The sequence below is a fragment of the Helianthus annuus genome, chromosome 13 (genome assembly GCF_002127325.2).
Source record: "Helianthus annuus cultivar XRQ/B chromosome 13, HanXRQr2.0-SUNRISE, whole genome shotgun sequence".
Lineage (NCBI taxonomy): Eukaryota > Viridiplantae > Streptophyta > Magnoliopsida > Asterales > Asteraceae > Helianthus > Helianthus annuus.
Window position 1 is genome coordinate 79,334,014 of NC_035445.2, and position 72,089 is coordinate 79,406,102.

A 72,089-nucleotide genomic window follows, 5' to 3' on the forward strand; every position below is an offset into this window, starting at 1 on the left:
TTTGTTCTTCATAGTACTCATAGGAGGTGGGTTGTTCACGCCATGGTTCCTCATAATAAGCGTATGAAGGCGGTGGCTCATATCTTGAATCCTCAAAGTATGAGCATGAAGGCTCATACCTTGGTTCATCAAAATATGAGTATGAGGGAGGAGGTTCATACCTTTGGTCTTCATAGGATGTGTATGAAGTCGATGGCTCGTACCTTGGTTCCTCATAATGGTTGTGTGAAGTGGATGGTTGAAACAAGTTACAATATTGTACCGAGTGCGGGTTACCACAATTAGTGCAATAGTCTCTCCTATAATCATCCTTCTCATAGGTGTAGTTATAGCCTCCTGAATATTGATCCACAAGAATCACTCAACAGACTACAACTGAGTCTCGGGACCAGAAAACAAAAATAAAGATGGAAACAGAAGCTGGACGCCCCGTGTTCAGTGGACACGGCCCCGTGTACAGGGTCTGTATCTGGGCGTTTTAATTAAAGTTACTGGTCTCGTTGAGCACGGGGGCGTGTTCACTGAGCACGGCCCCGTGTTCAGACTCAGTATCTGGGTATCTAACTAAAAATATGTAGCACGGGGGCGTGTTCAGTGGACACGGCCCCGTGTTCAGGCTACTGTAGATGCAAACTAAACTAAAATGCAGAAAAATGTGCGCGCGTTTTGAAAAAGTTTTGAAAAACTGATTAGGCCGTCGATTTTAAGCTTTCTTAAAATCCTTGTGTCCCCGGCAACGGCGCCAAAAACTTGATGCGTGCTAGTGTGTATATGTTTTAGATATATATTTTAAGCCCTTTTTACACTTTTTAGCCAAGTTTTAAATTTATAAAACACGATATTTACTAACACTAAACACACATATGTGCAAGTGCACCCATCGTGGACGTAGTATAGCGTTGGTAAGATACCGAGGTCGTCCAAGGACACAAGAGCTTTTAGTACCGGTTTATCCTCAACGTCTAATCAAATCAAAATGTTAGAAAAAGATTTTTAAACTAAGAAAATAAAAGTAACTAAATGCTGAAAAATAAAATAAAAATAAAAACAGATAAACAAGATGAATCACTTGGATCCGACTCGTGTATTAGTATAACCTTTGATTATTTTCGCACTTTTGCACTTGTTTAAGAGATTATCTTAGTTATTGTAGTAGGCCCCTCTTTTGAAGGCGACGTTACCCTCAACCCAGTAGTTTGAGTCAGCAAGGATACAATTCTAAAGGGTCGGATTATTGAAAGATAATGAATTAAGTTATTAATGCAAATTATGGTAGGCCCCTCTTTTGGAGGTGACGTTACCCTCGACTAAGTAGTCTGAGTCAGCAGGGATACAGTCCTAAATAGCCGGGTTATTAATAGTAGTTTACTTATGAGGGGATCAAAGAGTTTGGATCCCCGCCATCCAATACCTTTGGGTATTGAAGGAGATCCTACTAAATTTGACCCAGGTTCCTTGCAGGACCTCTAAACGCTGAACAAGGGCAAGACCCTTACCAAACCGTTCCCTTAACCCCCGACCAGGTAGCCAACATATCTCCATATAGACCGTGGAGATATGAATGGTGAAAATCTTTTATTTTATATAGACAGTAAAATAATGCCAAGACACCACGGACAAACGATAAGGAAAAGTCACCTTCAACATAAGAAACTAGTTATTAAAGTCATTAATATAAAACCAAATAAAAAGTGCAAAAGATTAAAAATAAAAAGTATTATACTAAACACTTGTCTTCACCAAGTGATGTAAGAGACTTAGGCAAACATGACCTTGATTGTCAAGAACTCTTACGATCAATCTTGGATCCCGAGACGACTCACACACTCTATGATGGACAATGGATGATGGTGGTGGATGATGGTGTTGTGATGGTGGTGGGTGGTGGATGAAGTGTGAGAGAGGTGGTGTGCCAAGGGATGAGTTGCAATGAAGCCAAGCACTCCTATTTATAGGCTGAACAGAGGCCTGGGCACGGCCCCGTGCCTGTCTGACACTATCTCTCCTCATTAATTGTAATTCGCAGTTATAATTAATGCGCCTGCAGTACTTTGGGCACGCCCCCGTGTTCACTGGGCACGGCCCCGTGGTGAGCAATAGAAGCTTCTACAGGTTTGTCTTTTCTGCTGCTTCTTAGGCACGGCCCCCTGCTCGCTGAGCACGGGGCGTGTTCAATCTTCTGCCTTCTCTGTTTTGCTTGGGAGGATGCTGTTGAGGGTCGGGCAATCCACTTTTGTTCCTTTTCTTGTATTTATGCTAGATTTAGTTGTCTTTTTGCTTCTTTTGTTAATTTGAGCTCATTTAATCCTAAAAATACAAAAGGAAGACAAAAACACACTTTTTCCAACATTAGTACTTAAAAAGGGTTAGTTTTATGCCTCATTTGATGTAATTTATATGTTGCATTTTACACACATCAGTGTAACACCCCAAAATCCCTTTATTGACCCAAGTGGGTGTTTAAATAATTTAACATGATGTTGGATAACTAGGAACAAATAACCTAGTTAAATGCAATGTTAACTTTTAAGAGTAAGGAAGAAAGTTATGGGATAAGAGATAAGGTGGCAAACTAGAGGGACTAAATTGTAACACGGGAAAAGCCATGTTTTATAAAAGATGAATTTAACACACAACACACACATTGTGTGTGTGTGTGTGTGTGTTTAGAATGTTCAAAAGAACACAAGGGGAGCCAAACCCTAGTTATGAAAGATCTTCAAATTGAGCGGTGAATCGAAGCTCAAACCTATAAATGAACATGAATTAATGATCACCTACACAAGGGGATCATGAGGTATGTCTTGGAACTTAGATTGGTGATCTTGTATGAAGTGGGTTATGTTTAATCCGCGAATTAGTATGAAATTGATCATGTATAGGTGTTAGAATCACCATACAGAACATGAATTATGCATGATTTTGCTTAATTTGATGTTTTAAGGTGAAACCCAATTGTTATGGTGAAGATGGTGACATGGATATATCATCCATGTCCAATTCTTGTTCAATATTGATATATCATATTATGTATGATGGATTCTTGTTAGATGAACTGAAAGAAATTGGTGTTTGATATGTTTGATGTCTATGTGTGAATGATACTTATTGATTAGTAAGAAGATTTGATGAACTAAGTAAGAGCTTAGAAGATTCTGCATGAATTAGTTGTACATTGTGCTTAGATAGTAGTGTGCACACCAGGTGTATGATGAAATATCTAAGTGAAGTTAGGATGCGAAATTGTATGAAACGGCTTTATATATATATATATATATATATATATATATATATATATATATATATATAAGGTAAAGTGTACTGTACAAATGCCCTTATCGTACATTACGTACGCTACAATCTCAGTCGTCAGATCATCTTCCCGCATTTTAAAAATCGCATGTTGTTTTTTTATAACAATTTCGCATGTGATAATTTTTGATGAATTCGCATGTTGTTTTTTTGTACCAATTTCGCATGTGATAATTTTTGATGAAATAGCATGTTGTTTTTTTTTATAACAATTTCGCATGTGACAATTTTTTATGAATTCGCATGTTGTTTTTTTGTACCAATTTCGCATGTGATAATTTTGATGAAATAGCATGTTGTTTTTTTGTAACAATTTCGCATGTGGTAATTTTGATGAAATCGCATGTTAAAAAACCAACATGCGAAATTGTTACAAAAAAACGACATGCGAATTCAATGCGGGAAGATGATCGGACGGCTGAGATTGTAGCGTACGTAATGTACGATAAGGGCATTTGTATGTTAACCTAACCCTATATATATATATATATATATATATATATATATATATATACGTAGAGGATCCTGTAAAAAGTGTGAGAAGTGTATTATAACACTATATATAATACTATATAACACCATATAAACACCGTATAACAATATGTAACACCATATAATACCATATAACACTATGTAACACTATATATCATTATATAACAAATATAACACTATAGTTTGTCTGATAGCATGTCTATGATAGATGTATAGTGTAAGTACACCCCCTCCCAATACATGTCTACATCATTTTACATGTTTCTTTGTTTACATGTTTATATTCTTCGGGTTCGAGTGTAAGTACACCCCCTCCCAATACATGTCTACATCATTTTACATGTTTCCTTGTTTACATGTTTATATTCTTCGGGTACGAGTGTAAGTACACCCCCTCCCAATACATGTCTACATCATTTTACATGTTTCTTTGTCCCTTCTCTCGGGCTCATTATACTAATATAATACGCTTCCGTCACTCGGCTGTGCGTTTACATTATGATCAAATATTTTGCTTATCTGATTCATTTGTGTACTTTTTAATTTGTCCCACTCACCCCGTCCTTGCTACATCGGGTGTAAGCATGTCCATGTTAAAAGTTCATGGTACCACGTCTCACCACTTACTTGGCCAGAGTAAGCGATCAACACCTGGTATACATGACCTTTTTTTTTTAAATTTTCACATTACACCCCATGTAAGTAATGCCTCTATTTGTTTCTCTTGGAAACAATATCCCGGATAGGTTTTCTATTCGGGTTTTTCCAAGTTTTCAATCTACATACGCAACTTTCAATCTCTACGTATTTGTTGCATATTACTATTTGTGCAATTAAATTTAAAGTGTTCACCTGGTAATGCTTGCCCTGACAGGCTTCTCTTGCCATTAGCCTTGTTCGCGATCGTTGCGCGATTTAGGTCCTTAGTGAGCATGTTCTACTTGTCGTACTTTGGACTGTTCCTCCGTCAAGTCCGCAATTTGTTAGACTCCCGCTATCTTTAGATGCGAGTGTCCTTCAACTGAAACATTTACAAGAGTTAATAATATCAACTTCAATAATCACCCGTATTATAATACAAGGCTTTTTCTACTATACGCGTCAACGCGCGTATTTTCGTCAACCATATTAATCATTTTAATTGGGGTAACGTGTATCACACGATAGCCCTATGTGTTGTTTACAACACTTTAGCATGCTAAGCTATTAACATACATGTACTTACCGGATTTGCGATCAAGTCTCGAACCAAACACACCTTACTCTTTAACCATGAGCTCTGATACCAACTTGTAACACCCTTGTTATTATCTAATGTTTATCGTATAATTTAATCTCAAAACCATGTAATTATAGTCACAATTATACTGAAAATACGAGCTTGCTAAAAACTTTTACAATTTAAAGTGATACAACATAATGTGATTTTAATTCGCCGTTATAGAATAACGACGAAACAACATTGCGGAAGCTTCGTTTAATGTGTGTTCGGTTCTTGCTCGATGCTTGATCTTCATCCGGGACTAACGACATTCACCTGTGATCAAAACCAACTTAAAAGTCAGTTTTGATAATTAAATAACCAATATAATAAGGAAATTAGGAAAAATGCAACATTGATATCTTGATCCACAAACAATCAATTGAATTCTGGCCTCCACCGTAACTTACGGTGGTCACCGTAAGTTACGGTGGCCCCTGAATGTCAAATTCCCCCACCGTAAATCAGGGGTGTTCTACCGTAAAAGTTTTAGCTTCACCGTAACTTACGGTGGCACCGTAAGTTACGGTGGCCCCTGCATCCCACCTTTCCATTTTTTTGCCGTTATTTGACACGAAAACTTTCGTATCTTTCAATACGCTTATCCGTTTGACCCATCGTTTCTTCCCATGTGATTGTAATTTGATCCCCCCATCATGTGGAGTTAAAATCCAACATCCGGATTAACAAAATTTAAGACTTTCAAGTCTTCGGCTTATTACCCCCTTTTCACCAAATTTTGACCCGTCCGTGATTTTATCAAACAACATGATTGTTTGATCCCGATTTCACATGAACCTTATAATTTCAATGTTGTCTATCATACTAGGTTTAATTCACAAGTTTAGGTATGATCTTAAACCCGTTTATACTTCAAGGATTGTTTTGACCCGTTACGGTATTTAAGCACTTTCGAGCCTAAAATCACTTCTATTGCTTCTAGCATTCCTTCACCACATTTCTTATCCTATAATCATTATTTTACGGCAAAACTCAAATAGTGTCATTTGACTAATGTGTTACTTCTTTCAGCTTCTATACTTATTCTAAGTATCTAACTAATCATAAAACTCGTTTCCAAGCAACCTTTAAGGGTTGTTTGCTAAGTTTAACTTATAAGGGCGTTTTGGTCCATCTTGGCCCTTCATTAACGATAAGAGATTACTGTAACATGTTTGACCCATAAGCCCCCTTTTCAACTATGATTTTATTTGAAAGGTCAATAGGCCTTTCAAACGTAATGACCATCGTTTGTAACATTCGGTTTACCTATTTAAGTAACCAAAAATCTATTTTAGACTCCGATTAACTCTCATTAAACCTTACGTTTAAATGAGAGTTATCCTATTATGCGTACCTGGCTCGGATCATTATATTGACCCATTTAAATACCTTGCCTCAATAGCCGCTAAGTAATAGCGATGTAAATATCCACTCGATAATTATTTCTGTAATTATACAACTCAACAAAGCATTAGTCGATATTGTCAAAAAGTGATAATTTTCACTTTTTGATCCGTTTGGTCTAAATGACCAATTATATTGGCGAGATGAAGCTTATTGCCATCTCGTCTACCGTCTACACGACTCGCTCCGGTTTACACCGTACGGTAGTTTTAATTATAAATCGCCTCTTAATACTTTTTGGCCTATTAAGGCTTACGAAATACGTATCTTTCAAAACCAACAATTATTGTCAACAAGTGACCAAATTACAATTTTACCCTTATTGGTTATCTTGTTCCATATAACTACACGCCGGAACAGCATGTCTCAAATTTCCATTTGTCTTATTCGTAATTCATACGACAAAAGAACATTCTAAAATATATGACTAGTGTAAGCTACACTTACCTTGCATCCAAGCAACGTTTTCTTTTCGTACTTGCTCCATTTGACCCGCTTCCTCCCAAGCCTTCATCTAGCTTGTCAAGAGTCAAACTATCAACATAATTCGTAAGACGGTTAGTTTAGTCATTATTAGCTACGACTATTCCATCTTACAAATTTTTATGTCGAATCTACCATTCGACTTCATTATTGGTTAGTTTAACTTTCTAAAAGTTAACTACCGTTATTCATATAATATGCACGATTAAGGCAAATCAACATTATGATTAGAACCCGTTTTATCCCATATCTCATGTAATTAGTCAAGCTTGCCAATTACGCATTTCACTTGAATTTCAGCACTTTACTTCTCATTTAGGCATTTTAACAAACACCTAATGGGCATAATTCTACACATTTGCTAACTAGTTCATAACTAGTCATTTTTACCAAGATTAACATCAAAATTCAACCACTATCACTTATAATCAAATACTCAAACTTGCAAATTGTTTAAGTATTTCATGATTACTTAACATGCATGATGATTCTAATCATAATCATATCATCAAATCCATCTTATAACTAATACCCACTTAGCCTAGTGTGAGAATTCATTCAATCATTCAATTCCTATCATGTTATGCATGATTTCACTTAGGGTTTTGTTACTTAACATGTATACATCACTAATTCAGTTCTAATTTCTACGATTTACACCAAAATCGCATATAGTGATGTTCATTCAATTTTTACAACTTCATGTAACAACACAATTTTACATACCTCTTGATCCCCTTGACTTCGTGATCATTTGTATGTATTCATGCCTTTGATTCGAGCCCAATTTGGCCTTCAATTTGGTTGATTTTGTTAAACTAGGGTTTTGGTTCTTGGAGAACCTTCTGGTCGACGTACAGAACACACCTTGTGTGTGTGTTTTGTATTTTAATTTCATTTTATAATTAAACTTTCCATTTATCCGAATCTGGCCCCTCTTGTTTGGTTAGTTATTAAGTAGGACACAACCTACTTATTTCTAACAATATTCCCGCTTATTAACTAGGTTAAACATTCCTAGTTAAATTAGTGGGTTCGGGAAATCTACGACTTAGTTTATTTGAGTCCCGTTGACTTGGGTTTTGATAAACTTTACTTTCCCACAAGCTTTCGTTCAGCTTTTATTTAATATTAGGCTTATTTATTTAAAAATCATAATATTCACCGGGTTACTTTACCCCTAACGGCAATTTACCCGTCTTTTAGTACTAACGTAGTTTAATTTCCAGATCTGTTTTCGGGGTGTTACAAACAAACCCTAAAATCAAACCCTAAATCAGGGGTAGTAGCAGACGCGAAATGAAGAGTGTGACTTCGATCAAATGTAGCCCTGATTCAAGGGAGAAGAAGACCCGATTCGCGAAGCATTCAAGCATTCTTTGTGGGTAGGTCTGGTAAAGACGATGACCCGTTCTCTTTTGTTCAACTCAATCTGACCCGCAACTTCTTTCCTTTCAACCCATTATGACCCACACCTTCCTTTTTGTTATTTTTAAGTTCACTCATTTAGACCCCTTTGAAAATAATAAATTACCCAAAACAACCCGTTGTCTAATGTTAAAAACCCAAATCAACCCATTTCTAATTGTTTGAGTCAGAATTGCCAGGTGTAGTTATTCATATGTTTTAAGCTAAAAAAAACCAGTATGTGTAGTTGGGATGTCAATTTGATTAAAAACGAGTAAAATGCATGGATAATTCCTATGGTTTTGTAAACTAACGTCTATAGTCCCTAACTTTTGGAAATTACACCTGTGCTCCCTGTGGTTTGACAGTTTGTTACTCGGATAGTCCCTAGAGTGGATATCCCTGTGGTTTGACAGTTTGTTACTCGGATAGTCCCTAGAGTGGATATCCCTGTGGTTTGACAGTTTGTTACCCCTTGCTTTTATTAAAATACAAGAAAAAACTAATTAATCATTTAAAATATCAATTGGGCCCTACAATTAATTACTAATTATAAAATGTAGTATATAACACTTGTTAATATATATACACATTTTTTTAAATAATTTAAATAGTTAAGATATCATCATCATCCCTGTCGTGTCCATATCACCGAACATAAAAAACCACCATTAACACCTGCACATTCCGAGCTCCATTTTTCAACCACTTCATCCCTTCAATCAAACACCAGTCCTCCAATTCACTCTCCATCTTCCAATACTCAACTGGAGGGTCACCACCTTGACACCGCTGCTATTGTCGCCACGTTGCAGTGGTGTTTTTTTTTGGGGATTTTTGCCTAAGAAGAGAGAGAATGGGAAGAGAGAGAAAGGGGAAGGGGAGAGAGAAGATAGAGAGAGAAGGATGATGATCTTTTCAGATCTGAGTCGATTTGTGTTGGTATTTCGTTTTGCTTTCTGAGATTGATTAGACGATTGTGTTAGTAGTGTTGGTCATGATATTGGTGGTGGTTGTGTTAACAGTAGCTGTGAAAAGGCTGGCTTTTTTATGTTTGTGTTGAATAGTACAGACTCTGGATCTCTCTCTTTGAACAACACGCAAGAGTTGCGAAGTGTTAACTAGCAAAATTCACACCGAAACGTATAACATTATCCTAGTAAAATTAACTAAGTCCAAAGGGTACCAAAACCACGTAAAAAGGAAATAACAAAACTAAAAAGCTTTAATGATTTGTTTGTCTATGCTTAGATGACTTGTACATTATCACACGTAATTCCATATTTTAAACGACAGACAGGTAGATAAAAATAGTACCAATCAAAGCAACTATTATTCAAGCGGGTTTGAATAATAATAATAATAATAATAATAATAATAGTTAAATAAATTTATATAGTATAGAGTTTATTAAAATTCAAACTAAATCATAATTGTCGTTGTTATGTACCTTTACTAATACTGTAAGAGATAAAAAAAAATATACCATATAAGGAAAGTTTGTACATAAAGTTTGTTAACATATAAGTAAACAAATACAAATAAATAAATAATGAATGCCACATAAATTGTTGATAATATTTTCTAATACTTGTGGCTAAATTTGTCCATCTCATCGCATCCATGTGACGCTCTATATAATGCTACTTTCTTACATTTATCTTCCACCATGGCGTTAGTGTGCTTGTTTCCCTGTTCACTTCTCCTTAGCAAAGATTCTCGTGCCCCAAGTAGGTGACTTAACATTTGCAAGCCAATAAATTCATCAGAAACCACATCAGCCGTTGTTGAACCCCTCATTAAACGACGAACAACAAATTATGAGTCATCGCTATGGTCTTATGATCATGTTCAATCACTCTGAACTAAATACTCGGTAAGATCACCAATTTCATCATGTATCTATCTTTTCTATGAGCAAATTTTGAAGAATTTAATCTATATAGGGAAAAGATTACACGGCTAGAGCAGAAAATCTGAAAGAAGTAGTAAAGACGATGCTACGAAAACGTAGTGTGGTGGAAAATCCATTAATTGGCCTCGAGTTAGTTGATGATTTGCAGAGACTTGGGATTGCGTATCATTTTAAGGAGGAGATAGCTGATGTCTTGGAGAATATTTACCACAAAACTCGCGACAACCGGAGTACAATGGACTTGAACCTCCGATCTCTTGGTTTTCGACTACTAAGACAATATGGTTATCCTGTCTCGCAAGGTTATACAAATTATTACTAAATCCATTTTAGTTACTAACTAGAAATAGCACCCGCCGCGTTGCGGCCGGGGCCACATATATTATCCGCCGTGTTTGGCAAACAAAACACCATTTTTATTATTAACCCATAAAAAAACCACAAGCTAGAGGCTCACCCCAGTACACCAAGGGAAGACAAACATACCGCTGACTGAACAGGAGGTGAAGACAAAGCATTTTTCACAGTTAAAACAGCACCGATAGAGCCAACACCGTGCCAAAATAGATCAACTTAATATTGACCACTAAAGTCGTAAATATAACGCTCGATACAAATTCCTACATATCTTTCTATGCCACTTGGCTGAGATATCAATACACGGATCAAACTGTAAAAATAAGTACATGCACTTCAGATATTCCGGTGTCCTTTCTATTAACATAAATATAAAATCCAGCTGCCTTAAGTAGTATACTCCAACGATGATCAAATAATAGGTAGCCAAACCGAGCCAATTCGGCTCGTTACGAGCCGAGCCGAGCTGTCTCACTTTCTAACCGAGTCATATCGAGCTGGCTCACTTTCAAACCGAGTCATATCGAGCGAGCTTTTTCCGAGCTAAATCCGAGTGCGCTTCGAGCGATGAGCGAGCTTTTTGGACAGCCCTAAGTAAATAAGAGGGCTCAGATTTCTCATCATAGCCCTTAAATCAAATCTAAAACGTTAGCATGGTTGCGAACGGAGCCGCCACGCCACGCGACAACAGAGGGCAAAGCCACAACCATAGGTGGCTTGTTTGATCGCCACAACCGTAGCCGCCACTGCTAGGGATGGCCGTTGCAAAACGGCCACTGGCAACGACCGACTGACACACCCCAAAAAATTACAGTTGACAACAACACTGTTATCATGGGACATACATAGCTCTCTGTGAGAACAACCTCATCATCATCGATTCAACATAACCTCCAACCAGAGCCGTCTCCGCCAGAGACAGCTATCAAAATAGCCACCGACCAACGGCTGGCTCAGGACCTTTATCCGCACATCCTTAAGCCTCAGATCACCCAAAAAAGGCTTGTATCAACATCACCGAACAAAACTACGACATCGTTGTGTAATCAAACAACCATAACTCTCAATAAGAATACTCTCATCATCATCGAGCCAACATAGCCTACAACCTAAGAACTGGCCTTTAAAAGCCACCTCTTTACATAGATTTTACAATGGTATTTTACATAGATTCAACAATGGTATTCATGATGATGCCAATCAAGTTAGGATCAAACCTAACAACGTTACACACAAACATAATTGCTAGAAATTCAAGAATGCACTAATAGAAGACTCAAAGACTTCTGTAAAGTCAAAACTGATAATCGCACGACAGGAAACTTAACTCAAAGTAAATTCAAGCAAACAATCAACAACAAATCAGATTCAATCGATTATTCACTTACATGATGATTATTGTTGTTGCTCGCTTCTTGATTCAACCATCCTATTGATGGTTTCATTAGCCAAAGCAGAGATTTAAGATGCCTTATGAGTAGAAATATAGGAATTACTCATAGAATCTAGCCATCATTTATCCCCTAAATTCAACTCTATCAAAATTAGAAAAGAACTTACAAACCCTAACCCCTAAATTCATAAGACATTATCGATCTAGAGCTGATGTCGTGATCGTAGGATGCGAAGAGACCCAAAAAAGCCCAAAAATCAAAAACCTAAATGAAGAATGAAGGGCATGCAGATAAAATCTCACAATCATAAGAGATAGACAGTCGCCTTTCATGGCGATTAACAGTTTGATCCAATTTCAGGGTTTTCGAGTAGAACCGGAGGTGTGGGCGGGCAAGAATAAGCGGATGTCCGGCAATGTTTTGATGATGAAAAGTATACAAAACGCAGAAGAAACACGTGACCACATGATTTGTAGTTTGTACAATTGCTGTACAACCACAAAAAGCTCATACCATTCATTAAACATAGCTTACAACATTATGATGCATGCTAAATAAGTAAAGCATAGGGTACAACACCCAATGCTTAGAAATGTTGAAAATTAGAGTTATATATAATATAGGAAACAGAAATACACAAAAGGCAATTCTCTAGTTTTTTTTTTTTTTTTTTTTTGCAAGAAATGAAAAAATAAATAAATCATTTATTTTTTTCAAGTTAAAAAAAGTTAAATATAAATGCAGTGTTTATTTATATAAACAAATGTAACCTACACATACGGGTGTTCAAAAAAATCTGGATCCGATTTATCCAAAAATCTATATCCGAAATTTCATATGTCCAAAATTTCAGATATCTGAAAAATCAGATAATCTGAATTTTCGGATTTAGATGTGGATTTCTAAAAAGTCCAGATAATCGAATTATCCGACATCCGAAACTATAAAAAAATAGTGTGTTTATGTATTATGAATACCATGTTTAGTTTAAATATAGTATAAAATAGTAAATAATGATTTGGTTATGAATCTACGAATGTTTTTTGTTCTCATTGTTAGAAATTTGGAAAATCGAATACAAGTTTAGTAATCTATGCATTGAACGTATTTTTTTTTATTTTTTTATAAATTCGGATATTCATTTAAATATTTAAATCCATATCCAATCTTTTAGATATTCCGATTTTAAACACCCTACCTACACATATGTTGGTAAGCGCTTAAAATTTTAACATAACTAGTATTAAGCCCCTTCGCGTTGCGGTGGGGGTGTAAAAACATAACAAATAGTACCAATGCCACAGCACCGCCAACGACCATCAACACTGAAGTTGCAACGTGTTAATGCAAAGAAATTAGACCAAAAAATAAAACATAGAAAATAATAACTAAGTCGATTAGGACCCGCGCGTCGCGATTAACCTATCAAACGGGAAAAAATAGACGGCTATAAAAACGTTGAACCACACACGCACGTTGCGTAATATTAACTCGCAAATTTAGAATGAAGCGCAAAACAAAACGTAAAAATGGTGAATCACACACAAACGTTGCGCCGTATTAACTTGCAAAATTTAGAACAAAATGTAAAACAAACATTTTGCGAATTATGGAAAGTTTAGGGTACCAAGGTTAAAAGTAAAAAAGTTGTGTGGTTAAATTGGCAAAGATAGAAAGCTTATGGTTAAAAGTAAAAAACCAAAGCAGCTTTGGGTTAAAAGTGTAATTATATAAGTTTTTTTTTTTTTTGAAAACCTTCCTAAACATAGAAACAACCTAACTATGCACCACAATGTTGTTAATTTATAATGGACTAGTCTAAGTACCCGTGTGTTACATGGGTGGACCAACAATAATTAATATTATTCAACACCATCTAAGTAAACATCTTAATTAAATAAACGTTGAACTACAAATCGATTACGTTTAAGACTGTTACTTGGAGATACCTCATTGTCTTTATCCGTTTCCAACGTGCGACTCATACCGGCAGAAGAAATTGGCGTTACATTATCACCGACGCAAGAGATGGAAACCTGTGAGAGATAATAATGTTAACAATAAACAATTGTAATTTCGCGGGTGGACTAAGACACAAATATATAACTTAAAAATGTTAAAATAATCCTTTAAATGAAATAATCGTTGAAGTAACGAAATCCATCCCTCTACCCACGGGTACGTAATGTATCAAACGCAGTTAACAATGATTGAAATATACAACAGAAATCGAGATTGTTCACCTGAGATCGAATTGAAATTCAACAAACAATGTGCTAAATCAACAATGAATCATCAACGAATTTAAAGTGTCGAACTTGATAAAGCGACAAATAAGCCGAGTGACCTGCAAAATTATGACCTGTAAGCACTTTGTTTGTCCTCGCACGCAAGTTAAAAAGGTCAAAATTTTAGAAAATTTAGATCTATAGTCTAAGCATTGTATGCACCCGTTTTATTCAATGTTGAGTCTTGATCAATTTGAAAAACATCATTACTTTTAGTGACTTGTTAACTCCTATCCAGCCTAAGTATACATATTCGAACCATTTTAAAGGCTGTAACTTAACTCAAAATGTAACAGGATAAAGTATAAAAAAGCCATCCAATACACACCAAAACGCATAAAACCTTCCAAACGGTTTTAATATGAAAAAACTTCAAATTATTATAGTAATCATCTAGCTTTCATAATAACAACGAATTGTAATCATTTATACATTTTATAATTTTTTTTTGACAATATAGTGTTTATGAGTTAATATGCTCGACTTGTTTCGACTTGTTACCCAACCCACCTGCAACACCTTGTAGGCTTGTACAGTCATTCACACTCAAAAGAAAGAGAAAATATTACCAGCACCTCACTTGTTGCAGCAGAATAGACGTCCTAATCAGCCCTGATTGACCCGAAAACTAATAAATATAAGAGCATTATTGCATGGTGAAGATGTAATATTATATAATATGGCAATGGTTGACTTGAATAAGTGTATCAAAATGTGAGTAGGCCTTTGAATCCGCAATAGCTTCAATTGCACTTCTCTGAAAAAAAAAAGATCAAGCATGACATGTACTGTTAGTGAAGTGTGTTAAGATGTCATGGAAAACAATATAGTCAACCAAAGTATGGTGGTAAGGTTTCTATAACTGCTTTGGATGTTATCTTATGTGTAATCTTTCACAACTTTATATGTGTTACAAAAGAAAGATGACAAAAGGGCATGCATGCAATAACTTTGAATGTGTCAAGTAAAGAAGGAAACCACTACCCCTTTAGATTACCAACTAAACCTTATTTGAAATCAATATTTGTTGGTCATATAGAGTATTACTCACTCTAATGATATAAGGTGCTTGCACACAATAATGGTGACAACACTTAGTTAAGTTTGAGCTTCATCCATACTTTTTTGATAGCTTAGTTATCAATCCTATTTAGAAGTTCTTAGAAAAAAAGAAATATTAAATTCAGAAAACACTTGCATCCGTTTTAAGACACCTTGTTTGTTTACCTTTAACTTCAAGCCAATTTCTTGACATTTTGTCAAGTAGAAGCCACATCCATCTTTGGGTTAGGCATTTGGTTTAAGAGCTTCCGAAATATTCAAGACGATCTCTGTAAATGCTACGAAGCCACATCCACCAAAAGAATATCAGTCACAAATCAATAACTAATTGAGTATTAGAAGACGATATCCAGATTTCGCAAGTTTGATAATTAGATTACGCAAGTTCAGTCACAAATCAATAACACAAGCCAAAAATGACCCGTTTATAATTAAAATCTCTATCTACATAAAAATGAATAGAAATAATATAACCTTTATCGCAACCTCAAGGTGTGCAAACAGCTTTTGCATAGGCTAAACACATTATCAACAAACTTATAAAAAATAGAAAAAATATCAATTAAAAACCAATTTAAATTACTCAAACTTCCCACAAAATGATACGGGGAAGTGGGTACCTCGAAAGAGAAGTTATTGTAATATTATCATAATCAAAATGCAAGATGTTAATTCACTTATGTTCCGTCTCTAAAACATGGAAGTTTCTATGATCAATAACTCTTATTTCATTGCTCATAATAGCCCTGGCATGATGAAATATAATGATCCATTTGAGATTGAGCAAAGTTACATTCCAATTGTTTTTTATTGATGATGATACTTTCCCCGAACGGAAAGTTTTCAAGACTATTCCGTTAATGGTCTAGAGAACTTTTTGTTGAGAGAAAATACCATCATATGCAACTCAAACTTATTTTTACACAGAACAACTGAATTATTATACTTTAAAAGTAATGTTCCAGCTCTCTGTTGGAGGCATAGAGCTTGATTCCAATGGTTTCTTTGTTAACCTCATCTGCCATTGCACTAAAGGAGCAAAACAATGTGCAAATTTTAATTTCAATATTGATATCCAGCCTTTTTTTTCTTATAGATGCTTATTATTAGTAAAATAAACTTTATAACATACTTAATATTAGTGCTAAATTATAAGTTGAAAATTTTGATTTAATCCTATTTGAGAGATTAAACACAACACGAATTGACCCGTTCTTAATTAAATGAATTTAGATTAAAAATGAAACAAATAAAATTTAACAAATATCCGATCAAACCAAGAAAAAATTACTGTATTTACCTGGAACTGATAGAGCATCTGATTTGATTCAGTGCAAGGGGAACAAATCCTGATTTAAAAACAAACATTAGGGATTTGGATTCAATATATACGAAATAAGAGTTTGGATTCACCGTAAAGGGACCAAACCCTAGATTGACCAGCAAACAAAAACTAAAAGAATTAACTAATTGACCTGTTTTGAAGAATGAATAATCAATGTCAGATTTAGGGTTTCAATATGAAAAAAAAAAAGAAACACTATTAGCATCTGTAAATGAAAAATTCATAAACGAAAAATAGAAACACCATACCTATTATATAAATCACAGAGTGCATCTGATCGTTGGAGTTGCTGTAAATAGCAAAAGCTGCAATTTTTATCTTCGTGAATCACAACCTACAATTTCTTTCAAATTATGCAACCAAAATTGCTCTTGGCTCCATTCATCTTCAGCTTCATCAATTGCCAACAACAATAGAAACAGTGATGTGATATATGAATTGTAATTAACAACTATATTGTTCTCTTCTTCTTCGATGTAACAATAAAAACCTGCAATTCAACACTTTCTACAAACTTGATATTCAAGATGTCAAAAATAGATCTAAAATCGATTCATAATCAACACAAATTTCGATCTCATGTTTTATTACTGTTTTTGTGTGAATTAACAACTGAAAAAGATGAAGAAGAAATCGATGAACTTGTAACGGCGGATGAATGCGACAAACAAAAATTGTCAAAGTGGAACGATCGCCTTAGATTAGGGTTTGTGATGAGGAGATTATTGAAAGGAATGATCTTCAAGAATAAGAATATGGAATGTATTTATTTTTGGAAGATGATTTGAGAGAAGATGAGAGGATGATTGAGAGGGATTTGGGAATTCTTCTATTGTAAGATTATGAAACCTAGAATAGGAAGAGTCTATTAAATTTGCCACTCAAAGGGAAAAAAGAGGAAACAATAAAATGCCACATGGCATCTAATAGCTTAAGTTCATGCTAAGTGGCCTAAGATTGTTTTGTTTTATTATAAGGTATAGATTAATCATTTTTTTTCACATAATATAGCCATTTGTAAATACAAATTAATGTTTTGAAAAATGAACATGGATAGAAATCAATAAAAGATTTATATTTATTCCTTCTGGTAATAATTTAGTCTCTTGTAACGAATCACTCCATGGTTATATAAATTTTTAAACTAATTGATTCTATATATTCAGACATATTTGGCAACTTTGAGAACAAGATTGAAAATCTTAACCCGTGTCAATACGAGGATATGGTCGCGATTTTGAACTTATACGAGGCATCTTATCATTCATTCGGGGATGAGAGCGTATTGGATAAAGCAAGAGACTTGACTAAAAAATATCTTGAAGAAAACCTAGACGAGGTTAATGGAAGTATAGCACCATTAGTAAGTCATGCTTTAGAGGTTCCACTGCAATGGAGAGTACCACGGGTAGAAGCGAGATGGTTCATTGATTTATGTGAGAAAAGAAGTGACATGAATCCGGTAGTGATTGAGCTTGCAAAATTGGATTTTGATATGGTTCAAGCGGTTCATATTGAAGATCTAAAACACGCGTCAAGGTATCATTTCTCTCTCACATGTCTATGGGTCCAAATTAATTACTAATCTATAATTTGTTCTAAGGATAGGTGGTGGAGAAATACAAGCTGGGATAAGAAGTTAAGCTTTGCTCGTGACCGGTTGGTGGAGTGTTTTTTGTGGACCATAGGTTATAGTTACGTGACCGGGTTCAGTACCGGAAGGAGAGAGATAACAAAGGTCAATGCCATCATTACTACTATTGATGATGTCTATGATGTTTATGGTACTTTGGATGAGCTTGAACAATTTACTGATGTCATTAGCAGGTAAATGCCAGTAAAAAATACTTACTTCCATTGAAGTCTTGAAAATTTTTCATGAGAGCTAAAAAGGTTTTAAATTCTTAGATGGGATATCAATGCGATTGATGAACTCCCACAGTATATGAAAATATTAATTATGCTTGCTTGGACTCTACAACACAACAAACAATGTCGCGTATGACATGTTGATAAACTTAAGAATCCATGTCCTTCCGTACCTAAAGAAACCGGTAATAATCAATCTATCTTTGTAATATGATTATGTTGTTGTTAAGAATAGAGCCAAAGAGATTATTTTCTAACTCTGGGATGAATGGTAATATTATAGTGGGCAGATTTATGCGAGTCATACCTTCGAGAAGCAAGGTGGTACCATAGTGGACATACACCAACACTCAATGACTACTTGAATAATGCCTGTGTAACAATAGGAAGTCCTCTAACACTCATGTATATGAAGATTTTAACATCTGTTACTTCAACCGAAGAGATTGTACAATGGTTTGAAGAATCTAAGAATATAGTTAACCATACAGCGTTAATCGTTCGACTCGACTTGATACAGCGTTAATCATTCGACTTGCTAATGACCTGGAAACATCCTCGGTACGCCTTTTTATTAATATATATATATATATATATGCCTATAGTTATGTTATGGTCTTCGTATAAAAATTAATAGCTACAGTTCTTCGTATTTATATTTGTTTAAGGACCAAATGAAAAGAGGGGATATTCCAAAGTCGATTCAGTGTTATGATCGGAGAGTCGCGCTCCGGTCAAAGATAATATTTATATACCCTAATTACCCTTAACAAATAGCTAGTGGTAGCAAGGGGTCGAACCACGAAGAGTATGTGGTTTGCGAATGGACTTTGAATGAAATGTAGAAAATGTCACTTTTATGAAGCTTGCTATATTGTTTTTGTATGTCTTTGTTTGATTGGAAGTTGTGAATTAGAATAACTAAAATGATTAACTAAATTAATTACTCACGATTACTAAACGCAAGAAGTAAAAATGATTGTTTGAACAAAAATAAGAAAACAAGGTTCACACCCGGTTCGGTAATTGCATTCCTAGGGTTCCTACACGTTTTAAGATTGATTCAATTGCAAAAACGATTAACGAGTTTAGTGTTACACGGCTTAGGTGCCAAGAGCTATCAACGTTATAAAGAACGGACCACAATGCACTTCGTTACCAAGAACATGTAAACTCTAACCTAGACAAGGCATAATTGCACATAAACATTTCATAAAGTCAAGTTTAATCTTCACTCGACGGTTTACGAATTCAATACAAATGCAAGACAATTATCATAAGTTTCAAATCAAGAAGCAATTTGTCACAAAATCAATCCAAGAACAATGTTTTAACCCTAGACTTACAATTAACCTACACCGGGGTGAAACCTCCGAGGAATTAGCCGCGCATGATCGAAGAAACTTGATCACCGGATGTTGTAGACTTGAATTGGATCATCATTAAGCTTTAAGGTGAAGGAATGGTTAGGGTTTGTGGTGAAGAAATTGAATGGATGGAAGGTTGAAGAATGATTGTAATGGTGATGAAACTAGGGTTTTGATTCGGATGAGAATTCGGGTTGTAGGATGGATGGTAGATGGATTAGAGATGAAGTGGTGATGAAAGATAGGAAAAAGATGGCTCCAAGAATTGTTTTCAAACTCAAAATAGAGTGTAACCTACGAATTGAATGCATCCGACCAATCACAATCGAGCTAAACCCCTAAATCAAAGATTTTCGCGTTTCTGGTTTTGACAGGCCGTCGCCGACGGCCCTCAACCCGTCGGCGACGGGCCTTGGATTTTCCCTCTTGTCCCGACGGCCTAAACACCTGGATACGGTCACATTATGCCTACGGGCATTTCCTGATGGCGTCGCCGACGGCTTGGGGCCCGTCGGCGACGGGTTCTCGATTCTCCAATTTCAGATTTTCCTTGTTTTGCTCCCGTGTGATCCGTACTGCGTTCCGGTGCTCCGGTTTTCGACCCGGTGACTCGTAAAGCTCCTGAAAAGCTCCTTAAACTCCATCAAACCTGCAAAACACAATCTTGATTAAAAGTAGGCCATTCGGAACTCAAACTTACGTAAAAACGTTAAGTTAAACAATAACAAACACCGGTTTCTAACCACGTATCACATCCCCACACTTGTCTTTTGCTTGCCCTCAAGCAAATCTGTTTTTTTTTTCACTTTCACGTGGGTCGAACAACGAATGCACATCCCATTCCCGAGACAGGAGTTAAGGTCTATTGTCATACAAAAGTTCAAACTCTTTGCACATTTCACATAGTTACCGGTTAAGTGAATAATCACATATACTAATGGTTATCCAAGATTAACTCGCCCGTAAAACTAACAACTCATGCATATCCCTCACAATGTGCTCTCCATTCGGCTTAAAATTTTGCTAACATATATAATGTATTAGCATTTCAAAAAATTAATCGCTCAAAACCGATTAGAACACGTACCCGCATAGGCTTGCAACTCAATCATTCTCCACTATCGAACACAAATACAAAGCACAAGTCAAAAGGTCTTTGAAGGGTTGTAACGGGGCTAGGCGAAGGGTAGGAATAGGATATTTTTTTTAAAGTGGCTAAAGTGATGAAAATTCGACCTTTTATTACAAAATACTATCCTAAACAAAAGCAAACTATAAACATCCACTATGGGCAAAAACTTTCGCCTTTTATTCAACAAACTACTAGCACATCTTTTTGTGTTTTTCTCAGTGCTTTTTCATTCTTTTTCGCAACATTTTCTGATTTTCATTTTTTTTATTTTTTTTTTAATAATTTTTTTTTAATAATAATACAAATGAATCACAACTATACAACTTGAGTTCCTATAATCGAATTTTCATCACACGGGTTTAAAAAGAAAAGGCTGATGGTTATGGGCTAAGTGGGTTGTCAAATGAAAGGTTTAGGCTCAAATTGGGCGACTAGGGGACTTGTTTGGGAAAGGATAGATAAATGGTTTAAACGGAAAAGGTTTACCTAATGCCTTAATCATTCTCGTGCTTGTATTCGGTCTATAGTCTCAAATGTATCAAAAGTTGCAAGTTCTACAATACGCGACTAATGGCCCACTCAAACAAAGAAACATGTGAATGTGAATCTATAATGTATAAAGGGCTCAAACCTCACGTATAAGGGTATGATATGTGATATGCATACATTGCTAGTTCCTTAGGCGAATTATTCTCAAATAACCACCCGCTAAATACCCGATATGCTTATTAATTTGAACTTGACCATGACAAAAGACCAAATGGTTTGTGACATCCCTCGTTGACTTGGTTACTTGTGCTTTTGAGGTTGCTTTGAAAACAAGACATTTTTGAAAAAAATTTGAAATTTTCCCCCATCCCCACACTTGAGGTAAACATTGTCCTCAATGTGTAGTATTTAAATGAACGAGTCAAAATCGAAAATTTTTACTACTCCCCCATCCCCACACTTGAGGTACATATTGTCCTCAATTTGTAAGAACTAGAGTTTTAAAACGCACAAGGGATGTGACACGGCTAACCTCCCCAAAATTACACCCCGGAAAATAAAATACAATTTACAATCCACTTATTTGCTAACTAAAAATCAAAGATAAAAAGAAACGTATGCACCTGGTTTTTCGCTAGTTCCTCGTGTGCTCTTCATCTTTTCAACAAAGCGGTCGTCTCACGAACATAATGTACCTACAAATCTTAACCCTTGTGTAGAAGCATGCTTCTCACAACCATCAAAATTTATTAGTTACCTAGTTCTACCACTTTTATGAAATTATTACCAAGTCATACATTATTTTACTTTGATTTATGTGGAAAAAATAATTTACAACAATAACATGCCTAACTCACTTTCGTAGGAATCACGGTTGCATTTAGCGTATGCAACAAGCCCTTTAAACCTCCCGATAGCTCGGGAGGACGAGTCGGTCTCGTGAGGGTTATATAGGGAACACACCCACAAAGTTCATTTAACTAGACATAAATTAAATAAAAACGAAAAGAAATAATGGAATAAACTATACAACAACAACAACATAAAACATACCATACCTCTACCGCTGATATCGCTCGTTTGGATCCATTGGCGGGTTGGGTTGGTATGAATAACCAGTGAGGGCCTCGAACATCTCCCTATAGTTATCTAAGGGGCTTTGCTCCCCTTGGGGCGGTGGTTGGTACGGGATTGGGATGAAGCTAGACCCTACCGCTTCGGGCCAATGCGGAGTCGGGTCGGATGGGCCTTGAGGATAGGGAAGATCAGAGTAATTTGTCCACCCCGAATGTTCGGCGTAGGGGAGGCCGGCTTGGTAGTCTCTATGGTGTCGCTCCTGATCATGCAACACTTTGGCGTTATTAATCGCCATCTGTTGAGAGACGTACATGGCACTCCAACGGCGTCGGTTCGATTCTACTTCTTGTTGTCGACGCGCCGCCTCTTCTTCTTCCCATGCCCGTCTTCAGGCTGCCTCATCCTCCTGCATCTTTTCTAAATGTTCCATTTGTGACCTTTGCATGGTCTGGAACAGTTCCTGCTCTTCCATAAATTTATTCATCCTTTCACGTTGGGCTCCTTGAGCCTCCCAATATTCGAGCATCGAGGATCCATGAGACCCCTCCCAAGCTTTTCTCTGTTGATTGTATTCCCGACCTTCACCTATAAACGCGGAGACATTATCATATATCTCCTGTTGCCCCCTATCAAAATTTATGTAGGAGGGCACCCGTCATCGGGTCACAAAACCTGCCACCTCTGCGTTGATCTCCCTATGTGGCCGCATATAACGTTGCCTTGGTCTTTGTGCACCGGAGGGTTCAGCTTCCTCCTCTTCTTCCTCCATCTCCACATCTTCTTCCTGCACGGGTGGTGCCCCAGAAGTACGGACCTCATACTTGTTCCCCAAGTTATCGGTCACAACATACTTATTTCCCGAGAACTTGACCTCTATCTTCCAATTTTTCTTCATGTAAACCACATCAAATTCCTCCACTGGCTTGGAGACCCATAGTGCTTCCAAGGGTAAGCAGTTTTGCTGCACAATCATGGCACTAATGAGGCGTGCATACGGAATAAGCCGCCTCTGGGACGACTCCCTGGTAGCCCATGTGTTCATCATTACTATGTGCCTCCACGACAGTGTTGGGGTCCCATACAGTAAAGCATGCACCACCCTGCAATCACTTACTCTCACTCCCCCGCGATCACCAAACCTTGCCAATATGTTCTCAACCGAGATCCCCTGCAAAATCTTTCCCTCAAGTGACATATGCTTCCGTTTCATGTCACCCCTTGGGTGGGTCGGCAAGATAACCTCTATCAACTGCTCACCGTCATTGATGTTCAAATGATTATCCAAAAACTGCTCGATGGTGGGGTAGTCATATGCTTGTGCTCCCAAAGAGTCAAACCGAGCAATACGATTCATAGTTTCGAACGACATCGTCATGATTCCTCGAGTTGTCTTCCCCACTAACTTCCACTGTGAAGGGGATTCATTCTTGTTGACAAGCCTCAAGGTGGACAACCATTCACATACTTCCGACAAGTAAATCCTAGAAGTATTGTCTTCACACCAATCCAAAACACTCTCCCATCCTAACCTCTCAAACATTTGTACAATCCCGATGTTCCGGAATTCCTCTACATTCACGGTCCGTTCACATATCACTCTTGTTGGAACCGACGTGTCCACCCCATTCACCATCTTCCATTTCCACAACTTCGCTTCTAACTTTCTATCTTGATAGCTCGACAACTGTTTGTTCTTCTCGTCATCCCAAATTCTAGCACTTTGGCTATCCCTGAACTTTGCCCATTCCCAATCTTGTCGGTCTAATCTTGCATCACTTTCCTCAACAGAGCTCAGTTGCTCCCACTTCTTCGGTATTAAACCGGAAGAAGACCCAATCCCGGATGATGAAGCTTGACCGGTAGTCTTTTGTCTCTTGCTTCCCGCCATGACTACAATCACAAACAAGCAAAACATCAATATAGATTCAACCTTCATTAACTCCCAAACTTTGAACATGAGGTATGATGTTGACAATTTAATTAACAAGTATATGCAAAATCGCCTCTTTAAACTTCCAAAGTCGCTCACTTTATCATAAACTTATTAATCTTTTGTTATTCTTACAATCTCTTATAATTTCAACAAAAGTCACATCATCTTCATGTTCAATCATGTTCATAACAGTGTAATCACTTCACTATGGTTATGACATACTCAAATTCCATTCAAAACAACTAATTTTACTCAAAATCATGCTAGCACAACATACATTGTCTAAACAACCTACTCTTAAACCAACAAGTTTAAAATTTCGGAAGAAAAACACTAGTATATGATAATCAAGCATAAATCTAAGAAGAATCCATACCTTTGGTGTTGTTAGACAAGAAGAACTAAGAAAAGATGACAAACAAGCAATTTGATGAACACCCTTTCAAAAACCCTAAGGAACACGCCCAGAAATCTCGCACAATAGCAAGAATTGATGAAAACCGTGTTGGGGGTTTTGTTCCTCTTGAAAAATTACTCAAGATGGACCCGAAAATCAGTGGATTTGGTGGAGGATTGAGAAAGTTATGGTAGCTTGAAGGTTTAGGGTTCTTGAGGAGGAAGATGGAGAAGAAGAGAGTTAGGTGAGAGAAAGTGCAGGAAATTTTTTTTTGGTAAAAACTAAAGTGAGATTATGTGGGAATGATATGGGTCGAATTATGTGGAAGGAATTAAGTTTAGGGTGTGTTTGAGAGGGTTTAAAGGTGTTTGGTTCGGGTAAAAACGCTAAACAACAAACCTGCAGCGGAGACAAAATGGGAACCCGTCGCCGACGGGTCCCACCCCATCGCCGACGGGCTTTGAAAATGAAGTGGGGGGTGACGGGCTAATGATCTGCTTACGGGAGAAAAGTGCCGACGGGACATATTGGGAAGCCGTCGCCGACGGTCACAACCCCGTCGCCGACGGGTTGGTGTTTTTTTTTTTTTTTTTTTTTGAAAAATAGGAGGAAAATTATGATTGTTTAATAAAAGGACTATGTACATTAAAAATTCCTAAAAATTATTAAAAATGTTTTTTGTGATTTTTTTTATAAGTTAAAAATTTTTAAACAAATAACCGTTAACGGCCCTACCACCCCCCAAAAAGTCGTGTATTGTCCTCAATGCACCAAATCAAGTCTAAAACATACCTTGTATCTTCATGACCCGTTTGGAGTGCCCGAACTTCACACAATCAAGAAGGGTTAGTATGAACCGGAAACGATTCACATCCAACTCCGCAAACAATTGAATAGGTATACATAACTTTACAAAACGTGTTACCGGTCCTTTTACTTCACCTCATATGTTGGCACACTTACCAAGAAACATACCAACTCCACATTTGCATCCTTTTTCTCTTCGTTACCATCAAGGAATGGTTTAAGGCGGTGACCGTTAACCGTTTGCTTCGACCCGTCCTTCGGGTCCTTGATTGTAACATCTCCAAGTTTCCCGACTCGTGTAATCACATACGGGCCCATCCACTTGCTCTTGAGCTTTCCGGGGAAGTATTTAAGCCTCGAATTGTAGAGCCAAACCTTTTGACCCACTTCAAACTCCTTTGGCTTCAACTTCGCGTCATGTGCCCTCTTCATGTCATCCTTGTATTTTGAGGCACACTCGTGCGCTTCTTCCCAAAGCTCCTCCAACTCGCAAAGCTTTAACTTTCGCTCCTTTCCTGCATCGTCATATTTCATGTTAACCTCTTTTATAGCCCACCAAGCACGATGCACAAGCTCAACCGGCAAGTGACAATTTCGCCCATAAACTAAGCGATAAGGAGTGGTTCCAATAGGTGTTTTATGAGCCGTTCTATAAGCCCATAAAGCATCATTCAACTTCGTTGACCAATCCTTTCGGTCGGGTCGAACGGTCTTTTGCAAAATTTCTTTTATTTGCCTATTGGAAACCTCAACTTGACCGCTTGTTTGTGGGTGGTAAGGAGTAGCAATTCGATGGTCAACACCATACCGTTTCAAGAGTTTGCCAAAATTAAAGTTCTTGAAGTGAGATCCCCCATCACTAATGATCACTCGGGGAACCCCAAATCTAGAAATTATATTCGTTTGAACAAAATTGCAAACAACGGTGTGGTCATTCGTTTTGGTGGCAATCGCTTCGACCCATTTGGATACATAATCGACCGCCACCAAAATGTATAAATTGCCATGCGAATTAGGGAATGGGCCCATGAAATCGATCCCCCATACATCAAAAATATCTACAATAAGGATCGGTTGCATGGGTATTTCATCCCTTTTTGATATACTCCCTAACTTTTGACACTCAACACAATTTTTAGCGAAATTAAAAGCATCCTTAAAAATAGTCGGCCAATAAAGGCCACTATTAAGCACTTTGTGCCCGGTTTTGTGACCACTAAAATGGCCCCCACAAGCAAATGAATGCAAGTGCATCAAGACGCTAGGAATCTCCTCGTCGGGTATGCATCTTCGAATGACTTGATCCGGACAAAACTTGAATAAGTCCGGTTCTTCCAATGTGTAATACTGATTTGAGACAGGAAGTGCAACCTCTTCCTTCTATCCCAATGAGCCGGCAAGTCACCTGTAACCAAATAGTTGACAATATTAGCATACCATGGTAATATTCCAACTCTTAAAATTTGCTCATCTGGAAAAGTCTCATTAATTTCTTCACGGGAAGAATCCTCCACACTCAACCGAGACAAATGGTCCGCGACCACATTCTCGCTCCCTTTCTTATCTCGAATCTCTAGGTCAAACTCTTGTAGCAAGAGAACCCATCGGATTAGCCTCGGCTTTGCATCCTTCTTGTCCATGAGATACCTAACTGCAGAATGGTCAGAATAAACAATGACCTTAGTACCCCATATATAAGCACGAAACTTATCCAACGCATATACCACCGCAAGTAGCTCTTTCTCGGTGGTTGTGTAATTCAGTTGTGCATCCGAGAGAGTCTTACTTGCGTAGTAAATGGCAACCGGTTTCTTGTCTACCCTTTGACCCAATACGGCCCCCACCGCATAATCACTTGCATCACACATAATTTCAAATGGTAACGACCAATTCGGTGATTGCAAGATTGGGGCCTCAACCAACTTTTGTTTCAACACATTAAAAGCATTTTGACATTCTTGGTTAAATTCAAACGGGTGATCCTTTAGCAATAATTTACAAAGAGGTTTGGTTATATCACTAAATCCTTTTATAAATCTCCTATAAAACCCCGCGTGACCCAAAAATGATCTAATACCCTTAACATTCGTGGGATAAGGTAAGGTAGAAATAACTTGCACCTTTGCACGATCAACCTCTATCCCACGACTCGACACTACATGCCCCAACACAATCCCTTCTTGAACCATGAAATGGCTCTTTTCCCAACTCAAAACAAGATTTTTCTCAACACATCTTTTCAAAACTTTTTCGAGTTGGTCAAGGCATGTATCAAATGATGACCCGAATATTGAGAAATCATCCATGAAGATTTCCAAAGACTCCCCCACCATATCTGAAAAGATACTCATCATACACCTTTGAAAGGTGGCGGGGGCATTACAAAGTCCAAACGGCATTCGCCTAAATGCGAAAGTACCATATGGACAAGTAAAAGTAGTCTTTGCTTGGTCTTCCGGATGTATAGCAATTTGATTGTATCCGGAATAACCATCCAGAAAACAATAAAATTTTTGTCCGGCCAATTTCTCAACTATTTGGTCAATAAATGGCAAAGGGAAATGGTCTTTGGAAGTTGCGGCATTCAACTTCCTATAGTCAATACAAATACGCCACCCGGTTACCGGCCGAGTGGCGACCTCTTCACGTGCGTCGTTTGTGACGACTTGAATACCCGCCTTTTTTGGAACTGTTTGTGTCGGGCTCACCCATTGGCTATCCGAGATAGGGTATATAATACCCGCATCTAGCCACTTCAATACTTCCTTCTTCACCATTTCTCGCATATTCGGATTTAGTCTTCTTTGTGTGTCGCGAGAAGGATTCATACCATCTTCCGTGATGATCTTGTGCATCACCACCGAGGGACTAATTCCCTTCAAATCTGCAATGGTCCACCCGATAGCGGCTCTATGGGTAACCAATATCTTCATCAACTTCTCTTCTTGCTCCCCGGTTAAATTGGATGCAATAATGACCGGGAGCGTGCTACCTTCACCCACATAAGCATATTTAAGATGCTTGGGTAGCACCTTCAACTCTAATGCCGGAGGTTCTTCCAATGACGGCTTCAACTTCGTGTCTATGCTTTCCGGAAGACTTTCCACTTGATGTGTCCAAGTGGGCCTTCCTTCTTTTGCCGCCATAACCTCCAACTCTTTCATCTCTTCATCCATGCTCCGATTTGTTTCTCCTTGCAACCTGTCAAACATGAAACACTCCTCTATTGTGTTTTCCTCTTCGACACTAGTGTCACATAGAGGTATACACTCGTCAACGATGTCCGCCATGTAACATTCATCGCCAACTAGAGGATCCGTTAATCCTGAAAAGACATTTAACCGCAACCGACGGTTACCAAAAGTCATGTCGACCGTGCCCGATTTGCAATTTATTTGGGCATTCGATGTTGCCAAAAATGGTCGACCTAGGATCACCGTTGGTTGCTTGGTTCGGTCCAAAGAAACATAATCTAACACAAGAAAGTCCACCGGATAGTAAAAGTCCTCGACCTTGACTATTACATCCGTGACTATCCCACGGGGTAGTTTAGGGGTCAAGTCGGCTAACACCACGGTGGTGTTAGACACTTGAAGTGGACCAAAATCATATTGGTCATATAAACTACCCAGCAAGATACTCACACTCGCCCCAAGATCCAAAAGTGCCCTTGTCATTTTAAATTCACCAACTTGTATTGAAATAATGGGCGCCCCCGGATCTTGAAGTTTTGGTGGAAGTGCACCCGAAAGAATTGAACTCACATTTTCGGTTAAATCAAGTTTCTTAGGAAACTTGTGAGTTCTCTTTTGGGTACATAAATCTTTCAAGTATTTTGCATATGAAGGAATTTGTTTGATAGCATCTAAGAGTGGTAAGTTAATTTTAACTTGTTTAAAAATTTCCCACATCTCTTCTTGATGTGGGCCTCTTTTGTTTACCACTTTCTTAGATGGTCCCAAAAGAGCTTCGGGAAAAGGGGCGGTATTACCCTCCACACCCTTGTCCTTAGCCTTTGGGATGGGAACGGTCGCAACGGGTGTATCTTTATTAAATTTTAAATCATTTTTGTTTTGACCCGTTTGACCGTTATTCTCTTCATCATCACTCGCATCTTCCACCACCCCTTCGACAAACTTGGGTGGTGGTGGCTCAACACCATTATCTATCACTCGACCACTACGTAAAGAAATTTTATTTATTGGTACCTCACGTGTGTTTTTCGAGCTCGACCCTTGATGCTTAGGGTTCACCGTGGTGTCACTTGGAAGTCCTCCTCCGCTTCCACGAATTTGAGCCATCTCTTGAGCAAGTTGCCCCACTTGCTTCTCTAATGCCTTTTGAGATTTATCCCTCACTTCAAACTCTTTCCTCACTTCGGCTTTGAACTCATGGTGTGAATTGGTAAGAGTACCCACAGCATTCATGATAGCATCAAATTTCGAACTAATCGAATCATCACCTTGGGAGTTAGAAGCATTACCCCCATTTCCGCCTTGGTTGTAACCACGTTGATAATTACCTTCACGGTTTTGATACCCTTGGTTACCCCCTTGATTGTAATTCCTTTGGTAACCCCCTTGGTTACCACCTTGACGATTGTTGTATGAGGACCCACTTTGACCACCTTGATTACCCGATTGGAAATTCGGGTTCATTTGATTTGAGGCGTTACCATACCGGAAATTAGGGTGATTTCTCAAACCCGGATGGTAAGTGTTGGAATTCATGTCGTATTGCTTTCGATCCCCATACACTTAATTTACCTCCTCGGTGTAGTCACTCGATCCCGTTGGGCATTGCTTGGTGCTATGCCCAATATCACCACAATCTTCACACACTTCAAATTGAACCGCGTTCACCTCTTTCTTTTTCTTCAATTGAGCTATTTCCCGCTCTAAGGTGGAAATCCTATCCTTGGAATCGAGATCGGGAAGTGATCGGGAAACCGGATGCCTTTTTGCTCTATCGGCCGATTCTTTTTGTTTGGATCGTTTGCTCATCCTCTCCAAAAATTCCCAATCGTCATCCTCATGGTTGCTCAAGAGTGTACCATTGCTTGTCGTCTCAAGTCGATTCCAAGTTGCATCATCCAAACCCCGTACGAAACATTTCACCAATTCCCATTTTTCTATTTGGTGATGTGGGCATCTCCTCATGAGTTCTTTGAATCGGGTGAATGCTTCATGTAAAGGCTCACTTGAAAGTTGACGAAATTACCGAATTTCATCTCTAGCATCGTCGGTCTTGGCCATGGAATAGTATTCATCCAAAAATGCATGTTGCATTTGTTCCCAAGTTCGAATACTATTGGCCGGAAGTGTAAAGAACCACTGTTTTGCTTTATCTTTCAATGAAAATTGAAATAGCCGAAGCTTCACTTCCTCTAGTGCGAAATTATGCCCTCCAATAGTATCACAAATAGACGAGAAGTCCGTTAAATGAGTGTACGGCTCATCATTGGACCTCCCGTTGAAATGAGGAAGGATGTTGATGTAATGCGGCTTACAATCAAACATCCTCCTTTCGCATACTATCGGAGAATTGTTCTCGGTCACTATCGGTCGGAAACGGTCATTTACTCCCCGTGGAGGTTGTTGACGACATTGTGGCCCATTAACTTCTTGATCGACCGGTCTTCGATTATCCTGTCTTCCACCCCTTCGATCCTCTCTTCGATTATCCCTCGGGTTACCACCTCCCACAAAACGAGGAATCCGGTTAGGGTTTACATTGTTGTTGTTATTATTGTTGTTGTAAAACCCTTCATTCCGGTTCCGTTGGTTATTGTTTTGTGGTTGACGGTTGTTCCCATAGCCATCGTTTCTTCCACCTCCGTACCCATAATCATCTTCCCCAACATAGTTGGCGTTTTGAGACCCAAACTCCTCATCGTCGTACCTTCGAGCATTGTATACGTTTCCCCTATTCATGTAGCCCCAATCTTCATCATCATTAGCTCGATCATCGTAATACCCCCCATCGTCCGAATTTTCCGTATGAATGCTTACGTGTTCCGGCGATTGATAACCGGGAACACTATACGGTTCGGCTTCGGGAATTGCATTCCTTAAATCGTCGATGTTGAAAAACGGGTCTTCATTTACGGGATTGCCGCGATCACGGTTACCACTTCGATCGGAGTTGACATTCCGATCATCAAGGTTAATAGGTAACGATGCTTGTCGGTGAAGAGGTTGTTGTTGAGGTGTTCGTTGGGTGTTGTTGGTGTTTTGGTTTCGGAAAGGTGGAGTAGGTGGTCTTGCATTGGTGTTACCACCCGGTTGTTCTTGAGCGGGATAAAAGGTTCCTCGGGATTGGAATTGATTTGGGTTGAGGTTTTGGTTTGGGTTAAATTCTTGGTTGGAATTGTGGTTTGCCATTGAATCGGTTTCAATGGTCGGTGTGAGTGGTGGTGTTTGGTTGGTTTGATTAGAAGCAAGAGTTGCTTCTAACCGGCTTGCTAGGTTTCTTCTTGCGAGTCTTTCAATTTCCGGTTCGTAGACTAGAGGTGAAGTCCTCCCGGAATTTCGTGTACGCATGCACTACCTGTAACCTGCACAAGTAACACACCCCGCGTAACAAAGAAAAAGACAATACAAAAAGAAAGCAAAACAAGTTAAACAGTTAATCACACTAATTCAAACAATATCCAAACACAAAGCACACGCACTCCCCGGCAGCGGCGCCAAAATTTGATCGGAGAGTCGCGCTCCGGTCAAAGATAATATTTATATACCCTAATTACCCTTAACAAATAGCTAGTGGTAGCAAGGGGTCGAACCACGAAGAGTAAGAGTATGTGGTTTGCGAATGGGCTTTGAATGAAATGTAGAAAATGTCACTTTTATGAAGCTTGCTATATTGTTTTTGTATGTTTTTGTTTGATTGGAAGTTGTGAATTAGAATAACTAAAATGATTAACTAAATTAATTACTCACGATTACTAAACGCAAGAAGTAAAAATGATTGTTTGAACAAAAATAAGAAAACAAGGTTCACACCCGGTTCGGTAATTGCATTCCTAGGGTTCCTACACGTTTTAAGATTGATTCAATTGCAAAAACGATTAACGAGTTTAGTGTTACACGGCTTAGGTGCCAAGAGCTATCAACGTTATAAAGAACGAACCACAATGCACTTCGTTACCAAGAACATGTAAACTCTAACCTAGACAAGGCATAATTGCACATAAACATTTCATAAAGTCAAGTTTAATCTTCACTCGACGGTTTACGAATTCAATACAAATGCAAGACAATTATCATAAGTTTCAAATCAAGAAGCAATTTGTCACAAAATCAATCCAAGAACAATGTTTTAACCCTAGACTTACAATTAACCTACACCGGGGTGAAACCTCCGAGGAATTAGCCGCGCATGATCGAAGAAACTTGATCACCGGATGTTGTAGACTTGAATTGGATCATCATGAAGCTTTAAGGTGAAGGAATGGTTAGGGTTTGTGGTGAAGAAATTGAATGGATGGAAGGTTGAAGAATGATTGTAATGGTGATGAAACTAGGGTTTTGATTCGGATGAGAATTCGGGTTGTAGGATGGATGGTAGATGGATTAGAGATGAAGTGGTGATGAAAGATAGGAAAAAGATGGCTCCAAGAATTGTTTTCAAACTCAAAATAGAGTGTAACCTACGAATTGAATGCATCCGACCAATCACAATCGAGCTAAACCCCTAAATCAAAGATTTTCGCGTTTCTGGTTTTGACAGGCCGTCGCCGACGGCCCTCAACCCGTCGGCGACGGGCCTTGGATTTTCCCTCTTGTCCCAACGGCCTAAACACCTGGATACGGTCACATTATGCCTACGGGCATTTCCTGATGGCGTCGCCGACGGCTTGGGGCCCGTCGGCGACGGGTTCTCGATTCTCCAATTTCAGATTTTCCTTGTTTTGCTCCCGTGTGATCCGTACTGCGTTCCGGTGCTCCGGTTTTCGACCCGGTGACTCGTAAAGCTCCCGAAAAGCTCCTTAAACTCCATCAAACCTGCAAAACACAATCTTGATTAAAAGTAGGCCATTCGGAACTAAAACTTACGTAAAAACGTTAAGTTAAACAATAACAAACACCGGTTTCTAACCACGTATCATGTTACATGCATGAAAGTGGTGCTACCGAAGACGAAGCTAGAAGGCATATCAAAAACTTAACTTTGAAAACATGGAAAAAACTTAACAAAGAACGAGCGAATGCTAAATCTCAGCTTCTACATGAAACTATTGACTATGCGATGGACATTGTTAGGATGGCACAGTTTATGTACGGTAAAGGAGACGGGCATGGTCGTCCAAATGTGACTAAATTTGTGTATGGATGTTTGTATTAAAAATAAAAACTTATAAATATATGCATATGTTTTGTTAATTGAAATGCGAATTAAATAAAATGTTACACTTTTTTACGTAGTCAATAATTTGTGTATGGATGTTTGTATTAAAAATAAAAACTTATAAATATATGCATATGTTTTGTTAATTGAAATACGAATTAAATAAAATGTTACACTTTTTGACGTAAATAGACCGTCTGATATTAATTATACACCACATAAAATGTTGATTCATAAATTGGAATGTTTGGCTCAGTTTCCTCATCCCATCACAACACATATGACCATGTTACACAATATATATAACAAGTTTTACGCACTTCCGCGTTGCGGCGGAGGCGAACACCAATCTGATACTACTGTCAGCGACCACAAACACTGAAGTTGCGGCGCGTTAATGCGAAGAAAATAAACCAAAACGTAAAATATATAAAAGAATAACTAAGTCGATCTAAGACCCACGTGTTACAATGAACCTGTCAAACAGGAAAAATAGACGACATAAAAACGTTTATCCATACACGCACGTTGCGTCGTGTTAAATCGCAAAATTTAGAACGGAACGTAAAATGAAAATTCAATGAAAAGTTTAGAGGACCAAAGTTGACATAAAAAAGTTGTGAGGTTAAATTGCAAATGATGAAAAGTTTTGGGGTTAAAAGAAAAAAGAACAAATAGTTTTGGGTTAAAAGTAAAGATGAAAAGTTTTGGGGTTAAAAGTAAAAAAATCAAACAGTTTTTGGTTAAAAGTAAAAAATCAAATAGGTTTGAGTTAAAAGTAAAAAAAAAAATCATTTTTTTTTAAAAACCCCTCAAAGCATAAATTACAACATCATTACGGCTAATCATGTTGAAAATAATATAGTATTGGTAATTATATAGAAACGGAATCCAGAGAAAACGCCCCAAAGTGTAAAAATGGTGAGAACGATTCCTGGAGCGACACGTGTCGTAGGTGCTAAATAACACGCCGGGGTATGATCGTCATTTCCATGTTATATTTGGAAACCTCTTTTTTTGTTCGCACATTATTCCTTTGAAACAAACTCCAAAATTTAATTTGTTATTAGCCGTTACCTCCTCTCCAAATTTTGCGAGATTTATGGCATCTGATATAGATTGCGAGTTACAAAGTAATTATGTCTATATTTTAAATTATCTTATCTCTATTAGATATTCGTTCGAACAATTCATATTAAAGTGTTGGCGCTTTTTAATTACCTGGCTTATAATGGCTTTTATTTTTTATTTCATCAATAATATCAATATAAATGTTAATAAATGTTAGTTTTGGCTTTTTTAAACTCAAAGAATGTGTTTAATGGACTTTTAATTGACATAATTTTGGCATTTTTTTTATGTTTGCATTTGCATTTGTTTTTGTTTTAAATTTTGGTTTTTTAAATATATATATATCAAACAATGAACTCTATTAGATTTTTGCTTCGAGCAAGTCATGTGTAATGATCTGGTGTGTTTTAATTATCTATTGTTACAATGGCGTTTATGATTGTTATTTGTCATCGATGTCGGTTTTGGTGTTTGTCTTTTAATTCATCCATTAATATGTTTAATGGCGTTTTCAACTAATATAATTTGAACGTTCTTTCACTCTGTTTTCCATAGATATCAAACTTTGAACTTACTGATGGCGTGTATTATTTATTGTTAGAGGCATTTGAAAACATGTCGTGTTTTCTATGTTTACTTTTGACTTATCACATATCATTTTTTCATGGTGTTTTTGTTTTGGTTTAAAGCAAAAAATGAGTGTTAACACCTGATCAAGATTATCTAATGCTCATGATACTGATTATTTGGTTAAGTGGGAGAACGTAAGATTAAATTTGTATTTGTATGTGAAAATGCACTTTGGGTGATAAGTGCAGGCTCTCAAACTCAAGGGTCTTTTATGTATTTTGTTGAAACTATTATGTTGGTCAGGGTTTTCATGGTCAGGACTTGGGAGTTTCCCTAGTCCGAATTTTGTTGGATTGGTTTAGTCAGGGTTTGTTTTTGTATTGGGCTTTGGGCCTTTCTCTGTCCTGACTTTAGTAGTCAGGACTTCTCATTGTATATAAACTCTTAGTGATATGTTATACATGGCGATTTCTTTTGTGGAAAGTTTGTTCTTCAAGAAACCCTAATCATTGTCACTATGTGTGAATTGACGGCTACTGTGTGTGACGTCATTCATCTTCTTCATCATTCTTGTTCTATACTTTCTTGATCCAATACCATACAGTAGTGATTGCTAGGTGGTTTCCGCACACCTGGTGATTGTTGTCTGAGTGAGATCCTTGGGTAGGAGACCTTACAAGTGGTATCGGAGAAGTGTGCTCATACTACTGTAGGTTTGGGTTTAGAGGTTTAGTTGAGAAAGTTCACATTTTGATTGGGTGTTTGGTGTTGTTTGCTGCGTTTTAAGTGTTATTCATTAATCATTCATGTGTTTGCTCATTTGGATGATGGATTGTGATTAGAAAACAAGGCATTTAGGATACACATTCATTTGGGTTTTTACAGAGCTTGAAGATCTTCATGAGGGGCTTTTGAAGGGCTTTGAAGGTTAGTAAAGATTCCGTGTTTGATCCATTTTATTCTGTTCAGAGTTTTCTTTTACTGTTTTTCCTTCAGAGTTTTCCTTCAGTGTTTGTGCTTCAGGATATTGATGAACTAGTGTGAAGTCACACTTGTGAGATATCCCTGAAGCAATTTCCTGTTGTCCAACTAAGAAGTCAGGGTTTACTTCTTTGAGAGGTCAACTTTGTGGTCACGATTTAGAGGTCAGGGTTTTCCTTTAGAGTTTAAAGTTCAGGGTTTTCTTCAGAGTTTCTTTTTTTTGGGGTCCGAATTTTTTTGGTAAGAGTTTAAAATAGGTCCGAATTTTCTACTCAGAGTTTAGTTAAGTTCTCAGAGTTTAGGTGTCCAAGTTTAGGTGTCCAAGTTTGGTATTTAAGTGAGTCCGAGTTTTAATTAATAAAAAAAGAGTTAACTGCCATTTTCGTCCCTGTGGTTCGGTCACTTTGGCCATTTCAGTCCATTTTTTAAAAATGCGCCATTTTCCTCCCCGACGTTCTGGAAAGGTGCCATTTCAATCCAAAAATCATAACCCAGTTAAGTCGGTTTGTAAATAAGGACTGATTGTGTAAATTTGTAACATAAAGGACCATTAAAGTAAAATGTATAAATATTAATATAATTATAAAATATAATATATATATATATATATATACAGATCAGAAGAGAGAGGGAGAGGGTGAACCGGAGCCGGAACCGGAGCTCCGGTGGTCACCACCGCCGCCGCCGGAACCACCACCATCAACATCATCATCGTCATCATCTGTTATCATCATCATCGATCATCATCGACCTTCATCATCATCATCGCGATCCTCATCATCATCATCAGACCTGCATTCTCACCTTTACCTGCATACTCATCACCGCCGCCGTCGCCTGCAACTCACCGGACCTTCATCATCAGACCTTCATCATCGACCTTCATCATCGACCTTCATCATCATCATCGCGATCTTCATCATCATCGTCAGACCTTCATCACCACTGCCGCCGCCTGCAACTCACCGGAAAAACGGCACCCCCACCGTCGCCGGTTCTCTCTCCCGCCTCCTTCTCTCTCTCTCTCTCGTCGTTATCTATCTCTCTCTCTCCGACTTTCTCCCTCTCTCGTCTGATGACGTTGATGGTGGTGGTTCCGACGGCGGCGATGGTGACCACCGGAGCTCCGGTTCCGGCTCCGGTTCACCCTCTCCCTCTCTCGTCTGATCTGTATATATATATGTATACATTATATATATATATATATATTATATTTTATAATTATATTAATATTTATACATTTTACTTAAATGGTCCTTTATGTTACAAATTTACACAATCAGTCCTTATTAACAAACCGATTTAACTGGGTTATGATTTTTGGACTGAAATGGCACCTTTCCAGAACGTCGGGGAGGAAAATGGCGCATTTTTGAAAAATGGACTGAAATGGCCAAAGTGACCATACCACAGGGACGAAAATGGCAGTTAACTCTAAAAAAAACCTTTATATTGGTCCGAGTTTATTTAAGATGGTGACTAGGATCCGAGTTTGAGTTATCCAAAATTTGTTAGAGTTTATTTTCAAAGTCCATTCAGAGTTTAGTGTTTAAGGGATTTCATAGTTTAATTTCAGAGTTTAGAGAGTTGTCAGAGTTTTTATATCAGGTTTGATCCGGGTTATACCACTCTGATTGTCTCCGAGTTTTCACTCAGTATTTCCAAGTTTCACTTGTGTCTCCAGTTTTTGTCACTTTAGAAACTTTTTCAAAGAAAACTTTCTGTTTCAACTCACTGTTTCTTTCACAAACACTCTCTGTTTCTTTCACAATTTATTCGAAATGGCAAACAACAATCTGACTGCAATGGTGCAAAACCTCAAGCACAATGCTGAGGTAGGGAGTAACGGCAAACCTCCTTTGTTGATAAACGAGCTTGATTTTCCTGAGTGGAAGGAGCGTTTCGAAAGGTATGTAAGAGCGAAAGACATCAAGATCTGGTTGTGTATCGTTAAAGGATGTGGAGCCACACCGGTAAGAACGTTAACGATTGATACTTATTTGGCACTCATCGACGACCAAAGAAAATTCTATGATTGTGAAGAGAAAGCAATGTCAATGATTACGATGGTTATGACACAATCTATACTTCACACTTTCCGTAAGAGAAGTACTTCGAAGGAGTTGTGGGATAGCATGATTGAATGGTACGAGGGAAATGCAATGTACAAGAAACGACGTCTTGAACGGTTGAAGACTCAATTCATTGTGTTCAAAGAATTATTGAATGAGCCATTCGATGACACGGTGAATCGATTTTATCATCTATTGAGTGAACTTGATCGTAGTCAAGAAGGCATCTACACTGAATTTGATAAAGTTGAGAAGTTTCTGAATTGCCTTCCCAGAGAATGGAATATGTACACCGCATTGATTAGAGAAGGTGTTCTCTACGAGGAGCTCTCATTGGAATAAGCTATACAAAAATTGAAGGGTTATGCTTGGAATATGGAAGATCAAGCATCTGATTTCGAGAAGATCCAAGATCCTCAGTTATATAAAGCTTCAAAACCGACGGATAAGGGTAGTAATGGAGTAACCGGTGTTGCCCTGTATTCAGAGAATGAAGTTCCTGCAAGTGAACACGCCTTTATAAGCAACAATGTCATTTCAAGTGGAACAACAAATTCCAATCAAGGAATGTACTCTTCTAGTGGAGCTCAGAAATCTCAAGCGACAAACTTGAACATTCCAAAGTTAGATGCAAGCTGCTTAAAGTTGATAGAGGAAAACATGAGCCTTTTGGCGTCCTTCATGACTGCCTACGAGAACTTCTGTCTTGGAAAGCTCGTTGAATCGTCAAGTCTCGATGAGGACTTTGAACAGATAGACCAAGACGAAATGGAAGAACTTGATCTACAACTCAATATGGCACTCTTAGTCCGTAGAGCGAAGAAATTTCTGTTGAGAACGGGTAGGAAGTTCATAGGAGGTCAGACGAAGACTCGAATGGGAGTCGACATGTCAAAGGTGAAATGTTACAACTGCGGCATCTACGGGCATTTCGCATGTGATTGTCAGAAGCCGAAAATGGAAAGATCTGACAGAGAAAGAAACTCTCAAGGAAACAATTCAAGACCTCACAACAATACATCAACTACTTCAAACTCAAGTGCTCGTCCAAGTGGTTCTGAAAATCTTACACCTTCGACAAACAATGCTATGGTGGCTCAACCTCTACAAAATGTGACTGAGCCTTACGACTGGGGTTGTGCATTGGAAGACATTTCAGGAGCTATTGTGTCACAAGCCTTTATAGCTGAAATTGTCAACGAAGAAGTGTATGAAGAGGTTATCGAAGAGTCTAGCATTGAGGAACTTGCAGTTGTAGCCGAGGTTTTTGGGGAAGAGTTGGATTCGGGCAATGTTGCTGAGAATGAAGATAACTTAAATGAAGAGTCCGTTGAAAAGTCTAACAAAACAGAAGATGGAGAAAAAGGAGAATGCTTTGAGTTCAAGATCTCCACAATCGAAATGCAGCAATTTGGGATGCATAAGCTAAAAGGTTGGAAGAAGACTCCGTAGAAAATGAAGCATGTGCATTCATGACTGGCATTGAGGTAAAATCAACTTCTGTAGATAAGTGGTGTGCAAGATGTGTAGAGTTTGTCACCAAGATTGACAGATATGCACTTCACAACACAAATCTGATTCCAGATTTAGAAAAATCCAGAGAACTCATTGCTGTTTTGTCTAATTCGGATAAAGAACACCGAATTAAGAAAAAAGCACTGAAAAATGATATCTCTGAATTTGAGAGACTTGTGGCACATGAAACTCTTAAAAATCAGGAATTAAGATCTGAACTTGAAATGAACCAAAATTGTGTTTTGCAAAAGACAAAATCATTTTGGAAAAAGATAATTTGATTTTAGATTTGCAACGAAAAATTGAAAAGTTCAGGGATTCATCTGAAGTGATGAATTTCTATATTAACAGCCAACGTCTCAAAGAATCTGAGGAAGAAATGTTCGACATCGGTTATAAGAAAGTGCCTCCACTGGTAAACCATAATCATACATCGATGGCAAGCATTGATCCTGAATTGGCAAATTTTGTGCCAAAGACCCCTCTGACGGTTGAACCGCAAAGTGAGTCAGAATCTGAGCCTGATGAGGCTTCTGACTCAGAACACTCGAAGGTGAGCGAAGTCACAAGGAAAAATGAGCTAAATTTTGATAACATTGAGAATTTGATAAGCAAAAAAAAATGAGAATTTCAATCAAGTTCAAAATGCGAAGTCAAAACCAAGTTTGTTAAAGGGGAAGATTTTATCAAAGAGGAAGAGAAAATCGAAACAGGTTCAAACTCTCAGTTTATCAATCAAATTTTGAAAAATCCCACTAACGCCTCATCATCTTCGACCAGTCATGAGGAACGTCCAAAGAATGTTGTGAAAGTTCGCAAATGTTATATGTGTCGTGGGAAAGGACACTTAGCAGCAGAATGTCCAGATGACAAGGGTAAAGCCCATGTTGATCCTGATCAAAAGAAACCTTTTGTTGAAAAACAACAAAATGAAACAGTTAATGTTGAAAAGAGAAACGGTAAAAATCAGAAAGTTGAGAAAAACAAAGTGGTTAAACAAGAAGTAAAACCGGTTGTCAAAACAAATGTTAAATCACAACAAAATCAGGATCATGGGGAGAAACCAGTTGTTATTAATCGTGGTGAAGGATCGGAAAGTTCATCTCAAAGACATGATACTCGTGAGAAAACCCCTCACAGACGACAAAATCATGTTACTTTCCAAACACATGAGAATGACCAACGTTCTGGAGGTTCGAACAACAACTATGTTAGACCTCATGCACAGAACAGATTCGTGAATGACCGAAATACGTCACCCCCCCCCCTCGATTTTCAAATCAAAGACAGCATTCGGATAATCATCCACAATCCTTCTCAAGACACGATGATGTTCCTAGATTTGGTAGGAATTTTGAGCCACCCAGGAATCAAAATTACGGTTACCAAAACTATGGAAGCCGAGGTTATGGAAACTCTGGTTATACCAACAGATCGCCAACTCCGTATAATCCACGATTTGCGGGGAGTCATTCCAACAATTTCCGAAATGGAAATGGAGGACACAGAGGCGATGATGGCTATTTCAAAGAGTTTTCTTATGTTGACGAATCGGGACGACCCAAGACCATCATGGCTTAGGTCCCATATTCTAACTAAATTTTCTTGTTGGGGAGTGTAGGAGCAGCTGAAGAGGGCTATCTATATTTGGTATATCGATAGTGGCTATTCCAGACACATGACAAGAAATAAAGAGTTATTGAACAATTTTAAACAAATTCGTGGTGGTTATGTGAATTTTGCCGGTGAGAAGGGTGGTTACATCACCGGTGAAGGTTATGTGTCAAATGGAAAAATTACGCTGCATAAAGTGAACTACGTTGAAGAACTGAAGCATATCTTGATGTCGGTTTCTCAAATCTGTGATAACAAGTACACGATGTTGTTCACTAATAAAGCTTGCTGCGTTTTGCGTCCGGGATTTGCTGTTCTTGAAGATTGGATCGTAATGAGGGCTCCAAGGGTGAATAACACATATGTCATGGACATGCGCCCGTTGGTTAACTTGTCTGCTCCAGTAACATGTTTACTTTCGAAGGTGACTGAAGATCAATCGTATCTCTGGCATAGGAGAATGGGCCACGTGCATCTGCGAAAAATGAACCACTTAGTGAAAAACAACTTAGTGTTGGGGGTTCCTTTACGTAGTTTCAATATGCACAACAAATGTGAATCGTGTGAAAAAGGAAAAATCAAACGAAAGCCTCACAAACCAAAAATTGTTAACTCAATCCAAAAACCACTTGAATTGCTTCACATGGATCTTTTCGGCCCAATCCATGTTGCTAGCATTGGTGGGATGTCCTATTGCCTAGTTGTCACTGACGATTTCTCACGATACTCATGGGTATTTTTCTTAAAAACAAAGGACCAAACTACTGGTATTTTAAGAGACTTGTTCAAACAACTTGAGAAAAATTATTCACTTCCTGTTAAGAAAATCCGTAGTGACAATGGCACTGAGTTTAAAAATCATTATATGGATTAGTTATGTCAGGAAATGGGAATAGTTCATCAGTTCATCGCTCCATATGTTCCTCAACAGAACGAAGTTGCAGAACGGAAGAATCGTACCCTAATTGAGGCGGCCCGAACTATGCTTTCTGAATCAACAAAATTGCCAATTTTCTTCTGGGCTGAGGCGGTAAACATTGCATGTTATGTGTTAAATCATGTGCTTACGGTCAAAAGAGAAGATAAAACGTGTTATGAATTGCTTGAAAACAAGAACCCGAACTTATCTGGTTTTCAACCTTTTGGGATCAAGTGTGTTATTAAATGCACCAAAGATACTCCCAACAAACGCGTTTATAACGTTAAGAAGCGTACAGTGGAGATCGTGTTTGATATAACTCCATTGAGTTACGATCCTCCACCGTCTGAATTCGGTCCTAAAAGCGGTTATGATTATAATAAATTATTTGATTCATTTGATCTTCCTGATGTTTCAGAAGAAGATTCGGAGGTTGTCTACACATATCTTGTGAACAAAGATGAAGTGGATGCGAGCTGGAGAGCAAGTATTCCTACTACTGTGTCTCCGAATGTTCCAGTCGCTGATTCTTCGATCGTAAACGAAGTTGTTGCTCAGCAGATCTCCAATGCAGTTGCCCAAACTACAAGTGGTGATCTTTACGTTGATTTTTCAGCATATCCAAATGTTAATGCGTTTTCTGGAAATGATCAAGCTTCTAGTAGTAATGCAAATGTTGAGGGGGAAATTCAATCAAATTTGGGAAACAATATTCAAGCTCCGGCAATCCCAGTTCCAAGAACAAATATTCATCATCCTGTTGATAATATTATTGGGAATCTAAATGCAGGAGTGCAAACGCGAAGGAGTATTTCAGAGATGCAGTGTCTGTTCTCTGCTATCAAGAAGGAAGAAATCTACAATCTTAGCCTACATGAATGTTTTATCTCTCAGATACAGCTGAAGAACTATCAGATGGCTCTAAAGGATAATTCTTGGTGTGAGGCGATGCAAGAAGAGTTAGCTCATTTTGACAAGTTAAAGGTGTGGAATTTGGTCGATCTTCCAAAGGGCCAACATGCAATCAACACGAAGTGGGTTTTCAAGTGCAAAAAAGACGATAAGGGTGTTGTCGTCAAAAACAAAGCACGGTTGGTTGTTCAAGGCTTCAATCAAGAGGAAGGGATTGATTATACAGAAGTTTATGCACCAGTGGCAAGACTGGAAGCCATTCGTCTGTTTCTAGCTTTTGCTGCACACATGCGTTTCAAAGTCTATCAGTTGGATGTGAAAAGCGCGTTCCTTTACGGGAAATTGAATGAAACTGTGTATGTATCCCAACCACCGGGTTTCGAAGCTCCAGGATCTGAGAACAAAGTCTATCTGTTGGACAAAGCTCTCTACGGTCTCCATCAGGCTCCTCGGGCGTGGTACGAGACTTTATCAAGACATCTATTGGAGCACGGGTTCTCGCATGGCGAGATTGACTCTACACTGTTCATATTGAAGAAAGGGGGAGATTTTCTGATCGTGCAAATTTACGTTGATGACATAATTTTTGGTTCTTCAAATGAAGAATTGTGTCATGAGTTCGAGGCGGTGATGAAGTCAAAATTTGAAATGAGCGCGATGGGCGAGTTATCGTTCTTTCTACGTCTTCAAGTGAGTCAAGAAAAAACCAGGACGTATGTGCATCAGACGAAGTATGTCCATGAGATTCTCAAAAAATTTGGATTGGAAAATAGCTTACCCTATGACACGCCTCTCCCGACAAATCACAAGCTTTCACCCGATAAGGAGAAAGATCCTGAAGTGGACCCGACTCTATATCGAGCAATGATAGCTTCGCTAATGTATCTTACTGCTTCACGGCCAGATATTATGTTTTCTGTTTGTTTGTGTGCCAGGTTCCAATCAACTCCGAAAGAGTCTCACATGAAAGCGATCAAGCGTATCTTCAGATATCTGAAAGGGAAACCTAAGCTTGGATTGTGGTATCCAGCTGAAGCTGGTCTGGATTTGCTGGCGTATGCTGACGCAGACTTCGGAGGGTGCCCGGTGAACAGAAAGTCAACCTCTGGCGGCGCACAACTTCTTGGGAACCGTCTTGTCTCTTGGCAATGCAAAAAGCAAGTTGCCATTTCTTTATCCACGTGCAAGGCCGAGTACATTTCTGCATCAAGCTGTTGTGCTCAGGTCTTGTGGATTCAGCAGCAAGGAGGGACTACAGTTTGAATTTTACTCGAACACCTATTCTTGTCGATAACAACTCTGCCATTTCCATAACTAACAATCCAGTTAATCACTCACGCACTAAGCACATAGATGTTAGGCATCACTTCATTCGCGACTGTGCTGAGAAGGGTTTAATATAAGTGGTTAGTGTAGGTCCCCTTGAGTCGTATGGATCTTCACAGAATTGTCAATCGAATCAAGAGTGCGGAATCCTCTTGATCAGAATATAGCAGAAAACGTGTAGGAACAGCAAATCACTTTCAACCGGGTTTCTATTGATTATCAAACAAACGTATTACAATAAATCAAACCCTAATTCGTCCAAGATTATGTCTCTCACGAAATTGCTCTCTCACACAGACTGTTTTGGCTGATTCACCTAAACCCTAAAGCCTAACCTTGTTTATATTGTTGGTGCAGTCATCTGTCGTCTTCGTCTAATGTCGAGTCTGGGTTGCGTTGCGAATCTAATCAAGCATGATGTCATCATATATGATGATGACATCATATTGATGACATCATATATTGCATCATTACATGTCTTTTATTCGAAATTCAAAGACAAAGTATAATATGATTATCATCAAGGAATCAAGTAAACGACAAGAAGCCTTTTATTTTGAAATAGCCATGTGATGATTGGACCAATTGAAGGTCCAATGAAATGTCTTCATTAAAAGGTCCAATAGAAAGGATTGGCTTGGTGGTCCAAGGAGGAGTTTATGTTTGAAGGCTCAATCAATGAAACAGTTCACGTGAAGACAAATCCATAAAGGGAGGTTCGCTGATAAGGAGCATAGAGGTTCACTTTTAGTGTTTTGTGAATGGTTCGCTTTTTTGGTTCTGTCATTGGAGCGAACTGGCATTAGTATAAATAGGATAGTTGTCAATTCATTTGTAACGATTCCAGATTTGATACCGAGGTATTGTCGGTGTTCCTTGTAATTGTAAACGCTGTAAAATTAATATACAAGAGGTTTAAAGTGTGATTCAAGCTGTGTACACGTCCGTTTCTTTGTTTCCGCCTCTGAAACGGATTTGAGCTCTTCCGAACGACTCGTTTAGGTCGCAATCCGATCCTACAATTGGTATCAGAGCATAGGTTGTTGTCATTGTCTGAATTACCACATATAAGGCCCTATCAAAGTCTTTTAAATCAAAATTGTCACCGCCCATTAACTATTTGGCCCAATCCCATCACTTTGTTATCACCGACCCACTAACCTAAAAACAGTCCAATCATCTTTAAAAATCAACATGTTGTGTCGGTCACATTTATGTTTTGTCGTTATTTGATATAATAAGTTGATTTGTTGTTGTTAAACGGCCCAAATCACTCAAAAGGCTCAGTTAATAGTTGGAGTTTAGAGCTGTGTTCATTCAAAGCCCATATTACCTGGTTCATCAGATCAAGTTCATTCATTCAGTGATCTCACTTCAACAACATTGAGACGAGTCTACAAATTTTCGACACGAGTCTTAGATCGATTCAACCGTTACACACGTTCATATTTGTTTCAGTTCGTTTGACTTCAAACTCGGTCAAGGTCGTGAGGTGTAGTGAGGTCATTGGAAAAAGGTCGTTTTGAATTTGTTCCGGGTCATAGCAGTTCGCACAAGTGTGTCAACTTTCAGTTCGCAAAGAATACCAGTTCGAGTACCAGTTCGTTTCTATTCATTGATAAGTCTTTAAACTGATCATTTTGTTTGTGTGATTGACAGGTATTTCCCGAAGTATCATCTGAATTTTGAAACATGGCTGAAGAGTTCTACAATGCGTTCGCGACACCCGTTGCCCCTGTAACCCCTGCTGAAGCGTTGTATAATAAGAATGAGACGGGCACTCATCAAAAACCGCCGAAACTCATGTACATTGAAGATTTTCAAGGTTGGAAGAACCGATTCGAGAACTGGGTTCAAGCTTACAGATTCGACGCATGGTGTTCATTGCTGAAAGATTATGAGAAACCAAAGAATGAACGCGGTTTGGAAAAGGGTTTCAATGATTTTACTGAAGCTGATAAGTTGAAGTACACTAGTGAGAAAATGATGATCAGCATCCTTCAGCAAGCGGTTAAAGAAGACATCTTTGTCTTACTTCAACATAATGGTACAGCTAGATCAATCTGGGAAGCGTTGATTCAGAAATTCAGAGGGAACGCTGATATGATCAAAAACAAGAAGGCATTATTGAAGAAATCGTTTGACATGTTTATTGCATTTGATCATGAAACAACCAAGCAGACTATAGATAGATACTGTCATCTAGTATTGGAAATGGGTAGGTTGGATATCAAGAAAGAGGACGATGAGTGGGTCGACAAACTAGCTGAGGCGTTACCACAGCATAAGTGGGGAACATATTTGATGGTTGTGAAACTTATGAGAAAGTCCGAAAGCATGAATTTGGCTCAGTTTATTCAGAAAATCGAAGAGCAGGAGCTGGATATTCAAAAGACAGCTATCATGACAAATCCAAATGCAAAGCAAGATGTCAGTCTGTACTATCGAGGGAACAAGTTTGAGACCACTCCCAGTCAAAGTCCAAAGATTAGTACTGCGTTCAGTGCGGATGGGTCTGCAAGTCCAAATGCAAGTACTACAACTCAAAGTGGTGGATCTACTTCATCATTCTCAAGCTTTGATCCAAACAGTAACACACCTAGCCCTCAGAAGCAAAATTCTACAAATTTGCAGTGTAATGTGACCTTGAACATTCAGAATGGTCAACATCTTTCTCCTGAGGTGGCAAAGCAACACATGGCATCTCTTGTCGCCATGTTGGAGTCATATGAAAGCTTAATAGCAGGAAGAATTGGTAATCCGATGCTCACAAAAGAAGATTACGACCAAATCGATGCAGAAGAGCTAGAGCTGATGGATGTGAAGTGGTGCTTAGCTAGTGCCTGCAGGAGAGCTGAAAAATTTCAACAGATTACTGGCAGAGACGAGTTCCGTGGAATGGCTACTTCTCCACTTGGTTTTGACAAGTCAAAGGTTACCTGTTTCCGATGTAAAGGAAAAGGTCACTTTAAACGAGAATGTAAGAACCAAGAGTCAACTGGTAGTCAAGAAAAGAGCAATTATTATCAGAAATCAATCTTTCATCAAATCGATCAAAAACCTCAACAAAAGGAACCGCAAACTGCTCATGGGAGAATGATTGAAGAAGCTAATAGGAAAGCTTATTATAGGATAATAGATCAAAGTGATGAGTTTGTTGCACAGGGATTTAGCTGGGACAAGTATATACCTAGTGGAACTAAATCTGATGTTGCACTTGTTACCAGGATTCTGGATCAAAATGAAGATTGTCAGAAAAGGATTCCAATATTTCCAGATCTTGGAAGTGATGTTGATACGGATGATGAGGAAGAGTATCTTAACAAATGTAGAAAAAGCATCGATCCTGACAGTTTTAATTTTTTCTATGCAGATAAAGTTGAGATGCTGAATCAGAAGAAGATTGCTCGATTGCAGAAAGAGCTAGAAGCAGCAAAATTACTCCCTGATGAAAAGGCGAAGACTAAAGCTGTTGAAACAAAAGATGAAGCAATTGCTGAGATTGCACCAGAAAACATTGTTGAAATAGAAAAAGTAGTGGAGAAAATTGTCGAAGTCGAGAAAATAGTCGAAGTAGAAAAGATTGTTGAAATAGAAAAGATTGTCGAAGTCGAAAAACTTGTAGAAGTTGAGAAGATTGTCGAAGTCGAAAAGATAGTTGAAAAGGTGGTTGAAGTTACTAAGCCTTGTGAGAAATGTTCAGAATCTTGCAAAGAGTGTGATGAGAAAGACAAAAAGATTGTCGACTTAGAAAAGATTAAGGAAGATTTACTGTCAGATGTGAAGTATGTGAAAGAGTCATACGACGTATTGAACAGGACAGTTGACAGTTTGAAAAGAGAAAATGCAGAATTTGAAAAAGCAAATGACAAGATGAGTGCAACTTTGATGACAAAGCAAAGTGTCATAAATGATTACATTGAAGATTGTGCTAACTTGAAGAAGGAGTTGGAACTTGAGAGAATCGAGAGAGAAAGGATCAATCGATTGTTGTTGAGTTATACTACTTGTGATTATCTGATTGATCGTGTTTATCCTACTGTCGCAGGTCTTGAAGCTTTCAAGAAGAAAGGAAAAGAAGAGGATACTGGTAAGAAACCAAGTGTCAAGTATAACAGATGTCTGCCTCCTATCTTTGAGAGTTATTCCCCCAGGAAACCAAACGAGGAACAAGTAGACAAGGCTCTAAACATCAAATTAAAGTCTGAAATCACTGATGAATTACCAGACAATATTGATGTTACATTCATAGCGTCTGACACTGATCATGAGTCTGAGTTAGTTAAGAAAGTTGTCGATCAGGTGTTGGGTATGGATGAAGAGTCAAAGTCGGAGTCTAAGTCTGATAGTTCGAGTTCGTCTGAGAAAAGTCCGAGTTCGCCGGTTAAGAGGAGTTACAATAAAGAATTCCTGTTATCAAAATCTAATTTGAATGATGAATCAATCAAAGTAGCATATACGTTGAATGATTCAGACAAATTATATTCTGATGAGGAATTCCCAATAAGAAGTGTCAAAACTGAAATGATCAAACAGGTTTTCAAATTAACAGAAATTAATATTTCTGAAATAAAAGATGTAAATCTTACTGAAAAACCTAAAAAGTACACTTCAAGAGTTCAACAGAGATTGAACAAGAAAAAGGGTTATGATTATGGTTCAGGTTATCGAAAGAAACCAAACCATAAGGGTAATCTCAAAAAGAAAGGTCTTGGTTTCAATTCTTCAGAAAATTATAAAAATCAGAAAACTTATAAACCAAACACAAAATTTATTTCAGGAGGAAGTTCAGAGGATGAACAGAAGAAACCGTTCTGGAAGCAGTCGAATCAAGAGTTTCTTGCTGAAGTAAAGAAGAATGTGAGGAAGTTTGCTTCGAGAGTTGATAGAAGAACCTGTTTCAAATGTCAAAAAGTTGGACACATTGCTTGGAACTGCCAAGAGTCCAATTATTCAAAACAGGGAGTGTCTTCTAACTATGATATGAAAAAGAAATGTGTTGATAAATCGACTTTGGAAGTTGGTGAAACTTCAAAACGTTTTTACAAAAGATAAGTCGATTTGAGTAAACAAAAATGGGTTGTAAAGTCTGAAGGTAATTCTGACAATGAATCTGATTCCATAAAATCAGAGGAGTCATGTGTTGAGAAAAAGATTGATAATTCCGTTCCTGAGTTGAACGAGGAAAATTTTCCGTCATTGTTAAAGGAAAATTTGATGAAGAAAGTTGGAAAGGTTGAGATCTCAAATCAATTCTTTGCTGACAAAGGAGAATTTGATGTTGAGAAGGCTTTCAACAGGAAAGTCAAACATATTTTTGGGAAGATGGTTGATAAGAAGGTAAAGGGTGCTAAAGAATTTTATAAATCAAAATGTTGGTGGGACAGATGTGTTCCAAAGTCACCCAAGGCTGGTGAGGCTTGGGTGGACATTATGTTTGAGTAAAACACCGGACTTGCCGGAGATCCCAAGTTTATATCGTGGATCAGGAATCGGCATCTTTCATATTTTTATAGGAAGTTTTTGAAAGTGTTTGATATTGTTAAAATTTTACAGAGTGAAGGACTATGCCGGAGCTTCCAGGTTGGTAAGCGAGGAGCAGGTAGGCATCTGTCTTCAGGAATTTACTACGGTATTGTCAATCATGCAAATGGTAAAAAAGGTTTGTTTACAAGTGGTTAGAAGATTTGATTGTGCATAACTTGTGCATATGGTAAATCAAGGACATTAATTTGTACTTGCATTTTCCTACAAGTGATTGAGAGACGAGATGATGAACCACATCCCCGAACTTAGTATTGATATACTTACAAGTGGTAAAATCAACCAAACTTATTTTTCGGAAAAATCATTTTGATTAAAACAAACTTAAGTGTTTTGAAATCTAAATGAGAAAGTAGTTTGTTGATAGGGGGAGTTCTGATTGTTTATGCCAAGTGAATGGCGAATTGATGCGATTTGATATCGGTTGTCATGTTTCTGTACAGTTTGTTTTCAATTTTCGTTAATGTGTTTGTATTTTAGGGGGAGTAGAAAATTTTCAGAAAATCCATCAGAAAATCCAAAAACATTAGAAAAATTGAAAAACACAAAAACATGATAAAAACAAAAAATGAGTTTGTTGTGTAAAAGAGGAAATGATAGTACATCAGCGGGCTATCACAACATGCTAAAGATTTGGAAAGTTTAAAAGTGTTAAACAATCTTACTGTGGATATGTCAGTAGATTTTTACACATTTAATAAACTGTGACGAGATATAAACCTAAAACAAACTTGCTTGATTTATGGGAAACTATTCTTGGATATATAGGTAACCCCTGAAATCTCGTTTGAAAGGTTTCTTTTTCTGATATACTAGGTTCTTATACTCTGTGATATATGGGGTATTATCCTGGGACTTCTGCTGAATGGAAGTTCTGACCTAGTCCCTGGATAATACTTGCTGCAAAATGCTTGAAACATAGCATAAAGCCCTCAGCTGATTAGACAATAAAATTGATAATCAGTTGTTGTAGCTAAAAGATCTCCTAAAGGGGACACACCGAAAAGTCGAAGCTGATATCTCTCTGCGTATACGGAAGTATCGACCTGAGATCCCTCAGCCCTCGCATATCCCCTAATTTATATACAGATATCAGTTGTAGTATATTTACCTGTAAATCTGAACATTGAGATCTGGATACGGGAGTATATTCAAGTGGAGTGATACATAATTAAGTTCAAGTCTCTAAGACATTAATATCATATCTCGGATCAGTTGAACTTTGTGTGAAAATTTAAATGGACCAGTATACTGACAATCTAGGTAAATTGTTTAGAACTTAAAATGAAATCAAAGCTTAACGGTGTTGGTGATTTGTCTCATAAGCTGATATGATCTTCTTACACAAACTCACAAAAAATAATGTTTAAAATATTTTTTACTGCATTTTATTTCTCTTATGTCAAAAACTCAAAAAGATTTTCAGTGTGTTTTAGCATAAATTTTTGAAAAAGTCAAAAAGATTTTCGACAACTGGTATTGAAAAGTTGATGTTCAAAATTCCGGGTGCTAAAAATGATGAACAAATGGTTTGGGAGAGTGTGTTGATTTTTGAAAACAAAAATGATATATATCTTCAAGTGGTTCTTCAAATTGTAAAATTATTTTTTGTTTGTGTAATGTCTGCAAGTGACTCATTAGATCTTTACATGTTATCATCGGAAGTTTTATTTTTGGGTAGAGGATGTGCAGGTTTCAAAGAGATAGAGAACCAGGTTCCGATACCTGAAGACTTTGTGATTTCAACATGCCAGACTGCGATCCCAGCATATCGTAAGGGGGAGTCTGAAGACATCCTAGTAGAGATTGTTCGTGGGGAGTCTGTTGATGATGATGAAAAGAGAAGAGAAAGATTTGAGGATGCTTACACTGTGAGATATTTCAGAGAGCGTTCAGACTGATAAAGACTGAAGTCTTTGAAGACTCGACACTTAAGACTCGTCAACATCTGAGGGGCAGTCTGTTGGTGCAGTCATCTGTCGTCTTCGTCTAATGTCGAGTCTGGGTTGCGTTGCGAATCTAATCAAGCATGATGTCATCATATATGATGATGACATCATATTGATGACATCATATATTGCATCATTACATGTCTTTTATTCGAAATTCAAAGACAAAGTATAATATGATTATCATCAAGGAATCAAGTAAACGACAAGAAGCCTTTTATTTTGAAATAGCCATGTGATGATTGGACCAATTGAAGGTCCAATGAAATGTCTTCATTAAAAGGTCCAATAGAAAGGATTGGCTTGGTGGTCCAATGAGGAGTTTATGTTTGAAGGCTCAATCAATGAAACAGTTCACGTGAAGACAAATCCATAAAGGGAGGTTCGCTGATAAGGAGCATAGAGATTCGCTTTTAGTGTTTTGTGAATGGTTCGCTTTTTTGGTTCTGTCACTGGAGCGAACCGGCATTAGTATAAATAGGATAGTTGTCAATTCATTTGTAACGATTCCAGATTTGATACCGAGGTATTGTCGGTGTTCCTTGTAATTGTAAACGCTGTAAAATCAATATACAAGAGGTTTAAAGTGTGATTCAAGCTGTGTACACGTCCGTTTCTTTGTTTCCGCCTCTGAAACGGATTTGAGCTCTTCCGAACGACTCGTTTAGGTCGCAATCTGATCCTACATATATAACACAAGGTTTACAAGTTGGACTAGGGTTTACTACATGGACAAGGCCCAATTCGTCCCCCTAGACCCAATGTGGGTTTTGTTTAGCCCAAACTCTATAATCTCACTAATACAAAGCTAAACCCGCTAACTGTTTATCGTTTAACTAATTACAAGATATCCAAAGACCAAATCTAAGCTGTTGTCACAGAATATGCACCAACAAACTCCCCCTTGACAATAGCTTCATAAAAACTTTGTCTTCAGTCTTCTTGCAATCTTCATGTAGTCTTGCACTGTCTTTGATCTTTGGATAGCTTCAGCTTCAATAGCTTCTGTCAGCAACAGACTCCCCCTAAGCTGATGCATCCAATCACCAAATCTTCAAAACGTTAGCACTTGAGTAAACTCCAGTTCAGCATTTGCACAGCAATCTTCAAACTCTTCAATCTTGTTTGCAATATAGAAAGGAGGTTCTACCATCCATCCAATCAAACTCTCATCTTCTCAGCAACTTCTCAGCAACAAACTGCTTCAATCTGTATACTATAAAACAAACATCTCGAGAAACCATAAGAATTTTTCAACAAGGTTAAATAAATTATTATTTTTCAAGAGATAGTTAAACTGTATCACAGATTAAGCATTTTCCACTTATCACCAACACGCAAAACTTTTTGTTCAACACACAAGAACCTGCATGATTTAAAATTTTGAACTCACTTTCTAACACCGTCTCCCCCTATCAGTAACAATTCCTCCAAGAATAACAGTTTTCCGTACGTTAAGAATTTTAAACAGAAAAAGACACTATTTTTGGATTTTTGTATTTTCTGAAAGCAAGTAAAAACAAAAGAAATAAACACTCTATTTTTGTGAGAATCACTGGTAAGAAGATCATATCAGCACAATCAAACTGTTTCACACAATTAGTTAATTCTTTATTTAATTTTTAGTGAAAAGCAGTTCAAGACGATTACCAGTATGTTTGTCCACTTAAACAAAATGCATGAACATTTCAAGTACCATTACCGTATGATACGTTAAGGTAATTTTAATTACTGATATACTAGTGTGTCCCACTTCAGGATATACCCCCGCGATCAAGGTATGCACAAAGATTCATCGTAGTAGGTGAGTATACTGAATTCATCCGTTTTATTTTTCAACGATAGATAATTGGTGAACAGGTCAGTACTTCCGTACAGCAGAGAGACCAAAATATCTTATCGAGGGCTAAGACAAATACCATTTTTTGGTACGATTTATGCTTTCTGCACTTTTTGAATGACTCTTTATGAGAGCTTCATCATTTTCAAGGTTTTGCCATTTTTAGCTCTTTTAAGATATCCTGGGTGTGTCTAGGTCAGCATGTATCTGGATGCAGCAGAAGGACACCCCTGAGATCCCTGGATGAAATAACAGTATAAAGACCCTAAACTTCAGATTTTGGCAATCTATCAACGCAGGATTTAAGGTCATTAAACCATACACCACTGATGTGTTCCCCACTCATATTCAGTTCGTTTAGGTTTATATCACATTGGTAAGTTGATTATTTCATGCTTTTTGCCTACTGGTACATCGTATGATGAAGCTGCTATCACACTTAAGCAATTTAGGTTCAATTTAAGTGTGACAGTCTAACTTGCTGATGTACTATCATTTCTTCTTTTTCACACAGTGATAACTCATTTTTTATTTTCTATTTTTTTATGTTTTTGATTTTTTAATGTTTTTGTATTTTTGATTTTTAAGAAAAGCAGTAAACTATGTACAAAATTCTTATGAAAAACCAGTTATTCAGGATTCATCATCCCGTTGAGTTCGACTAAATGTTCAAAGCGAGCCCTGTCAAATGCTTTAGTATAAAGATCTGCCAGGTTATCTTCTGTGTCGACTCAGCACTTTGAACTTCAATTTAAAATCATTTAATATATATATATAACAACAATCTCACATCCCCCTTCATGTGCCTGAAGCAGCCACTATTAACTAAGTTAATAATCCTCCTTAGCAGCTCCTGCACACACCAACTAAGAAATTAGTTAGATTGGGGGACCCAAGCCTTAATGGTCTTGGGTCGTCCAAATTCACCAACTACTTGAACATCCATCCAATATCCATTACTCCTAACTGGAGTCTTGGATTTCAGACCTGTTGATGGAATTTGATTTTGATTTCCACTAGGTCTTTGGTCCTGAGGGTTACTATATACATTTGGACTATTTGACCTTTCGAAATTTTGATTTTGAAACCTTGAATTTTGATTCCAAGAAGCATTATTGTTGTAATTTCTAAAGCCATTGTTATAAAAAGTTCGACCACCATTATTTTGGTATCGATTTTGATATTGACCTTGACTTCTGAAATTATTTGAATTATAATTGTTCATTCTAGGTGAACTGCTTCTAGGTCTCTGATATCTGCCTGGTGGAGATCTAGGCTGAAATCTTGGTTGATTTCTTTGAAAACGTGGAACTTGTGGAATTCCTGTTCCAGCCTTATCTACACCAACAGCAACATTCTCTGGTTGCTTAGGAGCAGATTTCTTTGGAGAATTTAAGCCTTTCTCCTTACTATCACCTTTCTTCTCTGGTGATTTCCCTCTTTGTTTGTCACTAATTTGTGCTTCACTGTTTTTGTTAGGACAGCAGCTAGCTACATGTCCTTTGATGTGACACCTGAAGCATGATCTCCTTTTCAAAGACTTCTTAGCTGGAGTCTCTGAGGTAGATCCCTTATCAGATGGTGATGATGCCTTCGAAGAATTTGGTTCAGTTTGCTTGGATTCAGATATTTCTTTGTTTTTATTTTTAGCAAACTCTACATTGGATTCATTTCCAATAACAGTGGTTTCGTTTTTCATATCACTCCCTTGAACAAAATTAATCTTTTTAACAAAAGTTTGATTTTTGCTCTTAGGAGGTGAATTTTTCTTTTTCAAAGGTTCCCTGTTATTGTTCTTCTTAGCATCATCACTCTCAGACCCCTCACTTTGACTTGATGTGGATGCGAAACTACTTGGTGCAGTTGACATAAAGTCTGCTAGCTCATCTTCATCAGGCAGGAAAGAATAGTCATGACTAAGAGGAGGTGGGACTTCATTAAAGCCCTGGAAGCCTATAGTGGTCTTGTCATTACTCTTCTTTAACCCACCCATCATGTGTTTCATAACAAAAGACGAATCTCTGAATTCGCTTAATTTCTGTTCAAGTTCAACAATTTTGAGTTGTGCATCTGACAACTCTTTGAATTTTTCAGAAATCTCTTTTGTTTTATCAGCCATCATTTCGTGAGCTAAGTCTATTACTTGAAGTTTTTCGTTTAATTTGCATGTTAAAGCTTCGATTTCACTTAGATAACCTTTTATCTTCTTCAAGTATAGAGATTCATTTCTTTTAGCAAAAAAGTTTGACTCTTTTATGCTAGACATCTCGCTCACCAGACTTTGGTTTTGTGTTGACAACCTGTCAACCTCACCCTGTAATTCACGACACCTCAAACACACAGAATTAGATTGTACCTCTTTCTCATGAACTTCTGTAGTTTGATCATCAATAACCTGTTCAGCTTCACTCTCTTTCTCTACTTCAGCATCCACTTTTGGTTCAGCATTTTTCACTTCAGATTCAGCATCACTCACAGTAGTTTCAGCATCATCAACTGGCACTATCTCTGCCATGAATGCCTGAGTGGCATATTCATTTCCCTGATATCGCTTTTGTAATGCATCCCACATATCCTTTGAATTAGTGTACTTATTAAAGATATGCTTGATGCCATCTGGTAAGGACATCTTGATAGCAGCTAAGGCTCTCTTTTCAGCCTCATACATCCTTTTATCATCCACTTGCACGTTTACATAGTCTGTTCTACGTGGTCTGCCCTCATAATTGTGTGTTGGGTTTGTGTACCCATCTACAATACAGATCCACATACGTGCATCCTGAGATTCAATGAAGGATTGGAAGCTGTCCTTCCATGTAAGATAATTCTCTACCTTCATCATCTTAGGTGCATTCAAATTGGTCATGTTCGACATTTTAAACGTTGCAGACTAAGAAAACCGTATAAAATATCTCCGAAAACAGTGGTTACCAAATTACACCGTTAGAATCGACTCGAAAAGACGAATCCAATGATATATAATGTCAAAAACCGAATTTGGGATTTTCCAGAGTTTTTTTTCTTAAAAATGTAAGGATTTCAAAGGTGCAAACGGTTTTGTCTAACGAGCTACAGATCACTTTCTATTCACGAAAACATTAATTTTTCCTTACGCTTGCCAAAAAATCTTCCACCACTTTAAATAAGCTATTAATTTCGCTGGTTATTTTGCTGATCTGGTTAAATTCGCTGGTTATTTTGCTGAACTGGTTAAATTCGCTGGTTATTTCGCTGAACTGGTTAATTTTGCTGTCTAATTTCGCCGAAAACCGTAATAATTTCGCTAAGGAAAATTATACGGTTACCAAAGTCGCCTTTGGATTTTAATTTCGCCGATATGTTCGCTGGTCTATTAATTTCGCAGGTCCAACTAATTTCGCTGGTCAGTAACTTTGGAAATTCAATCTTTTTGAAAATTTTGTTGATTCTATCTCTTCTCCAACACAAATCTGCAAAATCAAACAACCTAATCAGCACAATATTTTCGAAAAATATGAAGAACTGATCGAAAAACACGAAGAACACGAAGAACAGTCTTCAATTCTTCAAGTCTATCAACCGAAAACTTTTCCAGAATCAGCAAAATCTTTCCAGAAATCCTGCAAAATACCAAAACAAACAAACCAGAAGATCAAAACAGCCAAATATTTCGAAATTTTTTTGCCAAACCAACACAGAATTTTGAAAACCCTAATTTTTAGGTTTCACAGATTTCGAAAATTCTTCCTGTTTCTGCAGAACACAATTCTGAACCGAGCCTTCAAGAGCCTAACGCTCTGATACCAATTGTAGGTCCCCTTGAGTCGTATGGATCTTCACAGAATTGTTAATCGAATCAAGAGTGCGGAATCCTCTTGATCAGAATATAGCAGAAAACGTGTAGGAACAGCAAATCACTTTCAATCGGGTTTCTATTGATTATCAAACAAGCGTATTACAATCAATCAAACCCTAATTCGTCCAAGACTATGTCTCTCACGAAATTGCTCTCTCACACGGACTGTTTTGGCTGATTCACCTAAACCCTAAAGCCTAACCTTGTTTATATAACACAAGGTTTACAAGTTGGACTAGGGTTTACTACATGGACAAGGCCCAATTCGTCCCCCTAGACCCAATGTGGGTTTTGTTTAGCCCAAACTCTATAATCTCACTAATACAAAGCTAAACCCGCTAACTGTTTATCGTTTAACTAATTACAAGATATCCAAAGACCAAATCTAAGCTGTTGTCACAGAATATGCACCAACAGTTAGGGTAGACACCTTGGATAATCTTGCTGACCTGTTTACAAAGACATTCGATCGGGCTAGATTTGAAAATCTGGTCCGAATGATCGGCATGATCAACCCCGAGTAAATTGCTTTTCAAAACTCGCATAGAAACTTTATTTTATGTTTACTGTACAGTTCTTACCGCTTTCCAAAAATTGAAAAACTCCAAAAATATTTTACTTAGTTGTAGGATAAATTTTACGAAAAATACAAAAACATTTGAAAAATATAAAATGAAGTCGTGTTGAGATATAAGGGAAATGATAGTACATCGGTTAGTCGTATCTGGTGCAGGATTATAGTAATATATAAAATTAACCGTTAACTGTGACAGCTTCATTATACGTTGCTTCGGTAGGTTTTACGCGTAAATAAGAACCTGTTTTTGGTATATAAACATAATGAACTGCGTAACTTGTGTGGTACATCTCTCGGATATATGGTCTTGGTACCGTAATTTCGTTTGATAAGTTGCCAAACTTCTGAGATACTAGGTCTTTATGTTTGTTAAATCTCTGGGGTATTATACTTAGTCTTCTGATATTGCATGAGCAATGGCCTAGACCTCGTATAATGCTTTGCTAATCGCTTCGTTTGTGGGCAAACCCTCTTGGTGGATTTCTTTTCTGCCACAACAATCATCACCGGATGATCTACTCAAAATTGTCATCACCGGATGTACAATCTGCAATTCTATGCTACCACCGGGTTCATAGCAAAAAAAAATGCAGAAAAAGATACTAAACGATGGTACACCACCTTTAAAGTCGAGCCTTCATCTCTTTGTCTGTGCGGTGACACTAACCTGAGCTCTTAAGGCATCGCATTTTAGCCGGATACAGAGATTTTTCAGATATACTCACCCGTAAGATGTAATGTTTGGTAGCCTTGATACGGGAGTATATTCTGAGGTGGGTAAACATAGTTACAATCAGTTATTAACACACTTAATCTCATATCTCGAAAACAGTGCTCGAAAGCGTGCTAAAGCTTAAGTGGACCACAATGTCGTTGAACGTCTTGAACTGTCAATATCATTCTAAAAGCTTAAACTGAAATTCTATGCTTCTTGTGTTGGATATTGACAGAAAAACCGATATGATCCCTTTGCTCCGATTTCACAAAAAGATAATTAGTGTAAATACGTTCGTAGGTTTAACCTCTTTTTCAGTCAAAAATTGAAAAGCAACAAAAAGACTTGGCTTTCTTGTTTCTATGTGCGAGTTATCATTCTGAAAATTCTCTAAGGGTTGTGAATATTCTTTAATAATGTGTTAAACACTAGGTTCGGTAACTTAGAATAAGTCTTTTTTTATAAAAATCAGCCGTGCAAGATCCATCTAAGTGTGTGGAGATTTTCGTCATTTTTAAAGTTGTTTGGTAAATTTGGTTCCAAGTTGTGATATTTTTCAAAAAGTATAAGTTTTGAAGTAACTTGTTCTGAATGATCGTGTTTTGAAATACAAATTGTTAAATTTTGGTTATTTAATATTTCAATTTTTGATTCTGGGGTGTTGGAATTTATTTCTGGGATCCAGGTTTGGGCCGGATGTCTCCGGGGTTAAGATTCTTAATCCGGTGTTAAGTGTTTCAGGTCTGGATCGTTCATCACAAGATGGAAGATTTGAAGAAGTTGTGTGCGTTTGGATCGTTCATCTCAAGACAGAAGATTTGAAGAAGCTAAGACGTCTGCCGTTGCATTCCTTTGAAGAAGATCAACTGTTAACTGATCAACACATCAAGGTCGTGCAGTTCTGTGTGAAGAATCAAGTTTATGCTGGCAGCGATTACTCGAAGCGTTAACAAAGAGAAGATCTTGAGCTTTACATTGAAGATCCCGCACAGATCAAGGGGGAGTCTGTAAATGCACTTTGGGTGATAAGTGCAGGCTCTCAAACTCAAGGGTCTTTTATGTATTTTGTTGAAACTATTATGTTGGTCAAGGTTTTCATGGTCAGGACTTAGGAGTTTCCCTAGTCTGAATTTTGTTGGATTGGTTTAGTCAGGGTTTGTTTTTGTATTGGGCTTTGGGCCTTTCTCTGTCCTGACTTTAGTAGTCAGGACTTCCCATTGTATATAAACTCTTAGTGATATGTTATACATGGCGATTTCTTTTGTGGAAAGTTTGCTCTTCAAGAAACCCTAATCATTGTCACTGTGTGTGACGTCATTCATCTTCTTCATCATTCTTGTTCTATACTTTCTTGATCCAATACCATACAGTAGTGATTGCTAGGTGGTTTCCGCACACCTGGTGATTGTTGTCTGAGTGAGATCCTTGGGTAGGAGACCTTACAGTAGGTATTTAATATAGTAGCCATCATTATCATCTAGTATATATAATAAACATGATAAATAAGGGCTTATGTGGCATGATATGGGGGCTTGCAAAATAATGTGGCATCACCTTAGACAATCTAGAAATTGGTTTTGGCTCCAAAATTTCGGGTCTTTTTTTCTTGATATGGACATACACGGGATCCGGATTTTGACCCGAGTATATATTGTTTCTAAAGTTTTCTTTTCATTCAACAACAGGACATAACTCTTTTCTCTCTATCTTCCCTCTCAAAACCCTAGCGCAGCCATGTCTGAAGTGGAGATTGCTTGAAGTGGATTTTACGGCGGCGGATAAACACGAATCAAATGATTCTTCTTCACTCCGATTTTTTTATATGTTCTTTGACTCTATCCTTTTTTTAGTATGAAAATCCTAACTCGCATCTTTGAACAATCGATGCCATCCATCTTCTTGAAACCTGAATCAGTTACCCTAGGTTTAGATCATTCATTTTGTTGATTTTTCTTGAAATCCTTCTTCCAGATCATCCATTATGGGCCAGATCTGTTTCTTTTTGCTGCTATTTATAATCCTAAACCTCATTTTCCCCCAAATTACAGCTTGATCATTTGATCATCGGTATAGGGTAGGAGATAATGCACTTTTATTCAGCAATATTGTTGGTCCCTTGAACAATCCCAGGTTAGTAATATGTGTTTTTCTCATTTCTTTCACTTTAATATGTGAAAATGCCATGTGAGAAATCATTTATTTACTGTTAGAATTTTCTGTTTTTTGAAGATGATTTCGTTATTTTGTAGTTTGATAGATTGAATGATAGGATGATATATAGTCGGAGTATCGATTTCTGTCAGATTTGCTTTGTTATGCACTTTGGATGTTTATGTATGGACAACTGATGAGGTGTTTTTGGTTGTGGATTTTGGAAATGATCAAGGGATATTAAGTTGTTAGATGAAGTCAATGGCTGTTTTAAGACGGGCAACAAAAGAAGAAGGGTGAGAGAAGTGTAGCTCAGACTTCTTCAAAGAAAGTGGTGATTGTGGGTTGTAACGGGTCAGGTACACATAGTAGTTTTCTTATTAGAACAAAACTATTGATGTTTCTTATTACATATTTGCTATTAAATAGAAGAGAGATACAGGAGACAAATCGATAGAGAGGGACTGGCGTTGGGGAACTTCATATCAGGTATAGGTTTGTTTTTTATTGAGTCCCCTATAATAAAGATAGGGGGATTACTGGATTAGGGATTTCTATGGTGGGTTTTGGAAACTAATTGGTGGCTATGGTGCTATAGTGAAATGAATCAGACGATGATGGGGTAAGATGAGTCATTTTCTGATTGAAAAGAAGAAGCGAGATTTAGCTATCTAGATGCTGGCAGCTTTCGTATTTTCCGTCTTTTTTCAGGTAAACCAGTCCACCTCAAATGACACAATTGATCGACCTAAAACCCTAAAAATTCTTACATCCAATTGAAATCTCATGATTACTTTGTTAACTGGTCTGTTTTTATTCCATTGCCAATGTGGTATCCAGTTTATTGTAAATGTATAGCTTTGATGTGTTAACAAAGTAATCCCGATGATTGAAGTTATCACCAATGCGTTTTTTGACCATTGATTGATATAGGGATGTTTGAATGGGAGTTCTTAAAGTAATTATTACAACTATAAGAATCAATTTGTCATATTACCATTTAAAGTAAAAGATAGAGATGCAACTGTAGTTTTCCAAAATCTGTTTTCTGGTCCAATATTCTATTATTTGACCTTAAAGAATCAAAATCAGAATCATATTTATGAACCTTAATTTTTGGCTGCACATCCAGTTACCCCCTTATTATTTTGCATACCCACTTTGTATTGTAAGTAGTTAAATGCCAGAATTGTGTAATAGGATATATAACGACAGATAAACAATGTGTGACTTTCAGTGGTAAAGGTTCTGATATGGAGTCTCCTGAAGATGAGTTGACACATTGGTGATGAAGAGAAGCCTAAACATAATTATTATTATTTATTTATCATTAATAAGAGTATAAAGCGTTATTGTCATGTTCCAGTGCCGTCAATTTCCAAATATTCAGATGTTGAATTGCAGATGTTGAATTGCGGTCTGATGAGCTGGAGATACACTCAGAGGTCAAAGTCCCTTCATTCGAAAAGCTCGGACGGTGTAAAATTACAAGAAATTCGGATCTCTGTTCTGCAACATTGCAAAATAAGAGGTACTTAATTACCGAATTTGGCTGTTCTCGCAAAACTGTAACCTTCAAAAACGTTTCTTGCATACTTGAAAAAGATTATATTATATTCTCTTCATTCACAACTACATTCTTCTAATGATAAGAGATAAAAGGCTTACTTTTTACTTATTTTCTATAAGATGGTAATTATTATGTCGGTATAATTGGACCAACATGAATATTTTTCTTTGCTTGTGCAGTCTAAATGTAATATTTGTTGACGGGACCGATGTTCCATCTGAAGATACAATCATGATTAGGTGTGGAAGTGAGATAATCCCCGGCCCTGTTTCTGATGGTACAGACACTACACCGATTTTCCGCACACTATTTTCTTAATTACATTTCTAAAAAGATAGCCTCTGACTATAAGTCCATTGATTTCTTCTTGATATTCGAAGGCTATTTGAGTTACAGATTTAAAGTGATGCCGATGAATGAGTCCTCCAAGAAGGTGTTACAGGTAAAAAAACTAAAAATTATTTGTAAAAAAAATTCATCAGTCATTACACATCGTTCTAGAATATTGCATGGTGATGAAACTATGAAAGTTTGTTTTGTTATGCTAGATTTCTTTAGATTCGGATCATGCAAAGTGCAACATATGTTTAAACATCTCACATATCATATGTTTTCTACTCTGTTATGCTTTATGTTTTTTAAATCCATTAGTATATGTTATGAACATGAAACACGTCACGCAACGTGCGCCAAAAGGACATAAGTACCCGCGGCAGCGTTCAGACATTCTCACTATTTCTTCTTATGATATATGTCAACATTTAGAGGCCATTGGACTTTGTTTACCGGTTTAAAGCCAAGGGAAGTTATTATTTGCTCTGATCATTTAGGAGGATGGTTTCATCAGGCCCCTACTTTCTTTATGTTACATATATAATGGCATGCACTTGATGAGATAAATGCTGGTGTATGCGACGGTATGACTTATGAAGAAATAAAGAAGAATATGCCTTGATGAATCTGAATATGTTTAATATGAAACTGTCGATTTTTTATTTGTATTTTTTTTACCAAGTATGAGTAGTTTCTATACATTTGGTCTTTTGTTTAATTTTATGAAGGCCAAGGAAGAAAGATAAACTTAGGCTTCGATAGCCTTGTGGAGAGTCATATAATGATGTAATACAAAGGTATTCATTTTTTTGAACACACGAAAAATCTTAGTTGGAAAAAAGAAAGTAAATAATTAACTCAGTTTTTGCAAATATTAGTTTGACATTCTAAGCAAAGTCAAAGTACATTTTGTATATATAACAGGTTGGAGCCATTTCTTACAGAGCTTGAACGGCAAAGTGCACCCGGCGTAGTTGTATCTTACCAGGTCAGACCATGTAGCGACATAACTTTACCTCCACAATTGAGTACAAACACCTAAAAAGGAATGGGTCAAACGAGTTTGTAAAGTGTATTTTAATACATATTTTGGTATTAATATAATTTTTGAAATCATTTTTTAGGGCTTTAATTATCTTAAAAGCAAACCCCCTACACAAGGCTCTGACATGCACGACTGCGCGACGTCGACGCAGGCCAAAGTTAGCCCGACACCATCTTCATTAACATCTTTAAAGTAATTAGAAATGAGGACTTTTTTGGGGTAGACCTGGTCCGACCCGTATGTATCACTTCATTTGTCTTTCCTTTGACATCAACGCTTTACCCAATTCATCCATTGAAAGATCTGTGCTATGCAAACATGAGTTCTAATGGTTTGTGCATTGCAGGCTATTCTAAAAGCTTTACATGCTTATTTTGCTGATAGGCCATCGAAAGAAGTTCCACACACGGAGGTAACCAACATATTAGATCAATCATTTCAGTTTTGTAACCTTAGAAAACACCATTAATGCATTTTTTTTTTTTGTCAGAATTAGATCAATCATTCAGTTATCCTCCATTTTTTTATTTAAGAAAAAAAACATCATAATTAATTGAGCTTTAATGTTTGTAACTGTTCTCATGGCTTTACATCATATTTGAGCCTTTGAAAAAAAATAATGTTAATTCAATTGCCAAAAACTTCAATAAATTGGTATAGAGAGACAATGATTATTATGTTGGAAATGGTACGGAGGAAGGTGAGACTAGAAATCCTCTGGGCAATTAGATGGGCAATTAGATTTGAATACTGTGAACATGTTTTATTATATCATCTTGCACCTAATTCGCTATTTGAGAGATTTGGTGAACATACTGAAGGCACCTTAGGTAGTAAATATGGTTTCTAACATTTATTAATCTTTTTGGCATTTCTAATTTCCTTCTTCTATATGGGTTAATCTTAGACATCTATTAGCAACTCGTGATCAAGAGCTACGAACACTTTTAGTTGAGGTAGTACTCATGTTAATTGGTTATGTTATTTACTTTTGATCTGTTTGGTCATTTCACATTTTTTCTTTAATAGTAAAACATGTAGCCCATTTGGCCCGTTTCCATAAAGTACAATTACAATTTGATCATTTTTCATTATTACATTTAATATGTAATCAGTGGCGGAACTTGACTAAAAGTTTCGAGGGTGCGTAAAGTGATAGGACCCAAATTTTTTTTCCTGTCGTTATGTTTTAGGTCGGGTCGGCTATAGATTCGAGTCAAGTCAAATAATATTAGTTCCAAATAAAACTAAAAAATTTCGTTCATTCAAAGGACCCGTTCTTAGACATAAAAATTTGTGATTAAGTTTATTGTGTGGTGGGTAACCTAGGGTTAAACAAATAAGAGTTAAAATATATTTACAAAACTACACATCACTTATATACAAAGTGGTAACAAACTTTACTTTAATTTATATATTGTATAAATATTTAGGAAATATAATTGGGGGGAGACGATCCTATATAATTTTTAAAATTTCCGGACAAAAAATCGAAACCTATACACTTCTAACCGAAATATTGGGGTGGGCGGGTGCACCCCCGGGCACCAACAAACCTTCGCCCCTGTATGTAATTATTTATTATAGGGAGTTACATATTGTTTATTGCATCATTTTTTAGATGAGCGTTTTGGTTTTTGAAGGCAACAATTGTATCGTGTTCTAAAAGAGTTATATGTATTGTTTGATAACTTTTTTCTCTTGATCTTCTTTAGCCAATCAAATAAGTAAGGATGAAGAACAAGATAAGGGTTATAACTTTTTCTTATATCGTGTATATACTGTTCTAAAAGAGTTATATGTATTGTTTGATAACTTTTTTCTCTTGATCTTCTTTAGCCAATCAAATGAGTAAGGGTGAAGAACAGGATAAGTGTTATAACTTTTTCTTGGAGTATGCAGCTGACGGTCAGAAAGAATCGAAACTGAACTTACTACCCGAAGCCATTAGAAAATTTGCGCATGGAACTGGAGAGGACAGTTGGTTGTGGGGTCTGGAGAGCTGGGGAAATTTCTAAGTTAAGATCTTGAAACACCATATTTAACGGCTTTCTTTTACAGATCTGGGCATTGAGTTTGTATGGAACAAGTGGAGTCCGATTAATGTTAATTTTGAAGACGGGAATGTTTAATTAAGATATCTTATTCGTCATGCATTATTCACTTGTATAAAACAAAATAAAGTTTGAAAACATGTCTTTTTTATTTTATTTAACGGCATAATTTGATTAATATAAAGTGATTTTTCTTACCCGGGAGGCTCCCGGGTTATAACCTAGTTTATATAATATAGATCAAAATATATTAAAACCTTATAATATATTAATTGGTAATTGTTGATGGACCGATTTACCCTTATTAACTAATTATGTTTTCCTTAGGTGTATTTAAGGAGATTAGGGTTAGATATTCATAACAATAATATCAAATTGATCCTCCTCAATCCTCATCTCTCTCCATTCATGAATTCACAACCCTAGAATTCGGTATTACCATCAACAATATACACTCTAAACGGGAACCAGGTCACACTGATTAGTATGTCGAACTCCATGATTGCATGTGTATCGGGACTATCTGCTGGCAACTTTCTCAAAGGCCAAAGTTGTTCATGTTCCACGTCTTCTCATTCAAATGCATATTAGGGTTCCATTGATCAAGAAATCTCCAGCTGGCACATCTCTGTTAATGTTATCAATTTACCAGGGTTCCATTGATCAAGAAATCTCCAGCTGGGACATCTCTGTTAATGTTATCAATTTACCAGGGTTCCATTGATCAAGAAATCTCCAGCTGGCACATCTCTGTTAATGTTATCAATTTACCAAATATGTCTTCCCTAATTGGTGTTCAAGAAGGTCTCCATCTCATATATGTGAAGCGATCTCGTGACGGTTATATATAGGCGTAGTTCTTCTTTTTTATGTAGCAACAATGTAGCATACAAGTAGTATTCTTGTTTCTCTCATAGAGTCCTTGAAGTTTCTTTGAGTTTTTTTTCTTTTATGGTCTCACGTTTGATTCTCGTTTTTTTTTTGTCTTTGTTTTTATGCTTATTAATCGGCAGTTTTCTTGAGTAAATATCATGCATATCAACATCAAATACCATCACATTTAAGCTTGGTTGATAACAAAGTGATTGAATTAAAGCTTCATTAGTCAAAGCAAGTGGAAAATATTTTAACTAAAGCATCGGGTCAAGAGCAGTTTTGTTACATCAGAGAGAGACTTATAGTTAAAGCTGGTTTGAAAAAAAAAAAGTGTTGAAGGTATTCAAATCAGCATACCATGAGAGTTGTAATAATTCTATTAAGGGTAATCAAGTCAGCTGGACTTTAGGAACTAATTGATATTTTCAGCATACCACAACTTGGCTAATTAACAATGTTTTTAGGACCCGAACCTGACATTGAATAGTTCGCTTTACCTCTCCATTGGATGGACTGGTTGGACTAGATTCAAGAACCGGATGACATTACAAGTAATTTTTGATAAGTCTTGATGTATACATGAATACTATGTTTGTAAGTTTGATGTAAGTGTGTTGTTATTGCCAATTATCTATATAAAAAAAAAGCTAAATGAATATATTGTTTTCTTGAGAGAAAACTAAAAAATAAAAGGGTATATTACATTTTTCATCCTTTACAGTTTACACCATTTTCAGTGTTATTTTATACAAAAACATATATGAGGTGGGGGGGACAAAGGTAATGGTGGTGGTGGGCTTGTGTAGTTCCGGTGTTAGATGGGGGGATCTGAGATGACGATAGGTTTTCGATGACCCAACCTAGGGTTCATATTAGGTTTCCGACGTCTTATGGTGATGATGGTAGTTGTAGAAGTCAGCCATGTTGGTGGTGATGCAGTAGCAGTGGTGGTAGGGTACCACATTATAGAGAGAGGGAGAGAGAGTGTTGAGAGAGGTGATGGTAACGGTGGTGGTGGTGTGTAGTGGTGGCGATAGTAATGTGTGTGGTGGTGGTGGGGGCTTGGTGGCATGTGGTGAAGATTGAATAAAGAGGATTGGGATTTAGATTTTGAAATTTTTATATATAATTTTTGAGTAAATTACTTGAAAGAGATGGACTTTTATATATATATTTTTGAGTAAATTACAACTTGAGTCCTTGTGGTTTACACACACCAACATGTTAAGCCCCTAACTTTTATTTTTACTCCTCTGATTGTTAAGGTTTACACTTCCCAACATTTTGTGTCCTTTTGAGTCCTTACGTTAAACACAATGGGTATATTATGTTTGTTGATCATCTTTGACCGTGAGAATAAGGGATACTATTGTCTTTTCAGTGTTTTCACCATCAGACTCTTACCTAAAAACCTCAACCCACATATTGTGTCCCCCAAATCCCATGTTCGAGGTCATCTATGAATCTAGTGTTTTGGAACAATGTCATGTTCGAGGTCATCTATGAATCTATGAACGAGGTTGGGTTGATAGAATCGAGTAGGTAGTTAGATGGTTAATTATATAGTTTAGTTCCCGACTAAGTAAATCAGGTTTTTGTAATGATTTAGTGTAACCTGATTTATTTATTTTTGTAATTATGTATTGTACCCGGGTGTATATGTTAATTAATGGATGATTATGTTCAATTAACGGATTATGAAATTCTATGTATAATTAATGAAATGTTTACACGAATGTATGTTGATTAGAAGTATGTTCATATATATCATGGTTTGCAGGAATGTATGGTTCATGTCATGGTTTACAAGAATGTATGTACATTTAAACAGCAGTATGTTCATGGATTGCAGGAATGCTGATGCGGGCCCAAGTGTAGGGGAGCGGGCTATTTTGTATTTGGAGGCCCAAGATCGCGTGACAAAAGGGGCTTCACTAAAATGGCTCTAACTTGGGTTACAGGTGTCCGTTTTGGGCGTGCGACCAGGCGAAACGATCGTGAGAACGAAGCCCATCTTTCTACAAACAACCGTAGGTGGTTTAGGTCAACGTTCAGGCCCAAAAACGCTTATTTCTATGAGTTATTTTTATTTTTATGTTTTTTAGTGCTTTTCATGGACTTTTATTTGGTTCTAGCTTTTGGCCCAAGTGTGTTTTGAGGCCCGTTTTGAATTTACGTTGTTATTTATATGAATGTAATGGGAGGAAGATAATCAATTTTGAAGTTTATGAAAAGTCATTTTTTCTCCCAAATCACTTGTGAGTGTCTTGAGTGTGAAACCCCCAATTTTCGGTATTCCACAAGAATCAACGAATTTTGGAAGAATTGTTCCTGGTATTCTGTGTGAATCAACAGGTCCGATTTCGTATCCCATTTCCTGGTCTACATCAGTTGGTATCAGAGCCAAATCCCTGGCTCAAAATGCCTCCGAGGAGAAACAACAACAGGCCTCTCAATGAAGTGTATGAACGGGAATTAGAGCAGCGACTTATGGCAAGAATGGATCAACGTTTGGATCAAGTGGTCAACCAGTTGACTGATCGGATGGCTGACTTGATCAATCGTAGGAGGCAACGACCCAATGATGGGTATGGTACTGATCTTAGTAATCCATTTGGTGACGGTTCGGATTCCGATGACGAACAGGAAGGTGGACCAAGGGAAGAACGTGGAGATGGTAATCGGCGTTGGGAGTCGGGAATGCGAACTAGCATTCCAGAATTTGATGGTGACACTTTGAATCCAGAAAATTTTATTGACTGGCTTGTTGTGGTTGAAAAGGTGTTCGAATTCAAAGAGGTTCCCGAAGACAAGAGGGTTCCTTTGATTGCTACCAAGTTACGTGGTAGGGCATCTGCTTGGTGGCAACAACTGAAACTGTCTCATGAAAGGATGGGAAAGTCAAAGGTCACAACCTGGAGGAAGATGAAGAAGTGCATGAGGGCCAACTTTATTCCTCATAATTACCAGCGTTTAATGTACCATCGGTTACAGAATTTAAAGCAGGGATCCAAAACGGTTGAAGATTATACAACAGAGTTCTATCAGTTGGTGGCTCGGAATGATATTCAAGAGACTGAAGATCAACTTGTCTCTCGTTACATTGGTGGTCTAAGGCTTCCGATTATGGAGTCTGTGAATTTGTTTGATCTGATGACTATTTCTGATGCACATCAGCGTGCCCTGGTTTTTGAAAAGCAAAACCTACGTAGTGGTGGGTCAGCCTCCTCTGCCTTGACAGGAGGCAGTTCGGGTTCAGGCAATGTGGCGTCTCGTTTTGTGCCCAACCAAGCAAAACCGGGTGGTGGCGCTTCTGGATCTAGTTCTAAAGGGGCTGTACTAGTAACATGAAATGTTTTAATTATGGAGAGACGGGTCATTGCCAGGAAGAGTGTAAGAGGGCTGGGAAGAGACACTTGTTTAACGAACCTGATGGATGGGAAGATGATGATGAGGTTGGTGAGACTTATGAAGATGGCCCGGTTTATGATGAGGAGATTGAGTATGAAGAAGAGGAGGTGGCTGGAGATGTGGGGTTGAGTCTGGTGGTTAGGCGCTCATGCTATACACCAAAGGCCAGTGATGATTGGCTTAAGCATAACATCTTCCATTCGACATGTATTGTGCTGGGAAAGGTTTGTACCTTTGTTATTGACTCAGGAAGTTATGACAATCTAGTTTCTGAGGAGGCTGTCAGAAAGCTAGGTTTGAAGACGGAGAACAACCGTAAACCTTATAAGCTCCAGTGGCTCAAGAAGGGAGGCGAGGTACAAGTCAGTAAGCGTACCCTTGTTGCTTTTTCTGTTGGTAAAACATATAAGGATGATGTGTGGTGTGATGTGGTACCTATGGACGCTTCTCATTTATTGTTGGGGAGGCCTTGGGAATATGATTGATGCGTAGAGCATAACGGGCGTTCTAATACCTACAGTTTTATGTTTGATAATGTGTAGATAACTTTGTTGCCTAATAAACCCAAGGAAGTAGCCGCCAAACCCACTGGTACCCTGTTGACTCTTTCTCAGTTTGAGAATGAATTAGAGGCGTGAGACGATGTTTTTGTGTTGATTGGTAAGGAAGTGGTTGACGGGGTCAACATTCCTGATGTTATGGTTCCTTTGCTTGAAGAATTTTCTGATGTTTTCCCTGATGAATTGCCTGATGGATTGCCACCTTTGCGTGACATCCAACATCATATTGATTTGGAGCCTGGGTCACAGTTACCCAATAGACCACATTACAGGATGAGCCATGGTGAGCATGAAGAGACGCGAAGGCAGGTTGAGGAATTGATTTCTAAGGGCCACGTTCGTGAAAGTATGAGCCCTTGTGTTGTTCCGGCTTTATTGGCTCCAAAGAAAGATGGCACTTGGCGTATGTGTGTTGACAGTCGAGCAATCAACAAGATTACTGTGAGGTATAGGTTTCCTATTCCTCGACTTGATGATTTACTTGATCAGATTAGTGGTGCTACTAT

At 37.6% G+C, this 72,089-nt stretch overlaps 1 long non-coding RNA gene and 1 pseudogene across 22 annotated transcripts; both read left to right on the forward strand.

Annotated features, from left to right (window-relative positions):
• The first annotated feature begins 10,109 nt into the window (after nt 1-10,109).
• LOC110901110 lies at nt 10,110-34,140 on the forward strand (annotated as a pseudogene).
• Nucleotides 34,141-61,250: 27,110 nt separating this feature from the next.
• LOC110898287 lies at nt 61,251-66,892 on the forward strand. 22 transcript variants are annotated; one of them, XR_002569310.2, is made up of 13 exons: nt 61,252-61,713; nt 61,970-62,093; nt 62,164-62,223; nt 62,333-62,445; nt 63,139-63,265; nt 63,484-63,581; nt 63,685-63,746; nt 64,366-64,434; nt 64,562-64,625; nt 64,762-64,919; nt 65,029-65,094; nt 65,590-65,638; nt 66,522-66,892. It is a non-coding gene; the product is annotated as an uncharacterized LOC110898287 (long non-coding RNA). The 22 variants fall into 22 exon arrangements; XR_002569311.2 differs by lacking the exon at nt 65,590-65,638 and adding an exon at nt 66,398-66,433; XR_002569308.2 differs by having other exon boundaries at nt 65,590-66,892.
• Nucleotides 66,893-72,089: the final 5,197 nt, after the last annotated feature.